This window comes from Schistocerca cancellata, chromosome 2 (assembly GCF_023864275.1).
Source record: "Schistocerca cancellata isolate TAMUIC-IGC-003103 chromosome 2, iqSchCanc2.1, whole genome shotgun sequence".
NCBI lineage: Eukaryota > Metazoa > Arthropoda > Insecta > Orthoptera > Acrididae > Schistocerca > Schistocerca cancellata.
In genome coordinates this window covers 472,771,709-472,843,797 of record NC_064627.1, presented here as the reverse complement: position 1 = coordinate 472,843,797, position 72,089 = coordinate 472,771,709, and the positions used below count along the sequence as shown (strand labels likewise).

At 42.6% G+C, this 72,089-nt stretch overlaps 1 pseudogene; it reads right to left on the bottom strand.

Annotated features, from left to right (window-relative positions):
• Nucleotides 1-46,300: 46,300 nt before the first annotated feature.
• On the bottom strand, nt 46,301-46,418 carry LOC126163571 (5S ribosomal RNA; annotated as a pseudogene).
• Nucleotides 46,419-72,089: the final 25,671 nt, after the last annotated feature.

Here is a 72,089-nt window from a genome sequence, read left to right as displayed (position 1 = left end):
ATGGCTGGAGAACACCAGGGGCGAGGCAAAATTTTGTAGCCCATAGAAGCAGCATGTGTGACTGTGTCACATACTAAAGTCTGTTGTCCCTTGCCGATGTAACAAATTTAAGCTTCTGCGTAAATGAAATCAAAAGAACGGCCCGTTTATGTCACATACCTTGATACTCTCAAACCCTCTCACCAAAACCTATAGGGTACTTCCCGTTGGCCTACAATCACGAAATTTGGCAGGAAGCAAGGTTTCACACTAAAAGCAAAGGGAAAAAAGCTAATATTAATTTTTAATTGCATCAAACGAAAAAAATATTCCCTTTTATCTTTTGCTATCCGTTTGCCTGTCTGTCCATCTCTTAGGATCCCTTTTTCTCAGGAATACCTGATTGTATGAAGTTCAAATTTCTATCACATACTAAGGTCTACAGTTCCTTTATGGTGTAAAACATTTTAGCTTCCAAGTAAATGCAGTCACAAGATACGTCCACATATGCCATATTTTGATACTCGCAAACTCGCTTATCAAAACCTATTGGGTACTCCTGTTGACCTAGAATCATAAAATTTGGCAATGAGCAACGTTTCACTGTACAAATAAAGGAAAAAGTTCAAAAATCGTCCATTTTTAAATATATCACACGAAAAATAATCTCTAAGGCACATTTTATCCGTCTGTATGTTAAAATCCCATTTTCTCATGAACGGGCAGAGGCATTAAGCTGAAATTTATGTGTAAGAAATTCAAGCTTCTAAGTAAATTCAGTCGAATGATATGTAACAATTTTTGATATCTTGGCAGTATCAGTGTCGATAAAGAGCAAAAATTGCCGGAGCTATTGATTCCTGGGAAGGATGAACCATCTACAGTCACGTTCAGAAGAAAACAGAACACCCTGAACTACTAAAGATAGGACGTTGATTTTCACAGGACATCTACTTCAGTATGCACTGCAGAAATGATCAGCACTTGAATCATGTCGGCCCGGGGGTCCACGTTCAACGTCGATATCGCACCGCAACACCACCTACCGGTAAAATGTGCCTGCGGATCAGTGTGGCTTGAACAGACGTGCAGTGCGACTCGCAGACATACGTACGAACCATGTCGTCAAATCAGTGAGCTTGAAACAGGGCACATTATTGACATAAGAGAATGTGATGCCCCCATCCAGGAAACTGCTGCTCGTGGGGGACGAAGTATTTCGGCAGTGCAACGGTTGTGTGCAGAATGGCTCACGGAATGCCATAGAACACGACGAGATGGGTCAGGTCGCACCACCCAGGCCACTTCCCGAGAAGATCGACACCTCATCCGAATGACGTTGCAGGACAGATCTGCGTCCTCGTCGGCTCCAGTGGAACGGTGGAACCATCGTACAGTATCAGTGGTGCCAATCCGTCGCCGATTATTACGGCCTGGGTTGCGTGTGCGTCGTCCACTTCTCCGCCTACCTATGATGAATGTGTAGAAACAGGTTTGATCGCAGTCGTGTAAGGAACGACGTCACTGCGGAGAGGAATGGCATCAGACGGTGTTTTCAGACGAATCCAGGTTCTGTTTGTTTCGAAATGATTGTCGCCGGAGAGATGGGGCATCATAGTGACTGCGTTCACACAAGACAGCTCGAGGCCTTATGGTGTGAGGTGCTATTGGTTATAACCACAAATCACATTGGTTCGTGTCCAGGGCACTATGACCAGTATTACTTTGGTGTTTTTCATCCTGCGACCTTTAGCGATACCCATTTTGCACAACAACCCAGACGCCATTTTTCAGCAGGACAATGCACGATTTCATCCGTTGCTGCACAAATACGTGTCTTCCTGGTGTCACAGGATGTCAGCCTTTGCTCTGACCTGCCAGATTACCAGAGTTGTTGCCAGTCGAAAATGTGTGGGATATAATGAAACGATGGGTGCAGCGCTGCGGCCCAATCCCAGCCACCACATGAACTTCGCAACCGGGTGAATGTAGCATGGACGGTTATATCGCAGGATACCATTCGCGCCTTATACGCGTCGATGCCATCACGCATGGAACAAGTTTTCAGGGCCCATGGCCGACCCTACACCTACTAGGCAACAGGGCATGTAGAACCGAGATGACTGAAATGCTAATCATTTCTGCAGAACATACTAATGTACATGTCCTGTGAATATGAAGATCCCATCTCTAGCGTCTCAATGCGTTCTGTTTTTTCTGAAAGTTGAGTGTGTATACATAATTAAGTTTGTACGGAACTCAGGGTTCACGAGTCCTACTCACACGGAGCCGGATTTTTTCGTATGGGTCCAAACATGTTTCAACTCATTTGTGCCATTGTCAGAGGGTTTTCTTTACACAAATCTGTTTTAAGCGATAGTTGATCTACGAGAACTGAGCCCAGAAACAATGTTTGTTGTCATTTCATTAATTCTACATTGTAGTGCCGTGCAGGACTCTCCGTACATTACCGGGAACAGGTAGCTTGTCTTCCGCAACTAAATGATGTTAACCTGAATTTGGTTGGTACATTAACAATGGATCACCTCACAAATAGAAAACATCAATAAATGGTATAGCACTCCTAGAAAGTGAACGTTTGTTTAGTTTTGTAGGTGATTTAGTGCTCTGTGCTGTACAGGGCTGTAGTAACAACGACGGTGCATCAGAACATTTGTTTTACACGTTTAAACGGCGATCTATGTACCTAAGGCACTGACGACTTGGAGATAGAGAAATAAAGTCATTTTCCTTCTGATGTACGTCCATGACATCTTCCAATCAGCCTTCCATACAAAAAAAAGTTGTCAGGGGCTATCCTGCAGGATTTAAATGTTTCACAAGGTGGTTTAGACGGGTTTGGATGCTGTAGATGGCCTTACAACCTTCTGTTCGAATTACTTTGATCTTTTAAAGATATCTGCACATACTGAATAAGGCGACTTACTCTCCGAGATTACTGTGACAGTCGGCAGGTGTTGCTAGATGGTGCAACATGGGAAGGTGTGCAGTGAAATTAAGGAGTGAGAATGAAATTTTCAGACGAGTGCGTTTGCAGCCGGTGACTGACGGTTTAATTTCTGAAGTAGCAGACAAATTATCTGCTAAATGGCTCCATTTACGGCAGGAAGTGGTAGAATGATTACTAAATCACTGGAGTTGCTCATGGTAGCTAAAACGCAGCGAAGAATGACACAAAGCCCACTATTTCGACAAACGGACAAATTCTAACTTACGGAATAACTACTGCAAGAAATTAAAAAATTATGTGAGCATGTAGCAGTAGCTTGGAAGCAGTAGATGGGTAACCAACGAACAGTGGCATATCGTCTAACGGAGGAACAGAGATCCTGACTGAAATATTTTAAAATTATTTTATTTGGTATCTATCGCACGATGTATCATTCACAGCATTGGTTTCATCTTGTTACATCCAGTGTTGTATTTGTTGCTATTTTGCTATTTTTTTAGAATAATCCAGCAACAGCTAGTTTAATACTGTCATATCTGAAAATGGTTAAACCTATTGAGATGGGTGGAGTATATATTTATTTATGTGATTGTAACTGACTTACGGAATGTACAAATTTTAAGCTGACATTGAGGCAGTTTCCACCTGTAGGGCCTAGTCGCCACTGCAGACCTATTCAAGAGTGTGAGACCGTGTGCGGTATAGTTATCTGAACAAAATCCTGTTTTCTTAGAAGCCTCCTTGTTCCCAAAGTATTTCTGTTTGCTACCAATACACAAGTATTTATAAACTCCTGTCTGACACTAATGAGCAAAGCTGGAAAGTGTTGTACATTTCGTCATCGTCTGTCGACTCGAAACTTGACAGCTCTTTGTCGGAACAGTACAGTATTATACACTTTCATTTCTGTAGCATGTAGCACGAAAGCTGTACCCTTCCTCACATGAGTCCCTAAACGAAATTATACCCTCTAGGTCTTCCCTACAAGTCTCCCAAAAGAAAAACTGGAATTTTCAGTCACCTTAATAGTTACGTATTTCCTTCTTGCTGCTGGCCTCGGTTTCACAAAAATATTTTTCTGTTTATAGGTGCGCTGGATGTTCCCTCGTGTGAATCATGTGGCATGTCGTAGTATCACGGTGTTTTACAATTTTGGGCAGGACTACAACAAAACCAATTACTTATTATTAGAGTAACATGAGGTTTCATTCAACTGCTGCGTCTCCCGGCTAAAGATAGTTATTCTGTTAAAGGAGTCTCCACCTGAGAACGTGTAGCAATGTTGTCAGTCAAGCAGTGTAAATGACACTAAGTTCATGCACAAAAGTGATCTCATACAATTTACCGCTACTGTTATTCAAGGTGGCAACACTTTTCTTTAAGCAAAATGAACCGTTCTACACAGAATACCACACGCGCCTAACACTAATGTATTATTTCGTGTCAAAAATATTTCATGAAAGTTCATATGAAATAATTAGGCTTCATACATTAGCAGAGAACAATTTTTACCACGTAAGATGCTGTTGGCACTATATTTAAAGATTATTCACAATCTAAGTGGAATTTCTTACCGCTGAGTGGGTTCTGGGTCAACAATACACAATTATTATCGCAATAACTGACCATAAAGATTTATCGCTGTTTAAAAATTCAGTTCAAAACTGCCGCGGTAATATTTCACTACGATGGCGGCCAACATAAGAATAACTTATCGAATCTGGTTCAGGCATTGTTTTGCTATTAACAAATAATATATATTCATTATTTTCGGTACCTTTACTATATCTATTAATATTTAAAATTAATTTTCAATGTTAATCACTTATTATTCAGCATTTTACCAATAAACCGCGCTGTAGATCAATAGCCGCTAATGGCTGCGCTCCATTGTAGCTGAACGGAAAACTTATAATTTATATAGGACGAGAATCATATAAAAATAAAAATTCAAAAACACTTGTTATTTCACTGACACAGAAACTCTATTTTCAAATATTACTTAACAAAATAATACAGTTCTTTACAGCCCTCAGTGTGAAACGTCCCGTTAGAAAAATTATGAACGACTGTGCTAGAAAACTTCTACGTTACTTGATACAAAGACAGCTGAGTAAAACTGAACGTACTCAGACAGTTCTCTCTTTACTTATTCTGATCTTCACTAAACTGACACACAATATTTTTTTAGCGCAACGCAATCGGACTTTTAATAATCCCCACAAAAGAATGGCCCTGACTAACAATAACCCATACCTTTCATGAATCACTTACCTCACAAAAATCTTCGTTACTCGAACTACTGCAATACAGCGAGCGCCAATACTGCCAGCTAAAAAAAAAGATTCTGGCTACTGAAGGCACTAACTACTGATAGGCATAGTTAACAAATGAAAGATTTTGATAGAGAACAAACAATGTAATTGCCTTAATAATGTTCAAAAGTCATCATATATCTATCAATTCATGACAACCATCTTTACAAATTTCCTTTTTCTGGCGGACACACGTCCAGATCGTCAGCTTATAGTAACCTCTCAAAACTTTGGCATCTCTCTCTCCACATCCACCACTGCTGGCGCCTCACCTCCAACTACCCAACGCTACGTGCTGTTCATATCCAACTGCCCAACACTACACAAGCGAACAGTCCAACAATGAGTCCAGCCAGCCACAGATTGCACACAGCACAGTCAGTGATTTTCATACACAGCGCTACGTGGCGTTACCAACATAAAAACCTACTTACAAGTGCTACAAGACATCAATCACGTCCGATCACTACAACACTTCGAACAAGAAGAAGGATTATTCTAGATGAGTCACAGATAGCAAAAGATGGAGATTTTCATTATCTTTTTCCATAGTTATTGTCTGAGACACAGGTTTTTACAGAATATTAAATTATGTCACTGACAATAATTATTTATTATTTTAGAAACGATGAAGTCCTTATTTATTACTATCACGAGAATATACATTCAGATTCCACAGACAATGGTGTCGTAAATAATTTTCTGAACAAAATATATGCGTGGATATTACAACATCATAATCGTCATACACTTTCGATTGCATGGTCTCTGTATACATCCTGTACATAAAATGAATGCCAAGTACAATAATTACAAAAGAAAAGTTGGTGTAAAACGTCGTTTGATATTTTCACTTATTTACAGTTCAGAAGAGCTAACGAGAGCATCTGTCGTGACAAAATTATGTTCTTCATATATTTCCTTCAGGAATGAAATGAATGTGGAAAATCTCTGCAAACGCAGCTTTACAATCAATAAAACACATACGTGAAAACGTACAAAAAAATCTCGCATCTCTACACTGGAAACACAAAAAGATATAAACAAAATTAAATGTAGTGTCTTACTATTCGTTAACACACATCACCAAATATATTCTTCAATTGGGTATTTCAAATGCATCCTTCTACTATAAGTCATTTGATTAGTTTAATGACATGCTCCACCTCCCCTCTCCATGTCTCACTCCTTGGAATGTTTACGTAAATCTGTACATGAGGTATAAATTTTAATATCGACATTGAACCTTGTTTCGCTAGTTAGAAGTTTTTTGATATCTCATGAGGCAGGTAACGAAACATCGTAATACTTAAAAATAAAGACAGTTTCTTTAGTGATATAGACGTTTTCATTAACAAAATAAAAATTTGCTTACGTGCATCAGCAGTTGTATGGTATGCTTCTATCAGCTGAATATATTATTAAGCTGCAGTCCCAAGAATTTAACACTACTGGATTAGCCTATCTGCTTGTCGCCGTACTTTAGGCTTATGTTTGAGGAGGAGGGGATCCCTCTCACAATGACTGAACTGCTTACAGCATGTTTCCAAATTCAGTAGTCAGAAATGAGCAGGGGCTAATTATTAATGTCCACGACAAACTCCATTCACGAATCTTCCTAGAACTATACTTGATTTGCTATTTGTCGCAACGTTTGTATCATCTGCAAATAAAACAAACAAGGAATCTGGTAATGTTACTGATTAAATGTCACACACAAGAAAAGCTAAGGGCCTCAAGAGGGAATTTTGTGGAATACCATTTGTGATTAGTTCCCAGTAACATGATGTATGATACGTAGTTCAATAAAAAATGTGTGTTACTTGACACAAAGCAACACAAAGTTCAAAAAGGTCGGTAACCTGGGATTCTGATCATACTTCGTCATTAAGAAAATGACCTACTCCTCTAGTATGAGAACTACCTTGCAACAAATATTCCTTCTCTTAAGTCTTTCCTATGTTCTTGCTTGTCAGTTTGTTGCTGAAAATTAGTTTCATTCTGTCCCCGCTTACATCTGCCTTAGGTTCATCCAGTTTTTACTGAAGTAAAAGGTCAAAATTATAGCTCACATTTACCACAAAGCTGTCAGATGAAATTCTAAACCTGTTCCTTTTGTTATTCGTTGCCACTTCCCTCTACCCTACTCCCTCCTTAAGCTGTCCAAATACTCGTATATCCTGGGCTTTTCTAATAGAGCCTGAAAAGCAGCAACTTTCCACTCCTGTTACACTATCTGCCTATCGTTCTGCAAATCCTAAAGACCTCTGAAAATCCCAATTCCCACATCAGTACAGTCACCTCAATGGAAAATAAGCTACAGCATCTTTCACACCGCTCCCCAGAGCCAACAACTTTATGGCGGGTCTGTCGGTTTTTACTCGTCGTAAAATTATAACTCACAAAGAGTAAATCAATTAAATTATGGGGGGGACAAGAACATACATTTCCAAAAGTTTGGTACACAAACTACTAGTGCAAAATTTCTTAATCAAAGAACTTAAAATTCGCTATAACGCACGGGAGTATGAACTAAGTAATAAAGGAAGACACTCTACTTAAATTTCCGAAAAGAAAAAGAGCGACTGAAGGAGATTCTTTAAGTGTACCAAGCCGAAAGTATGATAAAAAATACGACTACAGTCATATTTTACGATCTCTTCACAGTTTTTTGGACTAATACGTAAGGAAAAGTGAAATCTTTAATAGTAATAGTTCAGGTATTTCCTGTGTAATCTGCTCTACTTTGATGTTCTACTTTTCCAGCAACACTCACTGTTTCAATTTGAAACTATTACTTTATACGCATCCTAGGGCCACTGACCACAGTAAAAATGAACAGATGTTACTGATTTCTGGTCTCATCCTCTGCGCTCTTATATTTACAGCTTTACAGAAAAGAATAATTTGATTAAACAGCTGCACTACTTTCACTGATGATCGGATGCGGTCGACGTAGTTGCTGTCCATACCACAATTTCTACTTGTACTCCTGAGACAATGACTTTGCTGTTGACAAATTTATAAAACATAGATAAACTATAAACCACAAATTATTGATGTAATAACGTTAGTAACATTATGAGTGTACATTATCTGCAAAACAAATTACAAAAGACCGTGACTAAATCAGTGAAATATTGGAAATATTTGGATGTGATCTATTGATTAGCAGGTGCTTTAAATATTCAGATATCTTCATAAAAAACACGGTTGCTAGTCAAGACTGCTGATGTATTACATCACTACTGAACGACGGAATATAGTTTCTGTCAATATAGTAAGGAGAGGAACTCTGATACTACCGGTCTCTGTTAATATCTTGGTCATACGTTTCAAGAGACATGTTGAACGGTACTCACTTGCTGTCTGCACTGAACACAAACAAAACTGTATCAAACAATAATTACGATCCTTCAAAATTTACAAATTATAACATAGAGAGAGATGCATGAACAGAACTTAAAGATACAAAATATGACGGAATCAGACACACGATCAACTAACAACAAACGATCTGCAATTTAAAAAAAGGGAGGGGGAGGAAAGTAATGTCATCGTAAATTAATTTTTCACGCACCAAAAGCGAGGAACTTGTCAACTCAGGGGTAGAACTGAATAGACAATTATAATATTTCTCTCCCCTGTAGTCCCACTTAATGCACTTGGAAAATAGGAGGAAGTATCTTCTCATGATTCCAGGATCAAATAAGTCTTCAGTCTCAAACGTTAAGCAGCAACAGTACCCACAAAGGTACGCAAATTAATCGATTGAAAATTAAACCCTAAATTAGCTCCCTGTTCTTTTCCGAATTAGACCCACTGTTCTACAAAGCAACATATTGATTCATATGAACTGGAGCAAACATGACTGCGTCAAGAGATAGACTTCGACATTATTATTTTCTTCTAGGAAATTCAAGAACCTCATGTAAGAAGAACTTTACCGCTTTACTAATAACTACAATTATGTAATATGAAGCAGATGCAGAACGACAATGTTACAAATTACCACAGAAATTTTTTTTCATTCTTGATGTAAAGTTTCTTACAGCAACAGAACAGAACTGAGGCACAATCACATACCATTTCATTGTTTTTGTGCTGTACTGTGTAACCCTTGATAGGGTAACAATTTCCAACATCGTGCTTATTAAATAAAAGCTGACATTCTATATGGTAACTATATATGAAAAAATTACATTCCTCTCCAACTGAGAAGTTGCTACAGCTCTAACATGATAGTTCCCAGAGGAATTTAGGTGTGACTGCTATAGTGAGCTTTTTCCTTACTAATTCTCGAATTATCTTCAGCACTTGAATTCAGTTTTTTCGTTCGCACTTGTTCTGTAACGTATAAAAACAACCTTAGTTATAGTCGTAACCATAATCACATGATCATTATTTGTGATTTTCTTTGTATAACTTTTTTAAAAGTGTGTGAGTAGTTTTGTCATTATTTTAACGATAATTATGTGTCACGAACGGTGTAAACTACAAACGTTAATGACATAATTTAAAGACAGGCCCACGGGTCTGTACAGCTTTGATTTTCCACTAGGTGTTCCCAACCATGCTTTGCTGTGGCTCAGCCTGTCTCTGTTCATCTCCTCCTGCCCTTCTTTTTGTTCATCTCCTTTTCCTTTCCCCTCTACTTGTCTGTCACGTCCTTCCCCTCTTTCTCTCTCCATGTACCCCTCTCCCCTCTCTCCCTATCTACTTCCGCCCCCTCAACCTTCCCCTTCTCTCTGTTCATCACCTCCTTTCCCCTTTCTTTATTCATATCCTCCCACCTATCTCTCCATTAGCTCCTACCCCCCTCTCTCCCTGTCCATTACCCCATCTCCCCTTTCTCTGTCTGTTTTCTCCTCCACCTCTCTCTCTATCTTCTCCTGCTCTCTGTCCATCAACTCCTTCGTCTCTTTCTAAGTGCATCTTCTCTTCACCCCTCTCTTCATCTCCTCCCTCCTGCGGGTTCAGGGGTTAGAATAGGCTCGTGGTATTCCTGCCTGTCGTAAGAGGCGAATAAAGGGAGCCTCAAACGTTTTGGCCTATATGTGATGGTCCCCTCTCAGGTTGACCTCCATATTTCCAAATTCTCCCGAAGAGCGAGCCAATTGTGGAAGGGCGCCTTACATGGTGCATCGTGTCCATCATGCAGTGAGACCTTTAGCCAGCTTTCTCGTCGTTGTATTGCCGTCCCCCGTCCCTCTCGTTCTCCGTCTCTTGGGCGAGGATACATTCCTGGGTGCAGTTTCCACCATGCAATGTGCAGTGTTGCTTTTTGTGGAGACTACGACCATGGCTTTATTTGCACCTAATATCCAGCATGGTAGCCAGCTCGTAGTGGTGGGGCTGCCATGTAACCTGTTGATTGTACCCCCCTGACAACACAGGGATCGCTCTGCTGATGCCTGCGCCGTTAATTCCCCACGTATGCCAAGGAGTAGATGCCTATCTCCCTGGGGCATTGTGACTCCCGGCAATGGCCATCCTGCCAGGTGGCCCTTACTGAGGCTGAGTGGCGCCTGTGGGGAGGGCCGTTAGTAGGCGTGGGTGGCATCAGGGTGGATGACCAGCAATGAAGAGTGGTACATCTCTTGCTGGTGGCCAGCTGCCAGGAGTCTCTAAGCGTTCTCAGGCACAATTCAACGCTCAGAAATACGATCCCAAATCGTTCCCCTCCCTGGCCACACTGTGGGAGGAGCGTAAGGCGCAGGATGGCAGTGACACTTATTCGCCCCTGTTCCCAGTTTTTACGAGAGCTGATGGGGAGTCTTTCACGTCAACGAAGCCTCAGCTCTTTGTAGAGCATTTAGAGGACAAGTTTGGGGAGGTGGAGGGCTTGTCCAAAATGCCCTCTGGATCAGTATTGACAAAAACGGCATCCTCTGCCCAGTCACGAAAGTTGTTTGTTTGTGACAAGTTGGGGGATGTTTCAGTTATCATCACATCCTATAAGAGTTTAAGTATGGTCCAGCGTATTATTGTCCATAGGGACCTTCTTTTGCGGTATGATGAGCTGCACGCCAATTTAGAGCGTCGAGGTGTTCATATCGTCTGGCGCGTTCATCAGGGTCCGAAGGATAATCAGATTGCTACCGGTGCCTTCATCTGGGCCTTCGAGGGTGATGGTCTACCGCTGTGATGTCAAGCCCTATATCCCTCCCCCAATGTGGTGCTTTAAGTGCTGGAAGTTCGGCCATATGTCTTCCCACTGTACTTCCAGCCTCACATGTCGAGACTGCGGACGCCCATCACATCCCAATACTCCATGTGCCCCTCCTACCATCTGTGTCAACTGCAGAGAGCATCATTCACCTTGCTCGCCGGACTGCAGGATGTTACATAAAGAATGGAAAATCATGGAACATAAGACCCTGGACCGACTGACCTATACTGAGGCTAAGAGGAAATAGTAATGACTCCATCCTGTGCGGGTGACTTCCTCATATGCCGCCGCTACGACAACCGTGATAGCCCCATCAGTTCAGCGAATTCCAGTCGGCTCACCAAGCCGTACAACTCCACATGCCCCTACCCACCCTGTTGCTCCTTCGCCACCTACCTCAGGAGCAAGCCTCCCCCCCCACCCATCTTTCCCCACTTCTAAGCCAAAGAAGTGTTCAACTTCTTCGGCTCCTCTCGCTCGCAAGGGGTCCCTTGGGTCCCTCCCTTCCCAGGTTTCCACAAGTGGGAAGGATGACGCCCGGCAGTGCCATAAGTGCCCACAAGAAGCTGGTAGTAGGGCTTCGTGATCCTCCTCTGTCTCAGAGACTAAATCAGTGAAGCCCTCCCAGCCAGTGAAACCCAAGGAGCAGTGAGAATAGTCCAAGAAGAAGACCTCTAAGACGAAGGAACTTGCAGTGGCACCCACCCCACCAAAAGCTACAAGCTCTGCATCTGACAGCGAGGTAGAGATTCTGGCGTCCACTGAGGACCTAGATCTCACCGGACTCTCAGACACAAAGGATGTCACTCGCACAGGTACTCAATCAGTGGCAGCAGGTCACCCTGACTCCTTGATCTCTTCACGCCTTTCTCGGCCATGGGCAATGTCATCCTCCAGTGATACTGCAGCGGTTTTTTCCTCCATCTTGTTGAGCTCCAACAACTTGTCGGCCTTCACTCTTTCCTCTGCATTGCTCAGAAAACTTGGTTTCCGGCGATGTGAACCCCCGCCCTCTGTGGCTATCGGGTTTATTATAAGAACTGGGCAGCTTATGAGAGGGTATCTGGTGGTGTCTGCATCTACATCCTTCACCCTGTTTACAGCGAGTCTGTCTCTCTACAAACACCTTTAGAGGCTGTCGCTGTTTGGGTGTGGACGCCTCAGGCTGTTACCGTCTGCAGTCTCCATCGACCGGAAGGTGATGTCCCGCAGCATATCCTGCCTGCGCTGATAACCCAATTGCCGCCACCTTTCCTGTTATTGGGCGACTTCGAAGTCCATAGCCCTCTGTGGGGTGGATCAGTGGCAACAGGACGAGGCAGCATCGTTGAGCAAGTATTGGCAAAGCTCAACCTTTCTATTTTAAATAATGGTTCCTGCACACATTTCAGTGTGGCACATGGCACGTACTCAGCCATTGACTTTTCGATATGCAGCCCTAGCCTATTACCATCTGTCCAATGGAGTGTGGGTGACGACTTGTGTGGTTGTGACCATGCATATCCTGCCTGCGCTGATAACCCAATTGCCACCACCTTTCCTGTTATTGGGCGACTTCGAAGTCCATAACCCTCTGTGGGGTGGATCAGTGGCAACAGGACGAGGCAGCATTGTTGAGCAAGTATTGGCACAGCTCGACCTTTCTATTTTAAATAATGGTGCCTTCACACATTTCAGTGTGGCACATGGCACGTACTCAGTCGTTGACTTTTCGATCTGCAGCCCTAGCCTACTACCAACTGTCCAATGGAGTGTGGATGACGACTTGTGTGGTTGTGACCATTTTCAGATCTTTCTGTCACCGCCATAGCGTCACTCTTCTGGGCGGCCCTGCAGATGGACTACGAATAAGGCTAACTGGGACTTGTTCACCTCCATTGCCACAACTGAGCCTCTTTCCAATGACACCATTGATATGGTGGTTCACTCGGTCACCACCAGCATCATTACTGCTGCAGAATCTACCATTCATTGTTCTTCTGGGTCCCTTCGGCGAAGGACTGTGCCTTGGTGGTAGCCCAAGATTGCTGAGTTGATTAAAGATCATAGGCGGGCACTCCAGCCTCACAAGCAGCATCCCTCATTGGAACACCTCATCGCCTTTAAATGTCTCCGTGCACGAGCCTGCCGCCCCATTCACCAGCATAAGCAGGAGCCACCATTGGCCTCTGTAACTTGGCATCGCAGGTTTGGGCCAAGTTTAGGCGGCTCTATGGCTATTGGACCCCCGTCAGCGTACCTGCGCTTTCACTGAATGGAACAGTCTGTACTGACTCCAACACAATCGTAAACCGCTTAGCGGATCATTTTGCTCAGAGTTCCGCTTCGGCGAATTACCCACTGGCCCTCTGCTCCCTGAAAGAGCGGTTGGAACGTCAGAGCCTTTCATTTCACACGCGCCACACTGAATCATACAATGCTCCGTTCAGTGAGTGGGAATTCCAAAGTGCCCCAGCCACTTGTCGTGATACGGCTCCTGGGCCAGATCGCATCCACTGTCAGATGTTGAAACACCTCTCAGTGGACTGCAAGCAACGCCTCCTAGACCTTTTCAACCATATCTGTATTGAGGATGATTTCCCGTCGCAATGGCGGGAAAGCATCGTAATCCCCGTGTTGAAACCTGGCAAGAATCCACTGGAGGTGGACAACTGCCGCCCCAGTAGCCTCACCAACGTTCATTGAAAGTTGCTCTAACGCGTGGTGAACCGGAGTTGAGTTGGCTACTTGAGTCTCGGGGCCTTCTGGCTCCGTCTCAGGGTGGGTTCCGTTAGGCCCGTCCTGCCGCCGATAATCTGGTGTGCCTGGAGTCTGCCATCTGTAAGGCCTTTGCCCGCCGTCAGTACTGGTCACCGTCTTTTTTGACATGCGGAAGGTGTACGATACGACATGGCGACATCACATTCTCTCCAGGCTTCATGGTTGTGGTCTTTTGGACCCGCTCCCGATTTTCATACAATATTTTCCGTCGCTTCGTTCCTTCCATGTGCAAGTTGCGGCCTCCCATAGTTCCTCCCGAATTCAGGAGAGTGGGGTACCGCAAGGATCTGTCTTAAGTGTCTGCCTCTTTTTGATTGCAATTAATGGGCTCGCTGCGGCGGTGGGAACGTCTGTCTCAGTTCTTTGTATGCTGACGACTTCTGCCTGTACTATAGCTCCACTGGCATTGCAGCTGCGGAAGGTCAGTTGCAGGGCGCTATCCGAAAGGCACAGTGGCTTCCAGTTTTCAGCAGTCAAGACCTGCGTTATGCTGTGGTGGAGACGCATCGGTTTTTGGGATTGGTTTTTGATACCTGGTTGACTTGGCTCCTTCATATTCAGCAGCTTAAACAGAGGTGCTGGCGGCATCTTAACGCTCTTCGTTACTTGAGTCACACCAGCTAGAGTGCCGATCGGTCTATCCTTCTACGGCTGTACCAGGCTTTAATTCAGTCCTGTCTAGATTACGGGAGCCTGGCTTATGGTTCGGCATCACCTCCAGCATTGCAGTTGCTTGACCCCACCCTTCACAGCGGGGTCCGACTCGCCACTGGAGCTTTCCGGACAAGCCCTGTCAACAGCATACTTGTGGAGGCAGGTGTCCCTCCACAGCAGTTCCGGCGCCAACGATTACTGGCCGCTTATGCTACACACGTTTGTAGCTAGCCCGGGCATCCCAGTTATCGTCTCCTGTTCCTTTAGGTGGTCGTCCATCTTCCAGAACGGCGGCTGCGGTCAGGATGTACGATCGCAGTTCACGTCAGAGCTCTTAACTCTGGGCTTGAGGTTTCCCCTCTCCCACCTCTTTTCAGGACGCCTCTGCGTATACCCCCGTGGTGTGTGCCCCACCCATGCCCTCAGCTCGATTTGGCACATGGCCTGAAGGACTCAGTCCCTCCTGAGGCCTTCCGTCGCCGCTTTCTTTCATTCCTTGCCGCGTTTCAAGGCTCTGACGTAGTCTATACTGACGGTTCCATGGTTGCTGGTCGTGTCGGTTATTCTCTCACTCTAGAGGATCTTATGAACAACACTCATTGCCGACTGCCTGCAGTGTTTTCACAGCCAAGCTGGTTGCCATCTCTCGCGCCCTAGAGTATATCCTCTCCTGCTCAGGTGAGTCCTTCGTTATCTGTAGTGATTCCCTGAGCGGTTTACGAGCTATCGACCAGTGTTTCCCTAGCTCACGTCCGGTGATGGCTGTCCAAGAGTCACTCCGTACTCTTGCCCGTTGCGGCCGCTCTGTGGTCTTTGTGTGGACCCAGGTCATGTCGGCATCCTGGGAGGTGAACCTGTTGACACACTGGCGAAACAGGCTGTCGGTGCACCAGCCTTGGAGATTGGCCTTTCGGAGAGTGACCTCAGGTCAGTTTTGCGGCAGAAGGTACTTTGCACCTGGGGTGAAGAATGGCGCACCCTTCCTTCACCCAACAAACATCGGGCCATCAAGGAGGCTACGGGTGCATGGCGCTCCTCTTTGCGGGTCTCTCACAAGGATTCTGTTGTCCTCTGCCGGCTGCGCATTGACCACACCTGGATGACGCACAGCTATTTATGTCGCTGCAGGTCAGCTTTGACGGTGCTCCACATCTTGTTGGACTGCCCGCTTTCAACACTGCTCAGGCAGACGTTTGCGCTGCCTGACACGCTTACTGCGCTTTTATCACATGACGTTGCGATGGCAGATTTAGTTTTGAGTTTTATTAGTGCAGGGGGTTTTTATCGCTTGATCTAAGTGTTTGTCCTTTTTTTGTGTTGAATCTGGTCTTTGGCTGACGATTTTAGACTGGGGTTTTTAGTGCGTTTCTTGGTGCTTGGTTTTTCTTTTTTGTTTCTATGGTCGGCCAGCCACTGTCACACTTGGTGTGATTTTGATTCCTTTTTTCTGGTCTCTGTCTGTGTCTTTCTTGTCCTGTACCGTCTCTTATCACCTCCATTGTTTGTTCTTATTCTTTGTGAGTGTTTCAAGTTCGTGGAAAAAGGGACCGATGGCCCTAGTAGTCTGGTCACTTCAACCCACAAACCAACAACCAAGCTCTCTTCATCTCCTCCTGTTCCCTCTCCCTATCTATTTCCTCCCTTCTGTTTTCTATGTCCATTTACTCCTACCCCTCTGTCCATCTAATCTTCCTCTCTCTCTGACCTTAAGTGTTGTTTACTGTTATTCAAGAAAATTATTCTAATGATAATCCGGTAAGCCGCAAATACAACTTTTTTGTTTGGTAACAACGTTTCACTATTATGTATCTTGTGTGGATATGAAAAATATATAGCCTATATATGTCGAAACGTTCATTATGTAATGTAAAAATCTGAAGTAAATTGGCAACGTACTTTTTGAGATTTTTGGTGAATACGTTTTTCCTTCATATGTTTCGTATTTATTTATACATTAGGTTTCGAACAAATTAACAGTTACATTTTATACTGACTTCCCCTGTAATTATTACATATATGTCTACATAGTACAAGTGGCGCTCAAGTAGGTATACAAAAACATGCGCTTATTCGAAAGCAACGTTGTGTCAAAATTTGAAAGGAACCGCTGAAGAACTTGCGGAGCTTTAAGATTATGAGCAAACGAACATGAGATATACGTATCCTAACACCGTAAATCCTTTACACCTTTAACATACCGTATGGTGCTCCATGAGGTAAGCAATAACACGCTCGTATTCGAATCCAACTGTTTCAAAGCAATCAGTGAAGAGCTTTCAGAGATATAAAATTTTGAACACACGAACATTTACATTTTTTAATTATATATATAAACTCATAATTTTAGACGGTATCCGCTTTTATTTCAAATTTTACAATAGTAATGCAATCTCGAATGTAATTCTGAATCTACTGGATATTACAAAGTTGTAAAAAAAGAAAATACGTATTGAAACACGTGCGGTAATATACGGGGTGATCAAAAAACCACGGAATAATGTAGATAGAGAGATAAAAATTGACACACATGCTTGGAATGACATGGGGTTTTATTAGAACAAAAAAAAAAAACAACGTTGACAAAATGACCGACAGTTGGCGCGTGAAAGATCTCTTGCGCGTGTCATTTGATGATCGTGTGCTCAGCTGCCAATTTCGTCATGCTCGGCCTCCCAGGTCCCCAGACCTCAGTCCGTGCGATTATTGGCTTTGAGGTTACCTGAAGTCGCAAGTGTATCGTGATCGACCGACATTTCTAGGGACGCTGAAAGACAACATCCGACGCCAATACCTCACCATAACTCCGGACACACTTTACAGTGCTGTTCACAACATTATTCCTCGACTACAGCTATTGTTGAGGTATGATGGTGGACATATTGAGCATTTCCTGTAAAGAACATCATCTTTGCTTTGCATTACTTTGTTATGCTAATTATTGCTATTCTGATCAGATGATGCGCCATCTGGCGGACATTTTTTTGAACGTTTGTATTTTTTTGGTTCTAATAAAACCCCATGTCATTTCAAACATGTGTGTCAATTTGTGCCTCTCTATCTACATTATTCCGTAATTTATTCGGTTTTCAAATTTATACTGACTTTTTGATCACCCGGTACTAACATCCCAACAGCCGCCTGCGTCGCAGAAGCACCTGGCTCCAAGCCTCGGGCCATCGCAGCAGTAACAACGCACCCGAGCCCTCGAAATGAGCTGACAGTCAGAGATGATGGCTGTGAAAAGGGGTAAAACGCTGAACTGTCGTTATCCTGTAACACAGACGCATCACAACGCACAAGGAGCTTAGCCCAGAAGCTGATCAAAAGATAGGCGGGACGCCGCTATGCAGATAACAAGCCAATTACCGTAACGAGGTGCGTAAGAGGCCCTCGCTATTGAAAAGCAATGCCAGCGGCCCGCTAAAAGGCTGCTCTCCGGCGCCACCCAACGACAGCGTCCATCCAGAGCCCGCGGGGAGGGGGGTTGGGCGCTCTTTCTGTCCGACAGTATCAGCTGACGTCGGGCCGATCACTCGCCCCTCACACGTCCGGGCCTGAAATACGTGTCTATGTCGGCTGCAGTCAGTGGATACAAATGTGTGCTCCTCCACCATCAGGTTAACAGTACAATATCACACATAGAGCTACTTAGTTAGTTAGTTAGTTAGTTACATGTAGTAAAAAGTATGTTCACGATGTCAGTTATGATGTTAACCATGTCAACTGAACAAACGCAGGTTAAGTTCTGATATAGCTACGTGCTGGCCGTTTACTCTTTCTGCACAAATGACTATTATTTCTATTCAAGGACTCCTCTATTTGAAAACACTTCTGCAGCCTCTAAGGCTTTTTGTTTCCATGCGGAAATTGTCAAAGAATTTTGTAGCTGCCATTTCATTTCCTAACTTCAAAGTTAGGTTGGCTAAAGGATAATACAAATAATTTTTCCTTGTGGCATTGTGAACATCTCTGTCACTCTCAAACTCAGAAAGATTATGGCTGAAAAAAATTTTGTAAGTGAATAGATGTACTGTGGTGCTCTGTTTAATATTCCCAGCTACTTAACGAGATACCTATAATTATACTTTGTGCACCCCAAACATAATTCTCATTACTTTCTATTGCTTAAGGAATATTTTTTGCCTAACTAGGAGTTACTTCAGAGTTTTATCCTACAAAACATTCGAAGAAAACAAATATACAAAATATTATGTGCTATCTCACTGAGATCTATAACCCCAAAGTCGGCAATGATTTTTAAAGCAAAAGCAACTGAGCCTAAAGGTTTTACGAAGTCTACAAAATCGTTTGATCCAGTTTCACTTCCCATCAGTTTGCGCATGCAATAAGTTACAACTGTCTATACTGTTTATTAATTCTAGCTGGCACACTACGTTAATAGGAGGTGAGATATTTTTAACAGCACAAAACTAGGTGGGCTGTGTGTTTTCCAAGTTTTGAGCATGCCCATCTGTGCAAAACCAGTCAGAAAATTCCACATACCCATCATTTACTAATTCCCCCAATGATGCTTTTCTGCTCGGGTTCAGAACAATGCTTGTATCATCTGCAAATAAGAGTGACTTTGCCTCCTGATTCAAATAAAATGATAGATCATTAACATGAACTAGTGTAACTGGCTGCTATTCTTAGTAATTAAAATATGCTTTTATGTCCTACAAACATAATTTTTTCTCATATTCCAGTGTCAGTTAGGCAGCGTAAATAACTTTATTAAAATATGGAGAGAATTTTGAATGCTTCCTCTGAGTCTACATAACCAGAAAGGTTAAGTGCCAAAAGCAAAAGCTGAGGTGTTTTAGCCACACAGCACATATAGCACGAAATACAGGCCCAGGGTTGTCAGGGGTGTTGCCACTGCAGTTTTTAGAGTGAACAATAATCGTCTGCACCTCTCAAATGAAAGTAATAACACTGTTTTGCAATATATTCGCATGATTGTGTACTCTTTGTAAGGTACTGGAAATAACATGTCATGACATAAAATTCTGTTTCTAAATGTTTCAAGAACAATTTACGCATTATGAATTGACAACAGAGTTTATGTGTATGTTTTGTTTCACTATGGGTGTGCTGCGGATTATTACAAACATGAGACACAGTATTCTCAACACAGGTTATTTGCTTTGCATTGTTAAGAAATCTTGCCTATAAATCCTTCATTGATATACCCTCGTGTCAAGAGCCATAAGCTGCTCTGTGATTGCCTGTACCAAAGGTAGGAAGCTATCAGTTTGTATTACGATTAACCATAACACCAGTTTCCATGCTATCAATTCAGCGAAAATAAGTACGTTATCTTAACTAATTTATTATCCTGAATTCAAAATAGTTCGTAGTTCCCTTCTACAACATTCATTTCTTTTATAGTTGAATAATGTTTATTTCACTTTATCATACAGGAATTTTATTGTCGTAGCAACCTAGATAAACGAAAATGCGCACATTTTTACTTAAGTAGGGTAGTAAGGCAATGCAAAACTGTTGGAGTGTAACATGTTTCGGCAAATGACAGGCATTTTGTGCCAGCAATTAAAAACATCTTGCATGAAGCGTTTGTAGACCACAATAAAATATTACTTCCACTGCTCCCTACCAAACTGTGCTTTATAAAGCAGTTTGTAAGACCAAATCCACAATTCGGATTCTGTTTTGAGTACCTTTCTATGAAATTTCCCTTCATCAGAAAAGAAAAACTGAAAGCAGGAATTTTCCTCGAAATTACAGCCTGATGGACACAAATCTGAGAATATTATGAACGTAAGAGAAAAAGATGCACCAACTACCTTCAGGTTCGTTATTGAAATGTCTAGAAAAGAAAAACAATCAAAATTACAAGAACATTACCAATTCCACGATGGAAAAATTTCAGAAAGTTTTCCTATAAGATAAGTGTAAAAGTCCAATCCTATACTCATTTATTTATTTACGCATTTATTTCACCTGTATCCACTTCGCTGAAAATCTGTGTCTTTACAGCGAAGAACAATAAGAAAACGTGCACCAGAACATTAAACATGCACCAGAACATTAAAGAAATAAGAAGAAGTACCAGAGAAGATGGAATGCCAGTATGGTGGCTGGATATTGTTGGATGTTGCAGAGGGACAGTAAATATGAAATTTCTACGAGGAAATAAAAAAAAGAGAAAGAATCGAAATTAATTTTAATGGAGAGCTCACAATGTTGCTAAGATGTATGTGGTACTTTAGTACATACTTAAAAATGAAGCAAAAGTTAAAAAAATACAGACTTTCGCTGAAATTTTACTTTAATATTTGTGCTTCAATTACTTCAATCTTGAAAGTTCTTAGAAATTATAAAACCGAGCGTACTTTCTTAACCGAACTCGGCACACATATGTCTTACTGTTTCTAAAGAATCCCTGTGGCAGTAAGAACCACTCACCTATCAAATGAGAGGGGATAGGGATGAAAAAGCAGTGTAGCCCACGATGAGCAGAAACCCGTATCTTAGTCACCTAGTATTTGCGAATGGGTGCACTTAGAGACTTGTAACAAACTTTACATATAATTTCAAAGCTTGAAGAAATTTTTTCTCCCTTATGACCCCCTCACATAACGACGAAAGGAAAAAAATTCATCGCTTATTAAATTTTCGCTGTTCATGCAGTAAAGCTGCTACACGAGGCGTGACTTCTTAATTTATTATTTCTTAACTACTAATTGTATTCGTGACAAATTTTGCGGACAGTATTCACATATACTTCGGAATTTACATCACTGTACTAAACTTAGTTCAGAACATACGTCATAAAAACTGAGAGACGTGAAAGCTGCCGTATCATCTAAGAGTCTTAAATTTATTACTTCTTTTCGCATACAGTATCCACAGCTGCCACTGGATTGTACCACCAAAAATATATCACTGTATAACACACAGTTCAGGAGATAGTAAGTCAAATACTGATATGCGTGAAAAACTGCCTCATCATGCAAGATGTTTGAATTTATTATTTTTTTTCCTTCTATTCACTGCATATTTCGCAGACTACGTTGGATGTATCTGCAAAATTGTGACACCGTACAGTATATAGTTTAGGAGATACGACGCCATTAACATTGAGCTGACAGAAAATGAAACTGCACGGTGAAATTCGCTAGATATATCAGTGAAATATGTGTACAAGTACATGTGGAACGTGTTAAGTATATGCGAAATATATTTTAAATGTGCGTATGCGGACAAAGTCATGGTCAAAAAGCTCATCATTACCTCTAGATAGATTACAATCAAATATGGTACAAATATTAGTTACAATCTGCAGAGAAATAGTATAGGGTTCAAAAGGCTCTGAGCACTATGCGACTTAACTTCTGAGGTCATCAGTCGCCTAGAACTTAGAACTAATTAAACCGAACTAACCTAAGGACATCACACACATCCATGCCAGAGGCAGGATTCGAACCTGCGACCGTAGCGGTCGCTCGGTTCCAGACTGTAGCGCCTAGAACCGCTCGGCCACTCTGGCCGGCAAATAGTATAGGGGTAAAGGCCACTGGGCTCCTATTGGGGCGAGCCTGATAACGTGGAGAGAGAAGGAGAGGAGGAGGACACTAACAGAAAATAAGAGGGAAGGAGGAGATAAGCATAGAAAGAAAGAGAAGTAGATGAATAGAGGTATGACAGGTTGAAACTGTCAGAGAGAGGGGGAGGACGAGATGAACATGGAGAAGGTGAAGGAGGATATGGAGAGACAGAGGGTGGAGGAAGATCTGCACAGAGACGGCATAGAAGAGTTGGTGAGACTGTGGGGGAGGACCAGATGGGGAGAGAGAGGTGGAAGAAGGTGATGGACTAGTAGAAGATAGCTCTGTCCAACGCCAGGTGCTCAGCCAGAATGAAATATTATTTTGTGAAAAATCCTGAGGTGACATAATGAAATGTAAGTCATGTTTGGAATCAACATTTCAGATTGAATGTAGAACATGTATTTCTAAGAAAACATCTGAGAATAATTTTAAGAAATCCGGTATGTGTAATTTACCCCACGTGATCCAATTTGATGTGGATTTACCAAAATTTGAGATCAGGTTCAGCTTCCCTTATATTAAGTTTCTCCGCCGCGTTTCAACGCATTTCTGTAAAAAAATTTCATTCCGTCATTAATAATCAACGCATTCATTTAAGCCAGTGCACTTATTCTCCCCCCTTGAATTTCTCTGTAGTAGGGTTTCTTCCTCCATTACTGATCTCAACGTAGATCACCCTTCCCTACCTTTGTGGCACAAAGTTTTACTATGTGGCACAGAAATGAAATCAAATCAGAAATTTTGTTCGATCCACAGACCTAAACTTTATAAGTGTGTAGTGATATAATGATATCTTACTTTTAACCATAGGTACGAGAACATACTGCTGAATAGGGACCCCGCAGTTAAACAGTACTATGGGCCACGTGTGATGTTAAACCGGACCTGGGCACAACTGCACAATTTGCCTGTGCCATCTCATAAGGAAGACGCAACCTCATATGAACATGCTGTGCTCGGTTACAAGTATACGGCAAGGTCCTACTGATGTACGAGACTACAGTAATATCTAAAGTCGACTAGACGAGCATGTTGTTCTCCAGAGGCAAAAGAAACTCAATTTGTAAATTACAAAAACTACTATATCGGGACTTCCCTACTAACTACGCCAACAAATGCATTGTTAGCGGAATCTGCAGATATGCCGAACATCTTACGATGAAATTAATGACAGACGTATTACTCACTGAAAGACCTTCTGTAACTGATTATGCACAAATGCAGAAACTCAAAGATTGTCGGGAAAATGAGTGGATAGAGAACAAACACTGCCCAAAACCGAATTTATGTACAAGCTTCACAGATTTAAGAGAAATTATAAACAATCTTCGAAGAACGGGAACATATCCCAGTTCCGATAAGCAGTATACCGAAATAACTTCAGCGGTAGACGTTCTCCAGTTTCGAGCCAAAAGAATTCTTCGGAGCGGCGCAGTAAGTAAAACCTGCTGTATGAGTGCCGCGGATGACAACCAGTGGGATGCTGCCATTGAATTAAATGACGCCCCAGACCATCACTGCTGGCTATGGGGCCTTATGGCGGGCTATAGTCAGGTTTGCATCCCCACGCCGTCTTCACACACGTCTTCGATAGTTATCGGGCCTAATTCGAAACGGGGCTCGTAACTGATAACAGTTCTGCTCAGACATTGAGATTCCAGGCTTAGGACCTGTCTGGAGACGCCCCAGACAGCGGTCGGATACCAGTCTGAATGTCGTCCGTCATATGGCCCGCCAACCAGGAGTGATTCTTTGGAATGTCACTTCTTTTCATAGAAGAACCGTCTTGGTTGTGATCCTCGGTACCCTTATAGTACAGCTGCACGTCGTCAGTTTTCTACCCGGTGTTTTGTTGCCCTTTATGGCAAGGCATCCTGGACTTACATTTCAGCAAGATAATGCCTTCCCGCACATGGTGAAAGAGTTTCTGTCGCTTGTCTTCGAGCTAGCCAAACTCTACCTTGGTGAGCAAGGTCGCCGCATCTCTCCTCAATTGAGAACTTTTGTAGCATTATAGGCAGGACCCTCCAACATTTTTTACATTTGGAGTGTGATTAAATTTATCACTGACATTGGCGCACAAAGTGTGTGTAATTTACTGCTCAAAGCAGACACCTCCGAGAGCAACAGCGCCTTTAAATAGGAGGGCATCGAGTCGATTAGTGGTTCAATAGGTTCAGTAACACATATCTCTCCATACTCTCTACCGGTTGCTTCATTTCATCGATTATAGTAGCTAGCGCGTAGTGGTGTACCAGTCTCTAGGTAAAACCATGAGCAGATGTTTTCAGTGGGTGAGAGATCAGGAGAACTTACAGCCCGGGGCGACAGACGAACATCTTCATAACGAGATAGGTCAAGACGGTACCAGCGATATGCGATCTTGCGTTATCTTGCTGAAACACAGACGCACACAGACCTCGAATACAGGACACGACCACTGGGTACAAAAGTGCAAATAACCGGCCATTTGAACCACAGATGATCGTGTTGTGCAGCCAGTGGCACCCCACACTATCACGCCATGTGCCGGGCCAATTTGATAGTGACGAATGTGATCTGCAACGTTTGTTTTTCTCAGAGTTTCCGCAGAAGTATTCGCCCATTGTGGTGCCCTGTACAGAGCCAGGACTCGACTGGAGACACAAAGTAGTGCATCTCCTCTGTGCAGCATAGTCTGTCGGTGCACCGTAAAATTAGTCGAAGGTATTGGTTCTTTGGCTCTTTTCTTAAGGCCTGTGAGAGTTTGTAAGAGATTGAGAGTTTGATTTTACTATCATGAGATAATTAGCTGCAGGCCAAGAAGTCATCGTTGGCATGCAGCGAGTTTGGTGACTAGCAACTTTGTTGTTGTTAGTCGCCAATGCACCTTCGTTTACAAACATAGATTGCAGGCTCGATGCTGAAATGTTGTGACAATAGAGCCCTTGTTGCGTGTTATCATCGCGTCCCAAAACTAACTACTTGTAACTAATTTATTTCTGTAAAAGTACAGTTCTAGTCACCGCCACAACAATTAGTGATGATTTTGTATGCTCAGTCCTGCTATAAAATTGCGGCTGTTTCGGACAAGGGAAACTCCCCATCGCACCCCTCTCAGATTTAATGGTAAGATGGCCCAATAGATAGCTCGTCAAAAGCTGAAAATAGATCAAGCCTGAAAAAAGGAAGAAGGTGAGTCGTGGCGGGAGTGGCGCCAGTAGTATCTCTGACATGAGTACGATCGATTTCCTAGTGCAGAGGTTTGGACTTGGGCCGGCTCGAGATATAAGGGAGTGCCGACCGCGAGTAGAAGGGAAGACACAAGGCTTGAGAGCGGAACGCGGTGGTGCGAGAGTCGGCGACTGGTTGGCGGACAGAAGCGAACGCGTCGTGCATAGGCCGTGCGGCGGTTGTCACGTGGTTGTACTGGAGTCGGCGGGAGTATGCCGGCGCCGTACATTCTCTGGCAACCTCGTGAGCTGTGGATGTGCCCGCTTCCTTGGAGGGACACGCTGTTATGGTCTTGCCGAGTGGTGTCTGGCATCTTCGCAACATCGCCCCAGCATCTAGACACCCAGTTAAGTACGATAGTTACTAAGAGCGCTTAGTTAACTGTAATCGCTCTTGGTACAGTAAGATGTTGCACGACGTGTGATGTGATGCTTGTTCGATTTCATTTGAGGCCTCCTACTAAGCGTGTGCTCTGCTTCCGCATAATATTGATGTATTTGCAGATGTGTGTCATTAAGTTCTAGTGAGTTCCGGTTCTTGTGAGTCAGATCATTTCCCACTCTTAGTGTTTGTTTATCAAGCACTCTTTCACTTAAAGGAAGCACTTCCTAATGAAAGTAGTAGTTGTTTAGCCTTGATTTTATAGAGTTTACTGATCAATCTTAAATGATAAGGTTAAGAAAGGTTTTTTCTGCCTTCTGTTGTCGGGTGTGGTCTGTATTTCAGTGAGCTGAAGCAGAAAGCAACCGAAGCGGGGGGTTCCCTTTAGATTACGAGTTTGGCTTACGGGCGCTGGACTTAGCCAGAGCTCGGGTGTTCCTCTTCGGTAACGTTTGCTTGGTTCACATTTTGGTGGTCCACTCGACGTGGGGTTGCAAACGGAGCTATGTCTTGGTTCGAAGTTAAGCATTACTTCTCTGCCGGTTCCACGGTTCGTGGTTAAACTTCGGCCTTACAAGCTTGGACCTTGCTTCTGTTATTACACATTTATCATTGAACGATGTTGTAACCCTCTATGCCCTAAAAGTGTACCTTACAAGTCAATGGGCGTTCGAATAATTTCGGGGTCGCTCTGTAAGACTGACCAAGTTATAAATATGTTTTAAGTATTCGTGTTGTAGCGAGGCTGTTTGTCAAATGTTGTTTACATGTAATGTAAGATTTTAATTGAAAGGGTCTTAAATAATGTGTCAAAACTAGAGTTGTTTGTTAAATTTAATAAATAACTTGCTTATGCTTTATGTAATGAATATCTCTTAAATAATCTTGCCCGAGTGGCGCCTGTCAAATTGTATCTGAGATTGTTTTGGGTAGTTAATAAAACCATTTGAACTGAAATGTTCGCTTTATTGGGTCAGCCCTTCCAGCCCGCTTTAGATTTAAAGGTTAGACAAAACAGCTGTTAAGTAAAGGCGTCCCAGAAGGTATGCTGAACTGTGAAAAAAAGCAAAATAGAAACAGTGAAAGGTCCACGACCAAGAACTGTAATAAAGAGCAACCTGAAACAACAATGGCGTCGTCGGTAAGTGGTCATGGAGTTGGACGGGCGAGCGGTGTTCAAAACTCCCCCGCGCCAATTACTTTCTTTTTTTTCCGCAACATTATGAACTGTCCGCCCGGTCACTGAAATGTTTGATCTCTTTCTGTAATCTTGGTAGTTACCGTTGTTACGCTGTTTATAGAATGAGTCATGTGGTGAGAATACGTTACCGTCGCTAGTAAATGTGAAGAATAGTCAGAGTATGCGAGATACCGCATAGACGTCTCACAGATATGAAAACAACAAATAAACGGGTGTGGACTATGTTACAACCAAGGAATTCAAGAGTCAAGACTTTCAGAACGGAACGCAACTCCAAAAAAAGTTGAAAACATGTTGTGACAGAGCACAGAGAAACTGTGTGATTGTGAAACTGTTGCTTTCATTGTTGCGGATTATGTGACAAACTACTATGCTTTCATCATTTCCTTGGGAGTCATCACATTCATGCGAACACCTACATCGGGGAAGGAGGCATATGTCACTCACTCATCAGTCGTACAAATTAGGTGCGTCGATAAAGGATTCCTATCATACAACGCGCGCACTGACACTAATGGTGTGTATGACACACCAGATGTGTTTTCCGGTGGAGGATTCGGTTGACTTGTCGCCTTGTCATGAAACGTTTGCGGTTACCATTAGAAAGCCACTTCCTTTCGGCTGCTAATACAGCAGTTGTCCAGAATCAACTGTCATTATAGGTCCCTACCTTACATCTCGCTACTGTAAATGGACGTTACAACACGAAGTGAACACTGGAAAAAAAATTGCACAAGACGGGTTTGAACAAGGCACGCCCGCTTGGTTGACCAACACCGTAAACACTTGACTACGACCCCATTTCGCTTGTCGACTGCTATATATTCATTTCCTTGTTCTTCGACCATTCACTATTTTTTTTTCCACAGTTCAGTACACCTTCTTCCTGTTTTCGTGTCTGATTTGTGTTCAGTTTTTGACGGGCTGTCCACTGGGCCCTCTTACCACTAAATGTGACGGGGGTGCGATGAGGAGTTTCCTTTGTGAGTACGATGCGTTGTTTATTCAGTGCAGTTGTGCCGTTGTACTCACTGAACCACGTATGTTATTGTACCTTTTTCCATGTCATGTGATCACGTATAATTAAAACAAACTTGGCATATTTTCTGTTAGAGTGTTTCTGTGCCGATATAGGTCTCCCCTACAGTGATTACGTTCAAAGCCCTGCTTCCTTTGACTAACGTTGTTGTCATAAGTCCGCTCTGACTACAAAGTCTAAATTATTTTGAGATCTTGTGAAAGCATTTGGTTTTGTCGCGTTTTATTCAGACTGCCTCAACGATCGTTCTCACTTAATATTGTCACTAAATTATAACTGTCTCATACACTAGACTCCTTTTCCAATTGATTAGAGGATGTAACGTTCGAATACAACATTAATAGGATGCAGCTAGACACAGTCACTTCTTTTAAATATCAAGGCGTAACGTAGCAAAGGGATATTAAATGGAATGAGCACGTCAGGTTGGTAGTAGGGAAGGTAATCCTCGATTTCGTTTTATTGGGAGAATTTTGGAAACGTGTAGCTCATCCATAAAGGACGCAGCATATAGAACGCTAGTGCCACTCATTCTTGAGTTCTGTTCGAAAAAAAAGTTGAAATGTGTGTGAAATCTTAAGGGACTTAACTGCTAAGGTCATCAGTCCCTAAGCTTACACATTACTTAACCTAAATTATCCTAAGGACAAACACACACACACACCCATGCCCGAGGGATGACTCGAACCTCCGTCAGGACCAGCCGCACAGTCCATTACTGCAGCGCCTGAGACCGCTCGGCTAATCCCGCGCGGTTGTTCTATTCGAATGTTTGGTATCCCCACCAGGGCAAATTAAAGGAAGACGTGTTCAGAAGCGGGCTGCTACATTTTTTACCGGTAGGTTCTGTCAGCTCGCAAGTATTACGGAAATACTTCATGAACTCAAATGGGTATCCCTGGCGGGAAGACGGTGTTGTTACCGCAAGGCACTATTGTGCAAATTTAGAGAAACTGCACTTGAGGCCGACTGCAAAACGATTCTACTGTCACCAACATACACTTCGCGTAAGGACCATAAAATCAAATGCAAAAATTAAAGGTTTTTGTGGAGGCTTTTAGACACTCGTCTTTCCCTTGCTCTGTTTGCGAGTGAAACAGGAAAGGAAATGACTAGTAGCGGTACAGGGTACCCTCAGGGTGGTTCGCGGCACATGTATGTAGATGCAGACTCCAAATGGTTCAAATGGCTCTGAGCACTATGGGACTTAACATCTATGGTAATCAGTCCCCTAGAACTTAGAACTACTTAAACCTAACTAACCTAAGGACAGCACACAACACCCAGCCATCACGAGGCGGAGAAAATCCCTGACCCCGCCGGGAATCGAACCCGGGAACCCGGGCGTGGGAAGCGAGAACGCTACCGCACTTCTTCCTATTGTTGTCCAGTACTCCAGTACTGTCTTCTGTAAGAGTAAAAAAAAAAAAAAAAAAAAAAAAAAACCACACACACACAAATTTTTTACAGAGGCTGTATTACGTCGTGAGCTGCTGAGAGATACAACGGCAGCCCTCAGTAGGCACAAAATCATCTGGTGGTCACCACTTGTCAACCCGCAGGCAGTTTCTGGCCTGCAGTATTCGCCCACCTGACTAAACCGATTCGTCAAAGTTACCTGCTTATCTTAACGCAATGAATACCGTCGACATTTTACCAGTCGCACTAATCAAATGAGGGATTTTAATTACCTCTTGTGTCTTACTTTCCCTATTTTGAACAATACTATAACCTGTAATAATATATTGGCCCGGACAGCCTCGCGTGACAAACCGACGCGATTTTCAAGCAGTTTTCTGCTTCTCACTAGGTGAATACTGGGCTTGTACCCAAGTCCCACCTCAGTTATATGTTTCACAAACATTTAGAAAATTTTCGCTCACTTTCACACGACTGCATGCAGATGTCCTGTGGCGTAACAGAGTGCCGATAGGAAGGGCATTCGACCACCCCTTAAACTAACCGTGACAAATCCGTTAGTAACTATGCCGACCCTACGCCAACGTGAGACAAAAGCACAACTGAACGAAGAAGTCTATCACCTATAATAATATGGGATACTTATCTTTAAAATTCCTATACAAAAAATCTCTCATCGGAGAGGTGAAATCTCGAAACGTCGGAAACTGCTCCAGGTCATTCCCGAAATATTTACGGATTTTACTCTATGTTACATAGCATCCACACATCTTGAATGACACACGACGCGTATGAACTCAGCCAGCCTTACTGTAGTGACATTAATCTCCATTTAAAATTCCGCATTTATCGACTGTGTCATTCAAAGATCAAATCGTTATCAAAATGTATATGAATTCTGGAGATAAATAAAACAGATCGTTCATATCAAACGAATGTATAAATACATCTCTTTTATTACAACAGTAATTTACAGAGTTTTAATATTCCGAGTTTAATATCTGCCAATATTATGCACAAAGTGACTGCTGCCGCTGACAGGTATCAGGCGTAATTGCTTTTTTCTATGATAGCGTAATTGGCATAGAAAATAATTAAAGTAACGTTTTTTGTGTAAGTTCAGCATAATTCAAAATTGAGATACGCAAGGATCAGAAGGAATAGGGGAACATTATGGAATTTTATTCTTGAGTCTTACACAACAGCACTTTGTTGTAAATTGTAAATAGTGTGTTAAATTGAAATCTTACAAGAAAAAGCTCTATAATTTACCTGCGAAAACTGCTGTATGTGTCACATCTAGATAATTAATACACTCCTGGAAATGGAAAAAAGAACACATTGACACCGGTGTGTCAGACCCACCATACTTGCTCCGGACACTGCGAGAGGGCTGTACAAGCAATGATCACACGCACGGCACAGCGGACACACCAGGAACCGCGGTGTTGGCCGTCGAATGGCGCTAGCTGCGCAGCATTTGTGCACCGCCGCCGTCAGTGTCAGCCAGTTTGCCGTGGCATACGGAGCTCCATCGCAGTCTTTAACACTGGTAGCATGCCGCGACAGCGTGGACGTGAACCGTATGTGCAGTTGACGAACTTTGAGCGAGGGCGTATAGTGGGCATGCGGGAGGCCGGGTGGACGTACCGCCGAATTGCTCAACACGTGGGGCGTGAGGTCTCCACAGTACATCGATGTTGTCGCCAGTGGTCGGCGGAAGGTGCACATGCCCGTCGACCTGGGACCGGACCGCAGCGACGCACGGATGCACGCCAAGACCGTAGGATCCTACGCAGTGCCGTAGGGGACCGCACCGCCACTTCCCAGCAAATTAGGGACACTGTTGCTCCTGGGGTATCGGCGAGGACCATTCGCAACCGTCTCCATGAAGCTGGGCTACGGTCCCGCACACCGTTAGGCCGTCTTCCGCTCACGCCCCAACATCGTGCAGCCCGCCCCCAGTGGTGTCGCGACAGGCGTGATTGGAGGGACGAATGGAGACGTGTCGTCTTCAGCGATGAGAGTCGCTTCTGCCTTGGTGCCAATGATGGTCGTATGCGTGTTTGGCGCCGTGCAGGTGAGCGCCACAATCAGGACTGCATACGACCGAGGCACACAGGGCCAACACCCGGCATCATGGTGTGGGGAGCGATCTCCTACACTGGCCGTACACCACTGGTGATCGTCGAGGGGACACTGAATAGTGCACGGTACATCCAAACCGTCATCGAACCCATCGTTCTACCATTCCTAGACCAGCAAGGGAACTTGCTGTTCCAACAGGACAATGCACGTCCGCATGTATCCCGTGCCACCCAACGTGCTCTAGAAGGTGTAACTCAACTACCCTGGCCAGCAAGATCTCCGGATCTGTCCCCCATTGAGCATGTTTGGGACTGGATGAAGCGTCGTCTCACGCGGTCTGCACGTCCAGCACGAACGCTGGTCCAACTGAGGCGCCAGGTGGAAATGGCATGGCAAGCCTGGGACAATGAATTCACGGTGTTCTTATTTCAATTTCCAGGAGTGTACATTATCATACAGGTTGATTTCTCCGGAGGCGAGTGCGGAGAACATTGAAACTCTCAATTCGGTGTTTGTTAGCTTACTGGGTGGCTAATTATTTAATCAAACCAGAGGAAGATTATGAATGGTATCTAATAGTGATATAAACCAAATATACAAGGTGCATCCGAAATCCACCGACATATTTCCAGTGATTGTTCAAGGGATATTTTTATGTACTTTGGTGTAAGGAACCCGTAATCTGCGGTGGCTCGACACATAATAACTACGTTTCATTTGATTTCTTAAAGCCACTCATCTTTGTATCTATATTGCACGTTGGTAAGAAGTAAAAAATATTGTGTCTTGCTTCGAAAATAACGTATTGCATTCACTCTCGGTATCTGGTATTGGCAATAGTAACATCCACTTTACTCTTTGCCATGAATCTTGCATTCAGTATTGCTCGGTTCTGACGGAGGTTTGTCTCTTCGGAAGTCTTATTGGTGGGCTTATTTGTGATTCATAGCAGTATGCATAGTTTTACTGTTGCATTTTCACTGTTGTGAGCGTAGTTTCACAGAAACACAAGTAATTGGGGAAACAAACCAAACAAGTTATTACTCTTTAACGCACCACCAGAACCATAATAATCAGAACGCTTCCCGTAACAACTTCCTAAATTTTGTCGGTGGGCGCGCGGAGTGGCAACCCGGTTTGAGGCGCCATGTCATGGATTGCGCGGCCTCTCCCGCCGAAGGTTCGAGTCCTCCCTCGGGCATGGGTGTGGGTGTTGTTCTTAACATAAGTTAGTTTAAGTAGTGTGTAAGTCTAGGAACCGATGACCTCTCAGCAATTTGGTCCCGTAGGAAATCACACAGATTTTAACTTTTTTTTTGTCGGTGCAGTTGTGGTCCACCATTCATCTTCTACTGTCACTCACAATCTGGTCTGTCCCACGTCCCTGCCAGGCTACACATGTGTGTCGTCAGCGCATTTCGTGGTAGCCAGGTCGTAAGTATCAGGTGCAGGTGACGCTCCACCCCTGTCGTGTAGCCACTGGGCTCCTCAAGTGCCGCCATGACAGCGCTTTACACCAACTGCCAGATAGCAGAAATACCTCAGAGAACCATCACATCGTTGCAGGGATACACCACACACACACGCCATGGCACTGAGATTGGCAAGGAAGCAGAGAAACCCCAGTTGTACGCTCGAAGCGTGAAAAAGTGTTGCTTGGCGTGCTGAATCAAAAATACACGACAATCAATTCAAACTGATTAATGGATTGAAAGGCAAATAGGCTACCGGTCGATGCCAAAATATAGTCATGTTAACTGATTGGACTGACTTGGACATACGTTAAATGTAATTAATTAAAAGAACTGAGAAACTGATATTGTGGTCACCGTGCGTTCGGTGCCAAGGTGTATTAAATTAAATTCAAAGTGATAAATACCTTCCTAAAAATTCACGTTAATGAGTTTCTAACACTAATTTTAGCATCTAAGAAGAAAATTTTGGCTTCACAGCTAGCAGATCATATGTACACCACAATTTCACATTACGACAGATTTCCCAAAAATGTAGAGAAAAATTAAAAATCATTAGCCTATTTTCATAGATTTAAAAAAGGTAAATACTACCATTCCAAAGAAATTGCTTTGGAAAGCGTTACGTATGGCAGACAAAGAGTATCCCTTAATTAAAATAATATAAGAAATGTACACTGATCAGCCAGAACATTACGACCACCTACCTAATAGCCGGTATGTCCACATTTGGTACGGGTAACAGCTGCGGTGCGTAGTGGCATGGAAACAATGAGGCTTTGGTAAGTCCCTGGAGGGAGTTGGCACCACATCTGCACACACGTCACCCAGTTCACTTAAATACGTAAATTCCGGGGAGGGAGGCGATCAGCTCTGACGCCACGTTCAACGACATTCCAGATGTGTTCTATTGGATTCACGTCTGCTGAGTTGGGGGCCAGCACGTCAACTGGAACTCGCCAGTGCGTTCCTCGAACCACTCCATCACACTCCTGGCCTTGTGACATGGCGCATTCTCTTGTTGAAAAAAGCCACTGTTGTTGGAAAACATGATCATCACGATGGGGTGTATATGGCCTACAACTAGTATACGGTAGTCCTTGGCCGTCATGGTGCCTTGTACGAGCTCCACTCGACCCATGGATGCCCAAGTGAATGTTCCCCAGAGCATAATGGACCCTCCGCCAGCTTGCCTCCGTCCAGCACAACTGGTGTCCAGAAGCTGTTCCCTGAAAGACGATGACGGATTCACGCCTTCCCATAGGCATAACGAAGACGATATCGGAATTCATCAGACCATCCAATGCTCTGCCACTGCGACAGTGTTGGTGATCACGTGCCCATTTCAGTCGTAGTTTGTAGGGAAGCAGCCTACTCATGCTGTAGTAAATTCACATCAGTTTCCATTGTGTGCCAGCCAGTCTGCTGTAACTTGCTCTGACGTCATAAATGTTGCGCAATACCTTAAAAATCAAGCAAATGACCTAAATCTTTTCTAGCATGTCAGGAATAATACTAAATTAATGTGTGTTAAATATCAGTTCGATAACTTCAGCCATTTTCGAAATTTGGACGTTTTTCTGAAAAAATCAATGGCGCAACAGAAAAGAGCTAGAAACTTCAAAATTTATATTTAGATTCATCTTTCATAATGATTTAATAAAAACAGTACTTTGGATTTCACAAACTGAGACTTTAGTGGAAATTCATGATTTTCTGGTTTTCGTCTCAAAACTGAAGGAAGCAAGATAGATTAAGTAGGCTAATAAATAAGGCTAGGATGTTTAGATTTAAATACGTTGGAGGTCCGCTATGACTGTGAAGATGTGAAAAGTTTCTTTTGAATACCTATAAAATTATAGCGATAGCGGATCTCAAAAGGGCCAGTTCAGAGCTCATCTACTGCGTGCAGTGTAATTTAATTAATTCTCTCGCCCAAAATATTTAACTTAGCCACGTCAAAATTTTATTATCAATACTTACCTGCGTGCTGAATGCACGTTTAAATTAAGAGCTTCATCGGCCATCAGCAAAAGAAGCTATAAATTATTATGTAACTTGAAGTGGTGCGTTACTAGCCCAGCGGCTAGTCGGGAGAGCCGATTTGAGCAGGCGTTCCCTTAGCCGTCCGCACCGCGGCTATATATATAAGAGCGCTGCGCGAGGAAGGAAGGCCCCAGTTCTCTCCAGACGCTGAATAACACGCCATCTGTGTCGGGAGTCGCGTCGCATCGGTATCACTGCTACAAACAGCCTCGGGTGCCGTATTAAGTTACTAGAGATACGCGGAACCGTGAAATCATTTCAAGTGAAGGGTTAATTCTGGGATGATTTTCATTATCTAGCTTCAGTTTGCGTATTGTCGTATTTTCACGTGCCGTCGCGGGACAGACATTCTACCAATTATTTAGCGTGGCGTTTGATGAAATATTCTCATCAAATTTTGGCGAGCATTCTTTTTAACATTTAATTCGGACATTTATAGTTGCATCAGTGCATTAGACTCTGAACTGCTCTGTTAGTTAGGTTGAAAGGATACTTGTGTTTTATCAGTGAACTTCAGAATATACTCAACTATTTTGGAAAATCGTTTTTGATTAGAAATCCCGGACAATCTCCTAATTCCTCAGAGCTATAAGCTGCAGCTATAATGGTATTCTCAGATGAAGTGGGCACTAGGAACTCTAATTACAGGCTTCACGTTTTGTTAAATCACTTTCTGGGTGCTAAAAAGTAAATAGAGAGCCAGTGTTGAGAACGGCGAAAGACAGCATTAACAACATTCTAAAAGCCTGAAACTGATTCAACATTTGTATTGCAAGCATTTATACAGCAATTATTTTAATTTTCACAAGTTACTCGCCGCCTCACAAGTTGCTCATGTCGTGGTGTTAACAGTGGAAACATGCATGGGTCGTCGGCTGCGAAGGCCCATCGTTAGGAGTGTTCGGTACACTGTGCGCTCGGACACGCTTGTACTCTGACCAGCATTAAAGTCTGATGTTAATTCCGCCACAGTCTGCCGCATGTCCTGTTTTACCAGTCTGCCCAGACTACGACATCCGATACCTATAATGACAGGTGGCCGTCCAATCCACAACGTCTCGACCTGGTTACACTTTGGTTTCGCCTAATGTTAAAGACACTGACCACAGGACTCCTCGAACATCTGCAAATCTTGCAGTTTCCGAAGTGCTCGTTCCAAGTCTTCGGGCCATCACAATCTGCCGTCGGTGAAACTCTGATCGTGCGTCTTCCCCATTCTACACACGGACAGAACGCTCACTGATACAACATGCGCCGTGCACGTGTCTGACTAGCATTCATTCCTCGCCAGCTGACGCTGGTATCGCCAGGACGGATTTATATCTTTAGTTGGTCGGTGGTCATAATGTTCTGTTTGAACAGATTATAAAGATAGTACATGCCAAATAAAAACCGGTAACACTTTCATAGAAACAAAGGCCTCTTAAAAGACTGCCCAATATCACCAGTGCTATTCAAAATAAATATATGCATTAGTATAAGGAAAAAGTCCCATAAACGTAAGACAGTGGGATTTGAGATTGTAGATGGAACATAACTGCACCGTTTACTATGTACTGATGACCAGTTCATCATGGCACAAGATGTGGAAGATGAAAATTATATATGTAACAGGCTAACAAAACAATATAACAACTGCAGTTTGCGGATTAATTATTGAAAAACAGAATATCTTACTAATGTTCTGGATGAACTGATTATAGGGGGAAAACCAAAAATATCAACAAGTTTTGCTGACTGTGGTCCATTCTCGGAAAAGAGGGAATTTAAAATTTAGATATTAATAAAAGAATTAGTAATGGAAGTAAGGTTATTGGGATACTCAGTTCAATCTCATGAAGTAAGAATGTGATGAATACAGACATTCGATGTTAGAGAGTATGGAGCACAGATGTGAAAACTAATCAGAAACATGAAGCTGAAAGTACTAGACAAGGATTTGTGGAGAATATCAGCAATAATCTCAACGGAAGACCGTGTAAGGAACATCAAAATGATGAAGATAATGGACGTGGAATAAGGAATATGTGAGGTGATGGCTCGAAGAAAATTGTAGCGGTATGGACACATAAGAAGAACGAAGAGACGATAATATCAAGACTGAATATGGCTTGCGAAACTGACGGAAGTAGAATCAGAGGTCGTCTGATAATAATCATCAACAATGGAGGCCGAAGTCACCCTCGCATTGCCAATAGCCTTTTCAAAGAGGGAAGAGAAGTGGGCAGAGGTTCAGTGTTTCTATTGCCCATCTGGTGGGAAACTGCCTCTAAAATGCTAGAGAATATGCAATGACCAGCGGCATGATTATCCAGAAGACAGTGGGAACCACTGCGTCAAAGATACATAATGTATATCCATAGGATGTGTGGCATGTAATTGAAAAAAGTGTCATTATGATTTCTCCACTGGCAAAAGATATCGGACCAGTCCCCCATTCGGATCTGCGGGAAGGGTCTGTCAATGGGGAAGTGACAACGAGAAAAACATTCAATAACTAACGAAAGGTTAACGTTCCACGGTGTTGGGAGTGGGTTGTCACAAATTTTAACGTGGTAGGTTAGCTAGAAAAAAAATGGAAATGCTAAGGATCAGTCATAGCGATGATCTCTGAAGTGAAATGGAAAGAAGATTTCTCGCCAGACCTGCATGGGGTAACATCAACAAAATGGTAATTTAGTTATGAATAGGAAGGTAAAGCAGAACAGAGTTGCTATAAACAGTTCAAAGATAGAGTTCTCATCAGAACCACATCGAACCAACACCAATAACAGTGGTTCAGGTATACACGCCAACGTCGAATGGAGACGTGAAGAGATACAGAAAATGTATGAAGATATTGAACGAGTAATTCAGCAGATAAAGAAAGATGAAAATCTAATAGTCATGGGGCATTGGTTCTGGTTGTAGGGGAAGGAGTAGAAGAAAGGCATAAATAAGACAAGAGAAAGTCTACTTAAGTTGTACAATAAATTTCACTTAGTAACAGCGAATATTCTGTTCAAGAATCACAACAGGAGAATGCGAAAAACAAGGGCAGATTACAGTTATATAACATCATGGCCAGACAGAGATTCCGAAACCAGATATTGGATTGTAAGGCGTAGTAGGAGCAGATATAGACTCAGATCACAATTTGGTAATGATGCAGAGTAGGCTGAATTTCAGTCAGGAAGGCTCAGTGCACAGAGAAGTGGGATCCGGAAGAACTAAGGAATGAAGAGATAGCTTGAATTTTTCAGAGCTATAGATACTGCGATAATGAATAGCATACTAAGCAGTTCAGTTGACGAGGACTTAACATCTCTAAAAAGGGCAACCACAGAACTTGGAAAGAAGTCATAGGTACAAGGAAGGTTGCAGCGAAGAGGCAACAGCACACCTGCGTTTACACGTTCATACTGCATAATACATACAACCATAACATTTGAAACAGGAAAGCTCCATAAAAAAGGTTCTTAACTCAGCAACTTAAGCATTCATTTAAATACCATAAGCGATAGGAACAGCTGAGTTTATTTTAAAGACAAGGCCGAGCAGAATTACATTTTCATGAAACATGGTGTGATTTTATGAGACAGAATCGTCTTTCATTACTCGTCACTAATGTGTAAATACTTGTATTCAAAAAGCACAGTTAGCAAGCCCGTTATCATGGCATGTGTGACTTAACTTGCCATGGCACACTCGGAATCAAACCACACATATGAGCAGGCGGACAGTTACCCAGGCGACGCTCCGGCAAGGTCTGCTTCTCAATGTTCACTGCTTGGTGAGCACAAAACCAGACATCATGCCTCGTGCCAGAACACAACTTCGCCGCCGTCCCCGGCCGCAGCACTAAACTCTTAACACGCGCTACGAGCATGCACACCAAGTAAGGGCCAACCTTCCGACCCCGCCGTACCTCGCGACCGACAGACCACACAGTGGATGCCGTTGCCTTTTTTTCTTTATTGTTATTTTATACCTTTACAAAAGGGAGGGCGGCAGCGGCCTAACCACGCCGCTCTTCGTCCACAGAAAAAAACATACAAGAAACATGAAAACATAAAAACAAATGTACATGTACAATAAAAACAGAAGAGAGACAATAGAAAAAGAAATGAAGTCGTTCACGGAAGGCACTGGTCGCACAGGGAAGGTCGGCTCAGTGCACAAATATAGACAGACGGTGAACATGTCAACATAGAAGTACTGACGAAGAAACACCATTGCACTAAGATGAAGAGAAGCACTAACGCAATGATGGCGATCTTCGGCGCACTATAAACACACTGTTGCACGAAAAAAAGGGGGGGCCAGCCACAGGGAAATACAGGAGGGCAGGGGGAGGGGGGAGGAATGACACCAGGTGAAGAGAAGATGGGAGGGAGAGGAGGGATGGTGTGGGGGGTGTGAAAGACCAGGGAGAGGGAATAGAGAGAGAGAGAGGAGAGAGGAAGTGAGGAGCGAGGGAAGGGAAAAAGGGTGCCCTGGAGGAAAAGCACAGGAGGAGGAAGAGGAGGATTAAGTCTGGAAGGAGGGATAGATGGAGGGGACAGGGGCATCATCTGGGAGGGGAATTGGCGGAAGCTACCTTGGGCAAGGGTAGGGAGTGTGGTAAGATGGAGAGCTGGTGGGATGCAGGTGTACAAGCGTGGCAGCGGACAGGGGTGGGAAAGGATGGGAGAGACAAGTGGGTGAGGGGGATCAAGTTTACGGGAGGTGTAAAGGATCCCTATACATCCAAGGAAGAGGAAGAGATGTGGAAAAGTAATTAAGTCATAGAGGATCTGCGTGGGGGATGAGAGGCAGATGCAATAGGCGAGGCGGAGCACATGGCGTTCCAGGATCTGAAGGGACTTGTATAAGGTAGGAGGGGCGGAGATCCAGGCAGGATAGTTGTAACAGAGGATGGGGCAGATCAAGGGTTTATAGGTGTGGAGAATTGTGGAGGGGTCCAGATCCCCAGATCCCATGAGCGGCCAGAAAGGAGCTTGAGGAGGCGGAGTTGAGAGCGTGCCTTGGCTTGGATCGTCCAGAGATCAGAAGTCCAGGAGTGGCGATGGTCAAGGGTGACGCCAAGGTACTCGAGGGTGGGGGTGAGGTTGATACGACGCCCATAGACAGTGAGATAAAAATCTAGGAGATGGAAGGAAGGGGTGGTTTTGCCTACAATGATCACCTGGGTTTTGGAAGTATTACCTTGAGCAGTCACTGGTTACACCAAGTGGTGAACCAGTCAAGATGGGATTGGAGAGGGTGCTCGGGGTATTACAGGAAGGGGATAAGGGCAAGGAAGGCAGTGTCATCGGCGTATTGGAGAAGATGTAAGGGGGGTTAAGGCGGTGGCATGTCCACCATGTAAAGAGGGTAGAGAAGAGGGGAGAGGATGGAACCTTGGGGCACACCGGCGAAGGGGTGGAAGGTGTAGGAATCCGTGTTATGAATGGTGACATAGGAAGGATGGTGAGAAAGGAAGGAGGCGAACAGATGTACATAGTTAACAGGAAGGGTCAAGGTTTGTAGCTTCAAGAGGAGACTAGAATGCCATACATGGTCGTAGGCACACTCATGGTCGAGGGAGAGGAAGATGGGGGAGTGACGGGAATTTAGTTGTTCGGAGAAGGGGTGAGTGAGGTGAACGAGAAGGTCATCAGTAGAGAAGGACGGCCGAAAGCCACATTGGGTAGAGGGAAGGAGGTGGTGCTGGTGGAGGTGCTGTTAGATGCATCAGGTGAGGATGGAATCCAGGACCTTGCTGAAGACCGAGGTAAGGCGATGGGACGGTAGGCGGAGACAGCGGATGGCAGTTTGTCGGGTTTGAGGAACATTAGGATCCGGGAAGTTTTCCACAGGTTGAGGTAGAAGCCGGTGGACACGACCACATTATATAGTGCTGCTGCTTCGACGCTGTAGAGTTAAATAGCCAGGCCCACAATTAAAGACTCTCGGCCGGCCAAAGGAAAATCGAAGCAAAGCTGGGCAGAAGTACTGGCGCCAGTCGCGGCGTATCATCCACACCTTCTGCGTAATCTGTTTCTGGGAAGAGCGCTTTCCGGTGCCCAATGCGGTATTATTGTATGTGCACTTTCTCTTATGTCTACTGGATCTATCCCACAGAGGTTGTATCAGTGTAATCTTTGAAATATTAGGTCAGACAAGGGATATACAGTTCGATGCTTAAAGATTCTAGCATCAGACCATAGAATGTCCATCTGACATCGAAACGAAAAATAGGATGTCACAAAGTGAGGGTGGAGATAGAAGTGAATGCAAGGATCAGACAAATTCTGTCTCCAGGAGGCCAAGTTAGAATGTTTCGTGTGAAGCAGCACACAATCACTTCTCAGGCATCTCTAGGACCTACTCTCACAGATCAAACATTCATTGTTCATCTTCATTCCTCAGTCACTGACTCTTCCCCCTGTGGCAACCCTTCCTTTTTACCTAGCTTGTCCTCCTTGGTGCTGAATTTTTCGTTGTATCGTCTTTGTCATTGGTGAGCTCAGTTTTCAATCTCACCCAATGAACGATGGGCGCTGCATTCAGAGCACCAGTTTTACTGCAGAGTCCCAAAATTTCCAATCTTGTGAGGTGGGAAATCCCTTTGTGGTGGCTGAGGTGTGACGTGGGAAATTCAGTTCCTCCTACTGTTTGTACGCATTCCTGAGTTGGTGAGAAAACAGTAACCCAACAACAAATCCTCTTCTTTGTAACGGAAATTCTTGTGCTTCGTTCAAGATCCCCCAAACGTTTGGCGATCAGCGGAGGCCTTCTGCCGTCATTCTGTTTAAGCAGGACTATTCTTTCAGAGGAAGGGAAACACTTCAGTTAAATTGTACCTATCTGGTTCTCGTTGATCGAGGTGCGGCTTACGTGGAACTCTCTTGTCTTATACAGTAACAGTACATGTTAGTACACCCAGTTGGCAGCCTGTGTGTGCGCAGGAAACCAAATCTAGCATTGTATCCCTTTTGCCCCATACATTTGTGTGGTGAATGTATTCTCGAATGGCATATATTTACACGAGATGGGCTGGTGCCCTTTGATGAGCCTGCCTCTGACGAACGGTACAGAAATTTGCTGTCCGTCTAGAGTTCCCCTGAAGCAAGTCAACACACCACCACGTATGCACCAAAATGTTTTTCAGAATAACTCTGAGGACATTATTGTCGCTACACCTGTGCAACCACACTCTACCTATTGCAGCTGATCGTTGGTTCATTGTGAGCCTGTTTAATGTACACACTCACGTACCGTGTTGGATCCTACCCGTTTATTTTTATCATCATGGAGAACCAGATTATGACGCATTTATGCGAGCCTATGCTAAAACAACTATTTTTATGCATACTTCGGGAAACTGCCGTAACCTATTGTCTTCGGCAATACACCTACATTGATAACGATTTCATTTTGTATTATATTGGAGTCCTTTAATGGACGTAAGAAATTAAAACACTTTAACAGTTATATTAAATGACGGTAACAACCGACAACGATGGTAAGTAGCCACCGCACGGAAATCACACTCCAAACGTTGTTCGGTTGTATAGGTTGAAGTTTTTCGAGGTTTTCTAAGTCGTGAATACCGGAATAGCAAGGACGGGATCAATATCATTCGCCATTCTCGTCGCAGCTGGTGATTGTCTTCGATGACTTCTGCGTAGTGGTGACATTAAATCCTGATCTGTTTTCCGCTTATTACTAGGCCTATGATGATCCGTGGGAGTCCATTTTTTCCCTACATGTTTCTTTTTCTGGCGCATCTTTCAAATATCTCGATAGGTCTAGCAACCTTCCTTACGTTGAGTGGTTTTAGTTGGTTTTCTATTCCAGGTTGTAACCAATACGACCTTTAATTAATTTATGACGCTTTTCTCTCTAAATGAAGCTGAAACTATATACTGGTGGTTCCCAATCTGGATATATATTCTCCCGAGTGCGTTTTATTCGTGAAGTTTAATTAGTTTTCAAAGATCACTATCATTGTCTCAATTTTGTAAGACTCTGATACTGATTAAATAAGTTATCCATGTTTACATTGTTTCTCAGTTATTTGCAGGAATGTGTTACACGTTTGGCGAAGGTTACAGCTTATGAAGCAAACGTATAAACAACGTCTTTCGCACAGTCCATCCACTACATGTATACCTTATACCTTGCATCTATGACACTATAACGGAATCATTTACGTAACAAATGCGAAATTTCTCATGGAGACGTCTTCTAGAGGTTGTACATAGTTTCTGCTGTGGACAAGAAATTGCTTCGTTACTCACTTTTTTTTCTTGTGCCTTTGTTCCGCATCTACATGTAGTCGGCGTGGTTGCTATCCGTTTGGCGTGGTTAGTTTAAGGAGTGGACGGATGCCGTTTCTATTTGAAAGGAGGATCCTTACTACGATTTTCCGCGGTGAAACAATTTCGAAAGATCGATTTCAGTATTCCTTTATTCTCTCCGCTATCTTTCCTTTAGTGCCAGTATAATCACTTAGCCTCTAAATAGCTGATTTTAAGCGGTTAACTGACTGTATGCAACATCATAACCTGTTCGTCTGATCCGATCGAATTTCAAATTCACTCCCAGCATTTGTTAAGAGTTTAGAGTTTTTTCAGTATCTTCATGGTAATATTGCCATCGATAACTCAGAGTTTGAAGGAATTTAGGACGGTTTTCTGGACTCACTTGCTCATATCTCAGACATATGTGATAACCAAGCTTATAGAGTTCCCGACAAATTTGCCCCAATATCTGGTTAGTGCTATCGATTTGCCACTGTGACAAATGAAACGAATTCCGCCTTCACCATATCAAAACTTGGTGTAATGCCTTTATTGTGGATGGTCAGCTTGTGGTTGGTTTGCTGCTGCCCGCCATATTTCCCCTTCTGTGCTAATCTCTCCATTTCAGGGCAGCGATTACTCGCAACATCTTCGATTATTTTACATGTGTTCCATTATCTTTTGTTTCCTACAGTGCTTGTCTATTAGGATCCCCTCTAGTGCCCTGGAAGTTGCCTTGTGTCTTTATTAATGTGTTGTCGTCCTGTCCATCTTGTCAGTGTTTTCGACACGTACCTCCTCATATCTTAGTTTATCAGTCCACTAAATTTTCAGCATCCTTCTGTAACGCCAACTGCAAACTCTTCAATTCTCTTGATTTGGCGAATAACTCTATCTTTACCTCCGCTAGTCTTAGCTACTTACGACCTAAGTTGGCCCGTTAGTATTTATTTCGCTTACAAGATAGTAGATACGTTCACTTCTATTGTGTAGTCCTCACTTTAAAAGTTTATCATTAATCTCACTTCTACTACTCCTTAACGCTATTGTGTTTATTTCGTAGACTTTCAATCCACATTTTGGACACAATACACCGGTCATTCCATTCAACAGGTCCTGTAATTACTCCTCACTTTCACCAAGTCACTGACGAATATAATCAGTGATAAGCTTTCACCCTGAATTGTACTTCCATTTGTATCGGGTATTATACTGTATATTGTAATGGTAGCTGCATAGAAACGTACATACCGTTAGTTACGGTCTTTGAAATTAACATGTCGACCTAACACATTTTTATCTTGCACGTCATGCACAAAAAGTAGTAAGCCATCGTCCAGGAATCTGCACTCAGTGCTAAAAACCGAAAATTAGTTTCTAAATTTAATTTATCTTCGAGTGAAATTGAAAATGAATCGGAGACGCGGTTTTACATATTAATTTGTGACATGCATCGTCGATCTCCGTCTAGCACAGTCGACAGCTCTGTCATTAATGTCAAATGAACCATTACAGTCAACGACCTTATGGGTAGACTAACCCACGTCGTTACCACAAACACACAACGTGGACGATTAATGGTCAGGAACAAATGGCTGTTTTTTAGAACGAGGCAGGCGCGTGACCACATAATGAAAAACGTAATTATATACGGGCAACATTACTAGAATCTAGCAAAAACGTTGTGTTTAAACGAGTAATTCTTGTGGAAGGATTTTTGTATCACCATAACGCCGACTTTGTCAACAGGACGTTATTTAATTCCCTATACCCCAAGTATTAGGTAAAAGACACACAAAAACTCCAAAGATCGCTATAATAATGATATGTAGCTGCGAGCCCATTCGTTGCTAATAGACGCTCATTCATAACTTAGAATGTAGAAAGTAATTGCATAGGCAGTTTTATACATCAGAAAATTAGAGATTTTTACGTTGTGAGCCACTAACACAGTGAAAAATTACAAAGTTCGTTTTTGTACCCATAGTTGTTCATTTATTTTCTATGGAGTCCTGTAAAATACAATTAGCTAGGAGTAGTAATACCTCCATGAACCAAAAATTGAGAGTTTGACACAGAAGAAGCGTTAATATCGATGACATTTCGTAACTGTTAGTCGGTTCCAGTTGAGCATTAATATAAAGAATGAAATGGAAAGGAAAGGGAACGTTATCGACTGAAAATTCAAAAAAACTGTGGATGAGTACGTGGCAAAATATTGGAGTGTCGTCATAACTTCAACAAAGTCTAGGAAACTTACAGAAGCCTTATAAAAAAAAAAATTCACTGATGTGATGAGGCCCTACGTGCTGAAGAACAAATTTATCTTTTTAGCTGACTCGTGAAGAGGACAAACAAATTTACATTTATACGACGAGATTTTTCAAGCTGCGGAACGAGTGCAATTGTGCAGGATTAAAGTGATTTCTAGGCTCTGATCAGAATTAGAATCCGCGACGTTATCCGTTTCTACCCTTGCACTTTATCAACAGACTACCAAGACAGGCAACTGTTTATCAACTGCAGCAGTTATAATAACTCCGTCCGAACATGCCATGAAGACCTAACGATACCGACCGGCCGCCGTGTCAACCGCAGCCCACAGGCATCACCGGATGCGGATATGGACTGGCACGTGATCAGCACACCGCTCTCCCGGCCGTATGTCAGTTTCCCAGATCGGAGCCTCTATTTCTCAATCAAGTAGCTCCTCGGTTTGCCTCACAAGGACTGAGGGCACTCCGCTTACCTACAGCTCTGGGCAGACCGGACGGTCACCCATACAAGTGCTAGCCCAGCCCGACGGCGCTTAACTTCGGTGATCTGACGGGAACCGGTGTTACCACTGCGGCAAGGCCGTTGGCAGAAGTTATAATAAGCATATAAATTTTATTTCCCTCTCTGAACAAGTTCGTAAATTAGGGGAAGGCAGGTAGCGACGGTGTGATGTCAGCCTGCACCGCGGTACATGCTCCCGAGGAAGAAAAGTTCAGCATGTGACATCACCACCCTCTAAACTGCTGCTGTATGGGAATAGATGTGCAGGATGCAGAAATTTAGGAAAGAAAGGAAACAGCTCTGGTATTAATAATGCAACTGACATCTTGGAGAACTTAATTTTAATGCTGACTGTTTCAGTTAGATAATGGTAACAGATTATAAGCCACCGGATTTTCGGCTCTAGGCCACGAGAAAATATACAGCCATTCTGATTTAATGTGAAGGACGATCATGTTGTAAATAGAGTAGAAAGTACGGTAATAACATTTCCCCTATAGTTTAGAAGAGAGCTGTACATAACAGTTATGTGTACATTTTCCGACATTTTCTGTTTAACTTTTATTTACTGGTTTGTCCAAGTTAGGACGTAATGTTTGAGGCATTTTTAGTAGGAGACTGTATGTTAGTTTTGAAGGGGAAAAGCGCTGATTCATTGTGATGGGTACAGAGGCGAGCGAGTGTGCAGCGGCTTACCCCAGTTCATTACTACTAGCGCCACATCATTATAAAGCGCCTGTGCTTAACGTAAGAGGTTGCACCACAACCTAAGAGCAAAATTAAAATAACTTTTCCAAACTTCGGCAATGTATGCTTCATTATTTTAAAGTTAACATGGTAAAGTCTCAGAATGATCAAATGAATGTGTTCGTCAAAATATATACTCTTAAGAAAATATAAGTGACACTAAATACTAAGACTACAAAGCTAAAACCTGTTCAGAATACGCAACTGTATGTCACAATTAAAAGTTACAAGTCTCATCTTGATCTAGCAATATTTTGGTCAAACTTGGCATTTTCACAGAAAATTCAAGGCGCTAAATACTATACTCAGAAAATTAAACGTCCTTATCTAGTCTCAGTTTGATGTAGAAACATTAAATATATGACACCAATAAGCAACGTCTATTAGTTTTCAAGTTATTTACTAAAAACCAAATTCCGAATGGAAACATTCTTATTCATGATAGATTAAGTACCATTTGTACTAGCAGAAGTAAATTCTAATTACAGCACTCAATTACATTCATCCATTAATACAATTGTAGAAAGATTCAAGATTGAATTGTAAGGAACAATAATTACAACGAATCTTAAATAGGGAACTCAGAGATCATGTTCTACTGTCGGTTCAGTTCGAAAAATTCTAGCCAGCAAAGTTTAAACACAGTCGAGCTAAAACTTTTTCAGTAACAAAGGAAATTTATCTCTATTCATATAAAAAATAAAAGAATTGTAAATTGTTAAACGACAGAGATATTAATTAATACGTGTCCGAGACAGGAGTCATTTAGATGCTGCTATATGTGCCTGTGGCTGCTGATAGCAAATGTTTCTTTTGGCGGTTCGCTGCGCCAGTACATAAGTACATCAAAGAAACTTCGCACCGAGATATCAAACTGTTCGCGTCAGTCAAACGCCTGTGTGCCTAGTGCCTGTGATAACGTCAGAGCTGCGCAGACTTAAAGGAGTTCTCGGTAAAACTAGGAGGTCAACTCGTGCAGACTGTACACAGTGCTGGGTTGCTTAGATTTCATGGAAGTAACTGTTTGTGCACCGCCCGTAATGGTTTCAAAACCGAGTAATTAATGGTTAGGCCGATAGATCATTTTACTTGGAATTGCCCGTAGAGGTAGAGTAACACTTATATCGATTAGAAGTGGGTTTATATAATGTAACTGTGTATCTGCAATTATGGAGTGTTTATTCTTTCTATTCGAAGTCCTTGATTTGTGACAGGAAAATTAAAGTTTCGTAGTATATGTATGAAGAACGGGAAAGCATTTGTTAAATTGATAAATCATTATAGTATGTGTATATTCACAAAAAGAAAATGTTTATTGAAAGCTGGTTCATGCTTAGGGCACTTGTATTTGTAATATATAAAAGATGTAGGGAAGTCCTTAAGAAACGGAAGTGTCATGGTGCGATGTAAAAGGTGGTTATAGCGGGTGGAACTGAGGGCCACCTTGGTGTGAACGGTACGCAGTATGTGGCTAGCTGCAGCACGGTACACTTCGACGGTGCCAAGAGAGGCGATTAGAAGCTGCTTTGTAAAGGATTTGCCTCGGTTGTGGATCTCGTAATTATTTGGTATTCTCAGCATAAAGGAATGGCTCTAATATGATGAAAATCCGACGCCAGGAAGAGATTTATAGAGCATTTGAACATCAGGAGCCGTGAGTTCATTCAGCCGTCATGTCACTTGCCACCAATCTTTGCCACTGCTTCACTAACTTCGTACATTCGGTAATGTATATACGCATGAGCCAGTTAATTAGTGTGGGGTTTTAATAATAAGCACAAAAGAAATATTGTGTCCAGAAGCATATTTTCTATCCTGATCACGAACCTATGCAAGTTTCTCACCTAAGTGCTACTAATGCCAAGTATCCTGATTTAAATGAACAATTCTTGCATTCATGTGCTAAAAGTTATTTTCTTTCAAATGTAAAATGAGTAGTAAAAATTAAAGTAAAAACCACAAAAGTGAAGTTAGATAGGATTTTGCTAAAGTATTCCTAGTTTATTACAAAGTATAGTTTTACAGGAATACTGTGCAAGATTGTGTAAATATTATTGTCTAAAATACCTGCTTCACCGGTGATAAAAAGGCAAATAAGTTAAGCTCATTTTAAAAAATAGGGTGGTTTTGATTTCTATCATGAATGGCTCCTTTTTTGATGTCACTTAAGTCCAGTGTTGTATTTATTGTGTTGCAAAGTAAATTATGAACTACTCCAAGTGAAGTGAATGATTAGCTTTTTGAATCAGTCTTTTCTACTGTAATAATCAGAGAGCATTGTCTAGTGAAACTATACTAATTTATGGATCCCCATCATATTCTCCACTTATTAAGAAAAAATTGAATTGTTTCTAATCATCTTGGGGTTCAAGCTCTTTTTTCCGTATTTGCTTTAACAATGCATATGTTTTCGGAAAGGTTCCGCCTTTAGCAAAACACAATTTTGTTTTTTAACCCAAACATGTTTCACTGCAGTTGCAGCATCTTCAGTGGGCTTTTACTTTATGGCTGTTAAGGATGAAGAATGTTCTTTACTGTTTGTCTACATGTAACTATTAAATTTTAAATCGTAATTACAGATATTTGAAAAAACACATAAAATTATGAATTCATACCTTGTTACCACATGGTGTGGTTTTTCTCATGTGTTTTGTTTCTACAGGGATTGTTTTGTTTCACAGTTTGTCATCTGCAACCACTTAGCCTTAAAGTAGATAAATTGTTTAAGCCAAAATTACGATTTGAAAATTGTTATTTCTATACCTGAAAACAATTAATTCTATATATGTTTGTGTGTGTGTGTGTGTGTCTATTTACATTATGTTTCTTTTTCCTCATCTTCATCACTGTCAAACGCTATATATTGATCAGTCACTGTCACAGTTTCATTGTTTACCAACTCCAAAAACAAACATGGCAGACAGTGGAACAGTTGAAGGTGTTCCTGGCAGTTGTTGTGAATCTTTCGGAGGTGTCTGTTCTTTTTTTCTTGTGTGTGTGTGTGTGTGTGTGTGTGTGTGTGTCAGTGTGTGTGTGAGAGAGAGAGTGAGAGAGAGAGAGAGTGCAGGTTTGAGGATTTATCATCATTATTATTACAAGTAGAGAGAAAGAGTGGGCGTGACACTAGGTTTGAGAATTTTTTTGTGTGTAAAATATCTTTAATTACGATTGAAAAACTAATAGTTACATGTATACAAACAGTAAAGAACATTATTTATCTTAAACAGCCATAAAATAAAAGCCCACTGAAGATGCTGCAACTGCAGTGAAATATGTTTAGGTTAAAAAATAAAATTGTGTTTTGCTAAAGGTGAACCCTATCCAAAAACATATGTGAGGTATTACTGTTGCCTAGGCAAACTGATACATTTAGAGGAGTATAAACTGTGTATTTATGATATTATTCATCTTCATTTTTTTTAATGTCACTTAAGATAAAAGCCCCTCACGGCAAAATTTCGTTCTGTTCTTCATGCAGTAACATTTCAGTATTTGATTTAGTGATGATCTTGGGCGTAGCTGTCGTTAATATGAACTTGGTGAAAATTTTCTTCCTATAATTCACTGGTGTGCATTATTGGTAACTACTGCTACATAAAGTTCAGAGTACACTGTGTCTATTTGTATCCTGTGTGCTATTCAAAGGGAAATATCAAGGAAAGTAACTTCAATAACCAATATCAAATTTTCTTAAAAATATATTTCCAAATTAATGTGCCTAATTAGGCTGGCGACCGTTCATTCTTTTTCGTTCCCATATGATTTTACCATTTTCATTAACTCGCAAGGTTACAGTCCTTTTAGTTTTTCTGTTAATTTACCATATTCAAAATTATAGTCCGATACCTTTGTCTGTTACACACACGCGCGGTCAATTTTCGAAATCCTTCAGAGGGTAACATTAGCTTGTTTCACAGCTAGTGAGTGTTAAAAGTGGCTTTTCCCGTGACAGGACTAAAGATTCGGTTGTTAGGGAGGAGTGTCATACACGCTAGTGTTATAGACGCCTTCCGCTGTTTCTGATAGCGATACTATTATTATTTTTATTAGGGATAATATTATACTCTGTGTGTGTGAACTTTTACAGAACGTACCAATCAGTTAAAACCCTAAATTTTTATTTATAGTCATAGTTCCTACCGCTGTCAAATAGCCATTAGGAACATTTTCTTTTAGTGAGCACAAGGACTTGGAGACTGGAAATTACAGCCAGTATGTTCTCAATCGCTTTCTGGCAAAAGTAGTTTTCAGTTTCTTGTAAATGGCGGAGATAGGTGTTAGGTACGCACAGACAATTTAAAAGTCTTTTCATAACGACGTAACGAAGTAATGACCATCTTGATTATTAATCGCCGCTCCACAGGTTGTGGCCTGAGAATGTGTTTCGGGATCTGGACTTTACTAGTTTCATAGCGGAAAAGAATTTTTCGCACACACATGTCGCACCGAACATACATAATATCTGTACTGCAATCTCGGAAATCTTGTTAGACCGACGGTCTTGTTAAAGGCAGCCAGGTCTTCCTTATTGTTATATTTTTCCTTCAATAAATCGTCATATTGTAAATTTAATGGTTCCATTTAGTGGAACGTTGTTGACAATCACCGAATATGGGGTTACAAAATGCTGAAACGTGGTAGACAATGTTTCTACATCTTGAAACCTACATGCAAACTGGTTACGCAGATTTTGTAGGATTTGCACATATTCTTCTGAGAGACAAATGTCTAGAGTACGCACGTGCGATAACTTCGGAAAATGCACACTGTTTCCAGCCAGCTGTTGATACGTACACAAATCCAATGCCATTTTGAAGGCATTCATTCTGTACTGAATATCTATTAAGATGCGGCCTTGCTTTGAAGTGAGGTATTTAAATCATGTAAGTGATGTGTTAAATTAGCAAGGAAAGTTGAGTAAAATCCCAGGTTTCCTCTTGCAACGGAGGAATAAGCAGATTTTGATTAGCCGTGAACTCAAAGAATCGATCTAACACCTTATCCCTGCCCAACCAGCGCACATTACAGTGGCGGGGCTGACCACCGTACCGAACGCTACATTCTTCAAGAAAAGTTTTGAACTGTCTACGTCTAAGGCCTATTGACTGGATTGAGTTTGCACCTTCTAGCATTACATCCATAACATTTTTATCTTTGACGTACTTGGTGCAAACGTTCTCTTGATACAGAATCCAGTGGTCTGCAATGAGATCATTTGTCGCATATTTCATGTACACTTTCGTCCTTATTATTCACCTAACATTGATTCTGATGGATCCTGTAATGTAACATATCACTTTGGTGAAGTGATGTGTTGCACAAGCATTTTTTGAGCCGACGAGTGATGATCGGCACTATAAAAAGTTAATTTTCATAATGAATTAGATAATCTGCTATTTGGATTATGTTTTATTTGCATGCATCTATCATGAAATGGATGGGTGCAGCATATCTGCAATCCGGGACGACAATCAATATCGTACCACGTTCGCAGTACTCGCTGGTCGGGCGGTTTATTCCGTGTCTTCGGACCGTGAACTGGAGATAGGGTGCGACCCATAAAGGAAGAAGGTCCGTGACCATGCGTATGACATCACGAGGACAGGAGAAACCTTGTTACACATCCTTTCAATTGAAATCTGTTAAAATAAGATATACACTTTGTGGACTTAGTCTTCATTAGTATAAATGTGATGTTCAGAATGCTAAAACAACTTCATAATAAATCGCCACTGTACACAAGAGTACAGCATACTTGTTCATTATCAGGATTTTGTGACTTTAATGTGATATTTTGTGAGTTGGGCGTTTAATTTGTACTCTTAACTTCCATCAGTAACTGCAGCACTTCGAGAAACGGAGTTAGATCGGGAGAGGTTGTCGAATGTGCTGCAGTGGTAAGGTAGGCAAGATAGAATAATAGGAAGTCTTAGCTCCCGTTCGAACTTTATCACGCCATCCGATATCACAGTAAAGAACCAGCGCCACATCTCAGGTCCTAAATGTTCTACGTCTACATGGATACTCCGCAAATCACATTTAAGTGCCTGGCAGAGCGTTCATCGAACCGCCTTCACAATTCTCTATTATTCCAATCATGTACAGCGCGCGGAAAGAACGAACTCCTGTATCTTTCCGTACGAGCTCTGATTTCCCTTATTTTATCGTGGTGATCGTTTCTCTCTATGTAGGTCGGTGTCAATATTTTCGCATTTGGAGGAGAAAATTGGCGACTGTAAATTAGTGAGAAGATTTCGTCGCAACGAAAAACGTCTTTCTTTTAATTATGTCAGGACCAAATGCTGTATCATTTCAGTGACACTATCTCCCATATTTCGCGATAATACAAAACGTGCTGCCCTTCTTTGAACTTTTTCTATGTACTCCGTCAATCCTATCTGGTAAAGATCCCACACCGCGCAGCAGTATTCTAAACGAGGACGGACAAGCGTAGTGTAGGCAGTCTCCTTAGTAGTTTTGTTACAGTTTCTAAGTGTGCTGCCAATAAAACGCAGTCTTTGGTTACCCCTCCCCACAGCATTTTTATGTGTTCCTTCCAATTTTAGTTGTTCGTAATTGTAATTCCTAGGTATTTAGTTGAATTTATGGCCTTTGTATTTGTCTGATTTATCGTGTAACTGAAGTTTAACGGATTACTTTTAGCACTCATGTGGATGACCTCACACTTTTCGTTATTTAGGGTCAACTGCCACTTTTCGCACCGTTCAGATATCTTTTATAAATCGTTTTGTAATTTGTTTTGGTCTTCTGATGGCTTTATTAGTCGATAAACGACAGCGTCATTTGCAAACAACCGAAGACGGCTGCTGAGATTGTCTCCCAACGCTTGTAAAGGTAAGGAACAGCAAAGGGCCTATAACACTACCTTGGGCAACGCCACAAATCACTTCTGCTTTACTCGATGACTTTCCGTCTATTACTACGAAGTTTGACCTCTCTGACAGGAAGTTACAAATCCAGTCACATAACTGAGACGATATTCCATAAGAACGCAATTTCACTTTCGTGGTACAGTGTCAAAAGCCTTCTGCAAATCCAGAAATACGGAATCGATCTGAAATCCCTTGTCAATAACACTCAGCACTTCATGTGAATAAAGAGCTAGTTGTGTTTCAAAAGAACGATGTTTTTTAAACTCATGTTGACTGTGTCTCAATAGACCGTTTTCTTCGAGGTAATTCATAATGTTCGAACACAACATATGTTTCAGAATCCTGCTGCCTGTAATTAAGTGCCTTACTCCTACTACCTTTCTTGAATATTGGTGTGACCTGTGCAACTTTCCAGTCTTTGGGTACGCGTCTTTCGTTGAGCGAACGGTTGTATATGATTGTCAAATATAGAGCTAATGCATCAACATACCTAACTGGTATACAGTCTGGATCAGAACACTTGCTATTATTAAGTGATTTAAGTTGCTTCACTACTCCGAGGATATTTACTTCTATGGTAATCATGTTGGCAGCTGTTCTTGATTCGAATTCTGGAATATTTACTTCGTCTTCTTTTGTGGAGGTATTTCGGAAGGCTGTGTTTAGTAACTCTGCTTTGACAACACTGTCTTCGATAGTATCTCCATTGCTATCGCGCAGAGAAAGGCATTGATTGTTTCTTGCCGCTAACATACTTCACATAGGACCAGAACCTCTTTGGATTTTCTGCCAGGTTTCGAGACAAAGTTTCGTTGTGGAAACTGTTATAAGCATGTCACATTGAAGTCCGTGCTATATTTCGAGCTTCTGTAAAAGATCGCCAATGTTGGGGATTTTGCGTCTGTTTCAATTTGGCATGTTTGTTTCGCTGTTTGTGTAACAGTGTTCTGACCCGTTTTGTGTACCAAGGAGGATCAGCTCCGTCGTTTGTTAATTTATTTGGTATAAATCTCTCAATTGCTGCCGATACTATTTCTCTCAACTCAAGCCACATCTGGTCTACACTTATATAATTAATGTGGCAGGAGCGGAGATTGTCTATCAGGAAGGCGTCAAGTGAATTTTTATCTGCTTTTTTGAATAAGTATATTTTTCGTTTATTTTTGGAAGGTTTGAGGGTTACAATATTCAGTCTAGCTACGACAACACTGTATTTAATAATCCCTGTATGCGCTTTGATGATAGTTATAAACTCAGGATTATTTGTTACTAAGAGGTCAAGTGTGTTTTCACAACCGCTTACTACTCATGAACTAACTGATCGAAATAATTTTCAGAGAATGCGCTTAGCACAATTTCGGATGATGTTTCATGCATACCTCCGGAATTAAACAAGTAGTTTCGCCAACATATTGAGGGTAAATTAAAGTCGCCACCAACTAGAATCGTACGAGTCTGGTACGTGTTTGAACCTTTGAACAACTGTTTCATCTGAATTAATAGGTCGGTAAAAGGATCCAATTATTATTTTATTCCGGTTGCCAACAATGACCTCTGCCCATACTAATTCACAGGAACTATCTACTTCAATTTCGCGACAAAAACAAGCTTATTCCAACTTAGGCTATTGTTTGCAACAGCTCTTTCAATACATTTGAGAATGTGAGAATGTCCAACCCTGTGTTGGTGTCCTAAAGGGTAACTACACTATGTAATCAAAAGTATCCGGGCACCAGGCTGAAATTGACTTACAAGCTCGTGTCGCCCTCCATCGGTAATGCTGGAATTCAGTATGGTGTTGTCCCACCCTTAGCCTTGATGACAGCTTACACTCCCGCAGGAATACGTTCAATAAGATGCTGGAAGGTTTCTTGGGGAATGGCAGCCCATTCTTCACGGAGTGCTGCACTGAGGAGAGGTATAGATGTCTATCGGTGAGGCCTGGCACGAAATCGGCGTTCCAAAACATCCCAAAGGTGTTCTATAGGATTGAGATCAGGACTCTGTGCAGACCAGTCCGTTACCGGGTTGTTATTGTCGTGTAACCACTTCTCCACAGGCTGTGCATTATGAACAAAAGCTCGATCGTGTTGAAAGATGCAATCGCCATATCCCAATTGCTCTTCAACAGTGGGAAGCAAAAAGTACTTAAAAAATCAGTGTAGGCCTGTGCTGTGATAGTGCCACTCAAAACAACAAGGGGTGCAAGCCCCCTCCATGAAAAACACGACCACACCATAACACCGCCGCCTCCGAATTTTTCTGTTGGCACTACACACGCTGGCAGATGGCGTTCACTGGGCATTCGCCACACCCACACCCCGCCATCGGAATGCCACATTGTGTACTGTGATTCGTCACTCCACACAACGTTTTTCCACTGTTCAATCGTCCAATGTTTACGCTCCTTACACCAAGGGAGGCGTCGTTTGACATATACCGGCGTGATGTGTGGCTTATGAGCAGCCGCTCGACGATGAAATCCTAGTTTTCTCACCGCCCGCCTAACTGTCGCAGTATTTACAGTGAATCCTGATGCAGTTTGGAATTCCTGTGTGATGGTCTAGGTAGATGTCTACCTATTACACATTACGAACCTCTTCAACCGTCGGCGGTCTCTGTTAGTCAACAGACGAGTTCGGCCTGTACGGTTTGTAGCTGTACGTGTCCTTTCACATTTCCACTTCATTATCACATCGGAAACAGTGGACCTACTGATGTTTAGGAGTGTGGAAATCTCGCTTACACACGTATGAGACAACTGAACCAAATTACCTGACCACGTTCGAAGTCCGTGAGTTACGCGTTCCATTCTGCTCTCTCACGATGTCTAATGACTACTGAGGTCACTGATATGGAGTACCTGGCAGCAGGTGGCAGCACAATGCACCTAATATGAAAAACGTATGTTTTTTGGGGTGTCCGGACACTTTTGATCATACAGTGTATATCCAACAATTATTGTGTGATGTTTAACTAGTCATCGACGCCCCTGATGAAAATAGCTAGTGCGTAGTATCTGATACGTCACCAGTCTCATCGACGGCTGAGTTACACTACACAAACTAATGTGCCGTAACACCCGGTTGCTCTAGGATATATGCACCCATTTCCTAAATACGTCGCATAACAGTCTTAGGAAACAAACTACCTCTTTCAAAGTTTTCTTCGAAATGTGGACACATTGCATTTTCAGTGGCCATCACAGTCACTTCTTTCGCAAAGTCAGATTCAATAAACTGCCTTACTTTCTTGGTTACATGAAAAGCCATTCTGTAGTTCAGACGGACAGACCCTTCGCTATCTTGATAGTCCTCCACATCCGCATATTACTGTGTCGCGTTCTCTTCATTGATATTTCCCATATTTATGTGCAAGACACACAGAATAATGTTATAGGTCACATTTGTTAGTACTCCGTACTTGCTTACTACGTACTAAACACTTTGATATTTCACACACACACCCCTATTTCCCCTTGGAGACAGAAGAACTGTCTACTCCGTATGACTTGTGCTCGCCATGTTATTGTCACTGAACCCTCCGTTTCCGGACTCACAGAGCCGTTTATCTTGGCTAGGGTTTCCCAAACTGTGTAAATAAGTGCTCCGAGAAAAACTGTTAAATATTATGGTGGCCCTTTTCCGACATTCTTTTGTTTTTTTTTTAAATTTTATTATGATTTCTGTGTTATTTGTTAGGATTGAAAATTTTTCTAACTTTTAAAATTTTATTTGCAAAAGTTTGGGGAACCCTCCTCTAAACAACACTGCAGTACACTGCTCACGCCTGACGTCACACAAACTGACAGGCCAGCTCTTCCTTCCGACACGTCACACCGCGGAACCTGTCCTCCTTTGTTATAAAGCAACACTGTAACTTCATCCTACTCGTCAGCTTATGAAACTGTGTAGAACGGAGACATTTTTGTACGTTACTGCGAGAATCAGAATAACAGTTTGCAAGGTTTGCAAGCATTGCAACATGAGCCACCACAAGGTGCGTGCTCTTTCTAGTCGCGCACGATAATGACCAACGCGACACGTTTCTGCGAACTGATTCCGGTAGCTTTGATGGGCCGCAGACACGGGGTGTATTGTGGCTCGTCTGCGGTTCACGCTCCTGTTACTCCAGAGAGAGAGAGAGAGAGAGAGAGAGAGAGAAAGAGAAAGAGAGAGAGAGAGACCACCGCCGCTGCCACATCCACAAACACCGCAGCCACACTATGAGCTTCAGTTAATGAAGCAAGGTCGCCCTAGTCTCAGTATTATGCACCTCCTATCAAATCAGTTTGGTGTTACGAATCATTTCTGCTTTGTGGTAAAAAGAGCTTTATTCAAAACAATAAATGTGGCTCGTTTCAACTACAACAATAATCAGCATCGTGTCTTACGTACCACGGCACCAGAAGGTATTCGCGTCCACTAACAAGCAGATTTTCTCTTCAGGAGAACAGCCAGTTTTTCACTGAATAGGCTCTCTATTTTGGCAAGGAAAGCGTTTCTGAAGAAGAGAAATTTTTTAACATCGAGTATAGATTTAAGTATAAGGAAGTCGTTTCTGAAAGTACTTGTGTGAAGTGTAGCCATGTATGAAAGTCAAACATGGACGATAAATAGTTTGGACAAGAAGAGAATAGAAGCTTTCGAAATGTGGTGCTACGGAAGAATGCTGAAGATTAGATGGGTAGATTACATAACTAATGAGGAGGTATTGAATAGAATTGGGGAGAAGAAGAGTTTGTGTCACAACTTGACAAGAAGAAGGGATCGGTTAGTAGGACATGTTCCGAGGCATCAAGGGATCACCAATTTAGTATTGGAGGGCAGCGTGGAGGGTAAAAATCGTAGAGGGAGTCCAAGAGATGAATACACTAAGCAGATTCAGAAGGATGTAGGTTGCAGTAGGTACTGGGAGATGAAGAAGCTTACCAGGATAGAGTAGCATGGAGAGCTGCATCAAACCAGTCTCAGGACTGAAGCCCACAACAACAACAATGTTATGCAAAGATGCAGTATTCATTCTGAGACAGGCAGTAGTAATTTTCACTTAATGCAACTGACCAGCAAATTTTTATTTTCATAGGATTCAGTTAACTGATGTTGTAAACCTACTCTACAACAATGACATTCCTTTGAACTTGATTAAAAGAAACTGACAATATTTAGTCCAACAGTTACATCCATACTAAATTTGTTCCAGGTTAACTAGCTATGTAGCAGGTAACAGTGCTAAGGTGATTCTTTACGACCGGTACTTTCTGATATAGTCATGGACAGAGTAATAAGAAAGAAATTGTAGTGGTTATAGAATGAGGGACGAATTAAAGAAATAAAAGTCATTTGTTATACTGACTGTGCATTTCTGATGGCAAACAGTGAAGTTAACCTATAGAAGCTATAGCATAGGCGTATATTTAATGTGGCAGCCAAAATCCAAAATATGGTCATGTCCACTCAAAAAACCAAATGTACGACCATTTCTGCGAAAACTATTAGATGCAAACTGGAAGTAGATGGAAACGTTATCCAGCAGGTAATGAAATTTGAATACCTTGGTACCGAATTTTTCAGCAGTGGAAATTTCGAAATGGGGGTTAGAGACCATGTAGGAACAGCAAAGTTGTTAGGTGTTCAAATGATGCAATATGGAAAAAATATGAAGTATGTACAAAGTAACTGTGAGACTAGCTGTGACATACACAGCTGAGACATGACCTGAAAAATTAAAAAATGGAAGACGACTAATGAAAATTCTGTGGATTGCAGTGAAGACACTGAGAGATATTGGGAGAATCCAAAGTATGAGAAAAGCATGTAAAGTGGACTCCGCTAATAATTAGGTAAATACGAGAAAGCATAAATGGAACGGACACATGAACAGGACGGATGAACGGAAGTTGTAAGAAATAAATGACCAGCTGGTAAAAGAAATACAGGCCGTCCAAGGAAAAGCTGGAATGACAACATCAGAGTAGAGTGAGGTGTGCTGAAGGAAACAGGCTATAGACCAGGAACAAAGGAAGAAGAAGAAGTCTCGTAACAATTTTCGGTTGTGGGAAGTGCTCATTGCAGTTACCTCTGTCGCCCTTTGATGCCCAATACGTAGCCAGCAACACTGACAATCAGTGGATAAACGAAGAGCCTGGTTGCGTGCGCGAAACTCTCCTATTGGAGTCGAGAATGTAATTTAACAGGTGGATGTGTTGCTCAAAGTGACCCAGGTTGTGTAACTGCTAGTTCGGGCGTCTCACTTTACGCAAATAACAGATACAATTTATTCACTAGTAGATGCAAAACACTAGTTATTGCTAGCTGTCGGTAGTGAATGTGGAATTGTGTGCGTTTGCCGGTAGGTAGTAGGATGATTGCAATTAAAAGGCCTTGTTTCGTTGAGGACCAAAAGTTTAATCATCTGAATCGATACAACAGCATTTTTGACAGTAGCTGAAAGCCTTCTAGCCAATGCTGCTAAAATGGACTTAGCGAACCAATGATACCACTTATGTTAACATAATTAATCAGCGAGTACAAACATATCTGACATACACGTGGCCTTGGCCATATTGCTTCATTTACTTAGCAAGAGAAAGTAAATTAAAAATTACTGAGGGAGAAAGTTTTGCCCACAAAAATACTCTATGGTGTAGATCGTTCGGGCCTGTCAAACAGCGTCGAGGCAATTTGTTTCTGGGGTTACGCTCATCCGACAAAACATTACTCATTGCCTTAAAAGAGCGCACCAGTCATTTTGGAGCGCTGTAGACGTTGTAGTGACCTTCCACCGCTGACGTAGGTAATGGCAGTGAAATCCTGTGTGAGCGATATTCTCTTGTTTTCAACCAACGCAGCAAGACGAGATGGCAAGTAGACGTGACAGATTGGAAGAACGCATGTACCGTTTTTGAATCTGCAGATGACGACACGATGAATGAAAATGCCCGATTTGTTGCTGTGCCAGCAAGAACCGTCAAAAAATGGTTCGCTGGCCGGAGTGGCCGTGCGGTTCTAGGCGCTACAGTCTGGAGCCGAGCGACCGCTACGGTCGCAGGTTCGAATCCCGTCTCGGGCATGGATGTGTGTGACGTCCTTAGGTTAGTTAGGTTTAATTAGTTCTAAGTTCTAGGCGACTGATGACCTCAGATGTTGAGTCGCATAGTGCTCAGAGCCATTTGAACCAAAAATATCCTCTCTACTTCGACCAACATCAGTTATTATTTTGCTCCCCAAATAGCAAAACTCCTTTACTACTTTAAGTGTTTCATTTCCTAATCTAATTCCCTCAGCATCATCCGACTTCATTCGACTACATCCCTTTATCCTCGTTTTGCTTTTGTTGATGTTCGTCTTACATCCTCTTTTCAAGACACTGTCCATTCCGTTCAACTGCTCTTCCAAGTCCTTTGCTGTCTCTGACATAATTACGATGTCATCGGCAGACCTCAAAGTTTTTATTTCTTCTCCATGGACTTTAATACCTACTCCGAATTTTTTCTTTTGTTTCCTTTACTGCTGGCTCAATACACAGATTGAATAGCATCTGGGATAGGCTACAACCCTGTCTCACTCCATTTCCAACCACTGCTTCCCTTTCATGCCCCTCGACTCTTATAACTGCCATCTGGTTTCTTACAAATTGTAAATAGCCTTTCGCTCCCTGTATTTTACCCCTACCACCTTCAGAATCTGAAAGAGAGTATTCCAGTCAACATTGTCAAAAGCTTTCTCTAAGTCTACAAATGCTAGAAACGAACGTTTGCCTTTCCTTAACGTATCTTCTAAGATAAGTCATAGAGACATTATTGCCTCACGTGTTCCAATATCTCTACGGAATCCAAACTGATCTTCCCCGAGGTCGGCTTCTACCAGTTTTTTCATTCGCCTGTAAAGAATACACGTTAGTATTTTGCAGCCGTGACTTAATAAGCTGATAGTTCGGTAATTTTCATATCTGTCAACACCTGGTTTCTTTGGAATTGGAATTATTATATTCTTCTTGAAGTCTGACGGAATTTCGCCTGTCTCATACATCTTGCTCACCAGATGGTAGAGTTTTGTCAGTACTGGCTCTCCCAAGGCTGTCAGTAGTTCTACTGGAATGTTGTCTACTCCCGTGGTCCTGTTTCGACTTAGGTCTTTCAGTGCTCTGTCAAACTCTTCAAGCAGTATCATATCTCCCATTTCATGTTCATCTACATCATCTTCCATTTCCATAATATTGTCTTCAAGTACATCGCCCTTGTATAGACCCTCTATATACTCCTTGCACCTCTCTGCTTTCCCTTCTTTCCTTAGAACTGGGTTTCCATCAAAGCTCTTGATATTCATGCAAGAGGTTCTCCTTTCTCCAAAGGTCCTTTTAATTTTCCTGTAGGCAGTATCTATCTTACCCCTAGTGAGATAAGCCCCTACATCCTTACATTTGTCCTCTAGCCATCCCTTGTTAGCCATTTTGCACTTCCTGTCGATCTCGTTTTTGAGACGTTTGTATTCCTTTTTGACTGCTTCATTTACTGCATTTTTATATTTTCTCTTTTCATTATTCAAATTCAATATTTCTTCTGTTACCCAAGGATTTCTACTAGCCCTCTCCTTTTTACCTACTTGATCCTCTGCTGCCTTCACTATTTCATCCCTCAAAGCTACCCATTCTTCTTCTACAGTGTTTCTTTCTCCCATTCCTGTCAGTTGTTCCCTTATGCTCTCCCTGAAACTTTGTACAACCTCTGGTTTAGTCAGTTTATCCAGGTCCCATGTCCTTAAATTCTCACCTTTTTGCATAACATACCGGATCTAAAACAATATTGTTGCTCTGTAAGTGATATATGTTTTTCATTAATTTTATTTAATTTCCTATATGTTTTTAAGAGTTTAAGCACTGGACTGAGCAGATTTATTTCTCTTTAATTAGTCAGATCTTCCTTACCTCTTTTTTGTATATTAGAATTGTGATACCAGTTCTCCATTCATTTGTAATTTTATTATGAGTTATAACACTGTTAACAAAGTTAACTAGTTGTTCAGTTAGTGGATATCCTCCTTACTTTAATAATTCATTGGGAATCATTCGTTTCCCTGGAGATTTACAGTCCTCCTACATCTGCATGCGAATCAGTTACACCACCGTTTACTTGCATGCTGATCTCTGGTACCTTGCCATTTCCTGGTAGTCGTTTACCTTTAAACGATTCTGTTAAATATTTAATCCCTTGGTTTCTCATTTACGTTGTTCACTTTCTGAATTTCATTTAATTCTTTCTCCGCTGTCGTATCATTCTCCACATTTGTTTCTGCAACCCGCAGACGTCATAGTCTACATTTTTAGAAAATATTTCCCACTATTCCTTCTTAAAACGATTCGCTGGTGAATCTGTCGCACTGTAAGTTCTTTTGTAAACTTCGTGAGCCTACTGCTTCTAGAGCTATTGCTTCAATATTTTCTATCATTTTCTCCCAACCTTGATCTACATTCATACGTACATAAGTAATATTCCTCACATTTAAAAAGCTAAACGTAAGTCTGTATGACGGTATGTCGTCACGAATACGATTCCAGATCCTTAAATACTCGACTCTTTCATTTTGATTCAAGTTTGTCGTACATTTCGACTCTTTCATTCTGATTCAAGTTTGTCGTTCAGTCTTAAAACCAAATAATAACAATAATAATATCCCGACGAAGGGAGATACAAAATGCAAAGCAGCAAACTTTGGCGGCCGATGGATGAATATGTGTCACTGCAGCGCAGTTTCATCCCGCATATAGCAAGGATAGTAAACAGGGGACGTTTCGATACCACTTCATAAAGTCATCGCGATTTTCATTCTGTTAGACAGTAACTATGCGTCGCAGACAGGCACGTGAACCATATACGCATGTGTCAGCACTTGAGATGGGACATGTAGTTGGGGTCGAATAAGCCGATTGAAGTAATCAGAGGACCGCTCGACATTTTAATAACAGAGATGCCGCTATTTCACTATGTTTGCCGGTACGGATGAACCATGGTCGATCACAGGGCCATGAAGAATGCGGATGACCTGGAAACGACAGTATGTGACGACCTAGCAATCAGAGCACAGCATTCATCACTATCATCCATCGAAGTGCAACTGGTGCTTCAGTGATCACAAAGTCCATTAATAAGCGGCTCACAGAAAGACCATATGCCCGTTTGCAGTAGTGTCGTGTGCATTCAACCTGGAATCTCACCGACTGGAGTAAAACTGGCTTCAGTGATGGGTCCTACATCGAACGGATCTCCAATGATCTGAGAAGACGTGTCCGTAGACGCCACGGACTGCTGTTGGATACGAATCTGTCGGCCGCCGCAGAGCCCGAGAACAAAAGTGATGCTCTGGGGTGCCGTTCATAGCAGGACCCCATTGGTTGTCATCGGCGGCCCCCCTGCCAGCACAGCGAAACGTCGATGACGTTCCACGACACGTTTTGTTGGCCTTCATTGCAAGCAGACCTGGGCTTACATTTCAGCAAGATAATGTCCGCCCGCACATAGCGAGATTTCCTACTGCTTTTAGTGCTTGCAAAAGCGCACCTTGACCAGCAAGGTTACCGGATCTCTTCCCAATTAAGAACGTTTGGTCCACTGTGGGTGGGGCACTCCAACCACCTCGCGACTTTGATGACGTAAGGCGCCAGTGGGACAGAATTTGGCACGTCATCTCTCAGGATGGCATCCAACAACTCAATCAGTGCCAAGCAGAATAACTGCTTGCATAAGGGCCAGAGGTGATCCAACGCGTTTTTGACTTGCTCAGTTTGTGAAGCTCTTTCTCTTGGATTAATCATCCATTTCTTTCTGAAATTATAGTCTTTTATATCTCGGTACATGTATGTAGCAAGTAGCGATTTCCGTTTGGTTCAAATGGCTCTGAGCACTATGGGCCTTAATTTCTGAGGTCATCAGTCCCCTATAACTTAGAACTACTTAAACCTGACTAACCTAAGGACATCACAAACATCCATGCCCGAGGCAGGATTCAAACCCGCGACCGTAGCGGTCGCGCAGTTCCAGACTGTAGCGCCTAGAACCGCTCGGCCACTCCGGTTTCCGTTCGGTTGCAATTCCTTCGTGAAGTGTCGTTCTTCCTTTTTTTTGCCTCTTTCGGTTAACGTAAATGACTGATAATCTTTTTAAAAAGACACTGTCGATTTCCTCGTTTATCCTTATAATAATGTCTGTGTTTGAGGCCTACAGTGTTGACCTACGTCGTTTTGACCGCCTGCCAAACACCGTACTGGTCCATCTTTGGAACAAATGAAGTAGCTATTCTGCATGGGAGGGATTTGACAAATCCTTTGTAGGTTTCCGAAGGTATGTGACACCAGATATTTACGTACAAATTCTGCTAATCACGGGTCGGTGGTTTGTCGCGCGGAGCTCGGGCCCGTTAGTGTCCCAGATTATACCATCCGGTTAAGATCAGGCGAATTTTGTTGCTAGATATCAATGTGAGTTTAATATCATACTTATCCATCATCTTCCATGATTCTGACTTTGTGGTAGGGACAATTATCCGGCTGGAAAATGGCATGATCGTCCGGAAAGACATCAAGCATTAAGGAATGCAGATACTCCTCAATAATGTTTACGTAGTCCACAACTGTCATGGTGCCTTCGGTTATTACCACAGTTTCGATGGAAGCCCACAGCATAACTCTGCCGCTGCTGATCACGTTGAAAAACGTTACAAGGACTACTGCACCACGATATTACTGCACTTGGTTCCCATGGCCTTTATTGGGAACACGCGTTGACTTTACAGTAAACAGAAACAGTGGTGACTAAAGAAAATGCATGACACTGTGAATTATTTCAAGATAATTGTGCATATACTATAAAGTGTTTTAGCTTTCCTCGTGAAATATCATGATAAAACCTGGCGATAACCTGACTGGAACGCCCTCGCTTCCAGGTGCAGTAATATCGTGGTCTACTGATACGTGCCTACCGCCGCTGGAAACAAGGTAACCTCTTACTATTATCTGTTCATAAAATATGCATCAGCCATTATTTCAAATTCAATTTCAATAATTTTAGTCCATGCTTATTTTGAAATTGCCATTTTCAAAGCTGGATTTCCAAATTAAAGCAGTGTAATGATTTTTACATTTAATGCCAGACTGCCGGAACGCTCTCATTAGCATTGTTGAGGCAGCGGCGCGAAACTGTTTCCTAATTAATGATTGGTTGTGATGTCGAATAGATATAATGACGTGTCGCTTAAAACCATTAGCAGAAACGCTAAGTGCTTTGTTAGCTAACTGAAACGTATCCCACATGAACAGAACAATATGCCTGAGAAAGAAGGTGTAATATCGGGGCAGCAAGCTGAAACTGTTGTCAGCAACTATTGATTCAATAGCGTCAGACGAAGGTATTTCCTGGCCGAAAAATTTGGAAATCTGAGCGAAAGGTTCGAAGAGCTCGCAAAGTGTAATTAGCAACAAGATTAATTAATGACCACACTTCTATAAACCAGGTTTGATCGATGGGGTAGGAAACAGGTTGCAGAATTCGAAGAACGGTGGGAAACAAGAGACAGGGATTTTAAATGTAGCCTGAAGGGACGTTGAGCGAGCAGACACATTAATCGGAACGTCGTTTTCATGGAGGGCTTAACAAACGCTTTGCATCATAAAGCAGAGTAGTCAAAAAGGTTGGCGCTCCCGAAATTGGATGCAACCTCGTTCATGTCTGCATAATAGTGACACGTAAAATGTGCAGTGTGATCGAGAAACTATTAGTTACAACTGACGGAGAGGAAAGTGGGGCGACTAGTATTATTCTGTAGCCGCAGAATGCTTGTACCGATACTTAAAAGCACAGCAGAAAAATGTGACCAATGAGTTACGAGCTAAATGTCTAAACATTCTGCGTGGTGTCTGTTTGTTCTATATCGTGTCTCCCTACCACTTTCGCGCAACGACGCTCTGAGGGTGTTTTTTAGGGAATTGAATAGTTTGAACCTGGGACCTGTTGCTGGTAAGGAGACGCCAGACCACACATGACATTTAGAATTCAGAAGAGTTCAGTGAGACTAGCGATGATATAACCAAATACTTAATGATTTCAGCGTTAGCTCCACTGCACTCCCCGTAAAAGAATCTTAATACTAATTAAATTTAGTGGAAGGGGTTCAAGGCTTTCCTATTTTTAGTTAGCTGGTAAAATAACGTCGAAAAAGCAGTTACGTTTACCATTGGAAATTTTATTCTACTTACAAAACATTGTTTATAAATTGCACTATTGATAAAAGGAAATGTTTTAATACAGGATGGTAACCACCAACTGCGTTCAACAAAAATGTGAACGAATATTCCCTGAATGGGTTTTCAAGTTCTACAATGGATCGAAGGATGACCTATGCCATATCACATCTATAATCTAGGTTTAAATTAAGTTTCACAAAAGAGAAAACTATCAAAATGATCTACAGTGACCCTCAATTATCTTTAATTACTTATCTGACTTGTCGTAAATTACAGTGGCTGATGTGGCTTCTCAATAACTATATAACAGAAAAATCATCGCGTTTCAGATTTTTACTTCAAGTGGCAAATGTGAACACCATGAGCTTTAATTGACCATCGACACTAGTATTACGCAAAAAGGGGGTGTAACAGATGAGACTTCTGCAGTTCTGAGTGAAGCTTTATGTGCTGTTACGCGGCATCGCGTGCGTTCATTACCTTGTCAGTATTCGTCATGGGGCGGCGGGCAGTACAGCTCTGCTCACCACGCTGTCTCGGAAGCAACTCTCTCCTAACTTCTCCTTACTATAATTTACCGAAGTTGGTTTAAAAAAAACTATCTGGCTGTGTTTTCATCTGACCAATCAGGGTCTCAATGTTAACCTTAAGCTCCGCCCACAAAAATTCTGTCTATCCAATGAGAAACGTTATACTTTTCGTGGTGGGGCAATGTTTTTTAAAGTTTGCAACGTAACAGAGACGCGAAAAAGTCTCACGCTAAAACTTGTGGGTGGTGTGGTCCTAGCAGTTAGCTGGCGACGTGGGTGTCCGTCCGTCCCTTATCGTAGGGCCTTCCAGCTTAACACGGTTCTGCTATCGGCTTCTGTTCTCGTTTATCCTCTCGGAACTGCGTCTGTCTCACGGTGGGAAGGTATGACATGCATTTAGGAATTCTTGTGTTAGTCTGTGCTATTCCATTTGCTCACTCGTTACTCGTATTACTTTGGTTAATTTAATGTCACGATTTATTCGGAGCTATGTGACATACTACTGTATTTGCTTATCATGTCAGGGTTTTCATGGAAGGTGTTGGATTTGCCTGACACCTTACAAATGTCAAGTTGAATCGTACACAGCATCGGGTCAGTCAGTTACACCCGTGACGTACAGGGGATAGGCAAAACAATGAACAGTGGTAGTAATGGGATGGTTGTGTTTGACGGTCAACAACGCAGATTAGTGCACACTTCGTATTTGCATTCAGAGCCAAAGGCCTAACAGAGTTTCAAAGAGGGCAGATTGTGCGGGCCCGATTAGCTGGAGCATCAGTAACCAAGGCAGCCCACTTATTGAACGTTTCAAGAGCAACTATTCCAACAGTCATGACAGCATACACAAAACATGGAAAGACATCATCGCGCAAACGTAATAGTGGGTGCAAGTCAAAACAAAATGTCAGAGATCGTCGTACGCTAACACAAATTGTGTCACAACAACACAAAACTAATAGCTATCTTCGAGACCTGTATCTGTCAACACTGTCCGCCGAGAACTCCAAAAGCGAACATTCATGGACTAGCTGCTATATCGAAACCATTAGTGACAACCAACGCAAAGAAGAGTAAAACAGGGACTCAGGAGCATAAATCCTGGACAGCTGATCAGTGGAAACACGTAATATGGTCCGGCGAGCCAACGTTCGTTATTTCCAACATAGGGCCTGGTTAAGTCTGGAGAACGCCAAAAGAAGCCTACAATTCTGATTCCTTGATTCCAACGGTTAAGGATGGAGGTGGAAACGTGACGATGTGGGCAGCCATATCATGGTATTCTGTTGGTCCCATCGTTACTAAAGGCAGTGTTACAACCAAAGATTATGTGAAAATTTTAGGTGATCAGGTGCACCCCATGATTCAGATGTTGTTCCCCAACAATGATACCATATTTCAGCACGATAATGCATCCACTCACACGGCAAGTACAGTACAATCGTGGTATGAGGGGCAAGCAACTGATCTGCAGCGTCTTCCCTGGTCAGCAGATTCTCCAGACACTTGTGGGCGGTATTGGAGCGCAGACTCCGGAGCAGATTTCCGTCTCCTTCGTCACTACAGGAGTTAGAAGTGATTCTGACCGAAGAGTGGCATAAAATTCCACTGCACACTACGCAATCATTATACGCCAGTATTCCAAGAAGAACAGCAACTATATTACATGCAAATGGAGGTCCAAACCCATATTAATAAACCCATACTAATAAACCTTTCCCAAGTAAGTACCGCTGTTCACATTATTTTGTCTATCCCCTACATACACTCCTGGAAATGGAAAATAGAAGACATTGACACCGGTGTGTCAGACCCACCATATTTGCTCCGGACAATGGGAGAGGGCTGTACAAGCAATGATCACACGCACGGCACAGCGGACACACCAGGAACCGCGGTGTTGGCCGTCGAATGGCGATAGCTGCGCAGCATTTGTGCACCGCCGCCGTCAGTGTCAGCCAGTTTGCCGTGGCATACGGAGCTCCATCGCAGTCTTTAACACTGGTAGCGTGGACGTGAACCGTATGTGCAGTTGACGGACTTTGAGCGAGGGCGTATAGTGGGCATGCGGGAGGCCGGGTGGACGTACCGCCGAATTGCTCTACACGTGGGGCGTGAGGTCTCCACAGTACATCGATGTTGTCGCCAGTGGTCGGCGGAAGGTGCACGTGCCCGTCGACCTGGGACCGGACCGCAGCGACGCACGGATGCACGCCAAGACCGTAGGATCCTACGCAGTGCCGTAGGGGACCGCACCGCCACTTCCCAGCAAATTAGGGACACTGTTGCTCCTGGGGTATCGGCGAGGACCATTCGCAAACGTCTCCATGAAGCTGGGCTACGGTCCCGCACACCGTTAGGCCGTCTTCCGCTCACGCCCCAACATCGTGCAGCCCGCCTCCAGTGGTGTCGCGACAGGCGTGAATGGAGGGACGAATGGAGACGTGTCGTCTTCAGCGATGAGAGTCGCTTCTGCCTTGGTGCCAATGATGGTCGTATGCGTGTTTGGCGCCGTGCAGGTGAGCGCCACAATCAGGACTGCATACGACCGAGGCACACAGGGCCAACACCCGGCATCATGGTGTGGGGAGCGATCTCCTACACTGGCCGTACACCACTGGTGATCGTCGAGGGGACACTGAATAGTGCACGGTACATCCAAACCGTCATCGAACCCATCGTTCTACCATTCCTAGACCGGCAAGGGAACTTGCTGTTCCAACAGGACAATGCACGTCCGCATGTATCCCGTGCCACCCAACGTGCTCTAGAAGGTGTAAGTCAACTACCCTGGCCAGCAAGATCTCCGGATCTGTCCCCCATTGAGCATGTTTGGGACTGGATGAAGCGTCGTCTCACGCGGTCTGCACGTCCAGCACGAACGCTGGTCCAACTGAGGCGCCAGGTGGAAATGGCATGGCAAGCCGTTCCACAGGACTACATCCAGCATCTCTACGATCGTCTCCATGGGAGAATAGCAGCCTGCATTGCTGCGAAAGGTGGATATACACTGTACTAGTGCCGACATTGTGCATGCTCTGTTGCCTGTGTCTATGTGCCTGTGGTTCTGTCAGTGTGATCATGTGATGTATCTGACCCCAGGAATGTGTCAATAAAGTTTCCCCTTCCTGGGACAATGAATTCACGGTGTTCTTATTTCAATTTCCAGGAGTGTATGTTGTGGAAGACAGTATTACTTTCAAACAGGAATATGCACCTATTGGTGAACAAGAGGGCACTTCACAGAGTGTTGCAGCGAGTCTGGACGACATCCAACATTTTAAGCTCGTCGATGGCTGTAGGGCGTTGGTATACAAATGAACTGAGAGCCATATATTTCATTGTGAGCAGACGTTGGTGAACAAGGTAGATACACGGTTTTTTTGGGACTGGAGCAATCTGGTGGTATACTTGAAAGTCAGAAAGCTTGAACAATTTGTGGATACTCAGTAGCCCAACCAACGAGAATAGCATTAGCTGGCTGAACAGTCACACCGTGCACTACCAAGGAATTTCATAACAATATTTTAAATTAATATTTCATAAACATACTTTTAAAAATGTTTTTGTACGTCCATCTTTTTGGCAGGAGGTCTTGGGGACGGCGGCCATTTACTACTGTGAGAAAATGAAACGCCTACAGCCGTCCTTAGGATTTTATTTATTTTGTAGCAACCAGTTTCGGCGCTTCAGTGTGCCATCTTCAGGCTGTAGTTGATGCTGAAGGGGTTGACACGATTCCTATACATGTCGCATCAGTGGACAGCATAACTGGTCTCGCAGACTATCTCGTAACTTCGGTGTCAGGACTCCAATCATGAACTGTCAACTGACTCACTTGCATTTAGCAGTTGATAGTTGAGTGCTGACACCGAAGTTTTTACCTATGTACTCCATACATTATGTTGTCATAATTTTCAGTCCTATCTTTTTCTGATAATCTATCTCTTAACAATAGAATACCTCTTGATGCCATTTCTTCTGCTCTTGTCAAGTGCTTATTTTATTTGATTGCGACTGTTAATTTAATTTAAATTTTTGCATAGGCATTTTTTTCAATTTTAGTGTTAATGTTGTTCCTGTTATGTTCCATTCATTATTTATTAATGTACTATTCAACACTTTACCTTTTTAAATTGCATTACATTGTACTGCCAAAGATGGCATTTACTGCGTGTTCGTGTGTCTTCTAGATGAGTAACAGTTTCTCCAATGTTGTTCATAAATATTGTAAATCCTTTGATAACGATATTTGGGGTTTGTGAGCAGAAAACGGGTTAGCTCAATAAATTAATACTGTAGAATATAGACAATATTATTTTTTAATTTAGTGCATTAACTGTGTTGTATAGGA